The sequence below is a fragment of the Lepidochelys kempii genome, chromosome 2 (genome assembly GCF_965140265.1).
Source record: "Lepidochelys kempii isolate rLepKem1 chromosome 2, rLepKem1.hap2, whole genome shotgun sequence".
NCBI lineage: Eukaryota > Metazoa > Chordata > Testudines > Cheloniidae > Lepidochelys > Lepidochelys kempii.
In genome coordinates, this window is record NC_133257.1 from 53,228,997 (window position 1) to 53,301,085 (window position 72,089).

The 72,089-nt window shown below is 43.8% G+C and overlaps 1 protein-coding gene across 1 annotated transcript; it reads left to right on the forward strand.

Moving 5' to 3' along the window:
* The first annotated feature begins 41,536 nt into the window (after positions 1-41,536).
* HEY1 (hes related family bHLH transcription factor with YRPW motif 1) lies at positions 41,537-45,464 on the forward strand. Its single transcript, XM_073330754.1, has 5 exons — positions 41,537-41,905; positions 42,198-42,273; positions 42,379-42,462; positions 42,653-42,734; positions 43,622-45,464. The coding sequence occupies exons 1-5, from the start codon at positions 41,814-41,816 to the stop codon at positions 44,203-44,205; spliced, it is 918 nt and encodes a 305-aa protein (XP_073186855.1). The 5' UTR covers positions 41,537-41,813; the 3' UTR covers positions 44,206-45,464.
* The last annotated feature ends 26,625 nt before the right edge of the window (positions 45,465-72,089 follow it).

The following is a 72,089-nucleotide window of genomic DNA, read 5'->3' on the forward strand; positions in this document are numbered from 1 at the left end:
CTCATTTCTTAAAAATCAGAGGCTTGCCTGACCCTACTGACAGGTCTGAAGTCTGAACAATTTGTTCGCCAAGAGAGGCAGATTTGGCAGCACTCCTTGTAAACTGCAGCCGCAGGAGGCCCCAGTTTCAATTGAAATTGTTTCCTCTGGTTAGACTTTTTTTGGCGGGGTGCCCCCCGGGATGAGAATTTGCAGTGTTTGTTTTGGGGTGAGGCTGATGGATAGGAACAATGGAGTATGTGTGTGTCTGTGAGGGAGGGGGCACTGACACTGCCCACAGGGGACTCTGACAAGCTAACGCCAACAGTTTGCCGGGGCAATATCTTCATAAACCAAGGGCCTGTTTTATCAGAAAATAAAGGCCAGTAAAGTGGAAGCATGGTACACACACGTATCAACCTGGCAGCAAGCTTTTTTGCCTCAGTGGGCCAAAATTATCCCTCACAGAATTTCATGATGGATGAATTTAGCCCTGTAAATCACTCTTCAGCTTCCCGCCACAGCCCACCCAGTGTCTGTGAGGGTTGAGGAACTGACATAGTTTAATTAGGTGACGCCGTAGCTACTGAGCCATGGGGTGAAATAGAAGGGAACAAAAAACGGCTCTGATTTGTACCTCAAGTATGGGCTGGACTTACAATGATTCGTCATTTAGACCTTGTGTTGTACAAAGCTTCCTCTGCTTTTGCTGCCTATCTTATCACTTGTGACCATTGCCTGGGAAGGAATCTCTGTGGCAATTGATTTTCTTCCTGTGTTTGACTGTTTGTTTGTTTCCTTGCTAAGTGTACAGGCGATTCATCTTCCTCATAGAACAACAGAATAGGAACAGGGGCTCTTTAATTGTTGTGAATTTCTGTAAAGGGCAGGACAATGGGTATGGTATAAATCAAACCATAGGCTGATGACTTCAGGGGGCGTTTGGAGTCTGAAAATTAGGACATTCTGTCCTGACAGTTTTTATAATGTAGCTCTGCATTGCCAGCGTGTATATCCAAGGCACACTGAAAGGTGAATAGATGGGACAATATAAAATAAATGGAATTTAGTATAAAAATAAACAACACAGGATGACTGTATGGATGGTGTTGTTACTTTTCATATATAATTCAATGAAAACCCTCCAAGAAATCCGTGGGGCTTGCTGCAGAGTTAGGTCTGGCTTGCAATGGAGTGCACAAGGCTATAAGGATACCTAGTTTCCTTTGTAACCTGCTTTTCAATTCTCAGACGAAAGGGGCTATCCACATGTAAAGCACTGTATGTGTCCAAAGAGTTATCAGCCTTATCCAGTCACAAGAGCCAGCTACCACTTAGGTCTGTGCTGCAAACCCCACTAGAATAGTAAATTGCAAATCTGATAGCATCCAGATATCCAGTCAGAACAGGTATCCTTTGGGGAGTTCTCCATTTCTCCAGCCTCATTCTTAGTGATAAAAGAGTAAGAAAAAATGTGAGAAAGTCAGAAATACAGTAACAAGAGCTGAAGTAGATATCGGTGGGCCTTAAGGGCCTTTCCCACTTCTTGTACCCCACAGCATGGTGCACCTTAGGGAGATGGAAGAGGAAGTGATTTCAGTGTAAAGTTAGCAGAAAGACTGAAAAAAATCTCACATTGCTGCTGTTTTTCTTCACGTTTTAAGAATCCTCTAATCTACCCTGCACCCCCCTTATGACCACTCTAGAAGCAGCACTGGCATGGGTTTAGTGAACACATGCTCTATGTCCTAGCAAATAGGGTCCCTCAAGGGGGAATGTAGCAACAATACAGTGGCTTAAAGGATATCCCCACCCAAGGACATGAATTAATTCCAGTCTTTAAATGTGAAGGAAACAACTGAAAGTTTTGAATCTTAAGTAAAAGATTCTGAGACTGAGAAACTGTATGAATTAACTGTGAGCATCCTGAACAGATCAGTTTAAATGCTGGCACAATGCACATCCCCGAAAAGGGGCTACCCTCTGTATCCCTCAGGATATATTTTTTAAAAAAATCTTCACTGTTACTAACACCAATTCCGCTCCACTCGTATAGACTGGGTATTGGCTGCTGCTAGCATTTTTAAAACCATGTTGATTAGACCTGCTCCGAGCAACATGCATTCATTTGGGTGTTAAAAAATGCCAATGGCCAATATACGTTGGGACTCCCAACATTGCTAAGCACCGTGGAGCTGAAATGGTGTTTGCAGCGTGGGAAATTTTTGGAAGTTTTGCTAGCATAGACAGAGCCTACGTATGACCTTAAAAAACCTGATTTCTGACATGCAGAGGCTTTCTGTACACAGAGCCAACGTGTGAGGGATTCAAAATGACTTACTCCAACCCCCAATGACTCATAAGAAAATAAAGAATTTCTGGACATGGAAAAGCCATTTGTCCCATTGTTGTTTTACACTGAAAGCTCTTTAGGAAAGGGAAATTGTCTTCATCTCTTTCAATCTACGTCTCTATACAGCTGCCCATCGCCATGGTATCTGAGCACTTTCCATTAGAGGTAGACACAAAAGCATCTTTCTCTCTCTCTCTCTCTCTCTCTCTCTCTCTCTGTCATGCTGGCTGGAACAAGCTTAAAGCTATTGCTTGGGTTTCTATTTTGTTAGTGTGATTTAGACAGTTGTCTGTAAAACACCATGCATACTAAATGATACCAATAATAAAAGCAATAATAATATAGTCTGTTTCCTCCTTTGTCCCCATTTCTCTTTCTTTGAAAGGAAAAACAAATCTTGTTGTCTCTGAAACTTCTCTATACCTTACTGGTCTTAACTGGCAAATTACTCCATATGTTTACTTTTGTGTAGTTCACAAAACTCACAGGCTATCTGCAAGTTAGGGTGGTGAATTTTATCCCTCTGTAAGCTCTCTGGGGAGCCCAACACACCGCTTGATTACTCAGACTTAGTTGGGGTGGGGAATGACTGGAGGTGCATTTTAAACCTCCTATGAATCTATTTGAACAACTTTGTATTGTTGGTAGAAAATGTTCATTGCAGCCCCACATTCAATATTTACTTTTGCTCCTCCAATTAGGGGGGCTGGAATTAGGGGTCCTGAAGCACCCTCTGGCTTGAAGTGGGTTCCATCCTGTACAGGATTTACAGTTTTGTTCAATAGCTCTCAGCATCCCCACTATAAAAATTGTTCCAAAGCCACAGCCTCCAATTATCTTTTTAAATCATCTGCTGCTTATTTGTATAACTCTCCCCCTAGTCCTCCTTACCAGCTTATTGATATTTTAAATGCCTTCTGCTTATTGCTTATTCTGATCTTTTACTTCCTTACTTCACAACATTAACAGCTGTTGCCCTTGTCCCTGTTTCCACTTTACTGGAAGGAATTTCAATGCTCCTTTATTGTCTCTTACATGTTTCCTACAGTTGGACCATACATTTCTCTATACACTGTAGATTCCAATCAGAATTTGTCATAGTATCTCACAAATTCTTCAAAATCAACTTTTCTATGTATTAAAAAACAAACAAAAAAAAACTTCTTTGAGTATTTCAGCTCATGAATGTTTCTGTCCTAAGGATTCTGGGGCTCCAGATTCATTTACACTCCCCAAATTCCAACCTTATTTATCATAGTTGACTTCTTGGTTAAAATTAGGTCCAGAATAGTTTCTGACCATGTGGATTGTTTAATAAGCTTCCTGAGGTAGACTGGCATCTTGTAACCTGCCTTGAGTAAGGAGCAGCGCCCACAAGCAGTCCAGGGCCCAAATTTTTTTTACTCATTTGGTCCTTACTTCCCCCTTGATTCATGGGGGAAATAAATTGTGCCAGCCCTTTCATTCGTGCTGCTTACATTGCCCTCCATGCTGGCTCAGCTGTGTTGGGTGGCATGTTGTGGGGGACAGAACCAAAGCTACTCTTCCCCTCCCCCATGTGAGTAGCTTGTGACAGGGAATAAAGAGCGATCTGATGCCCCATAACCCCTCCTTCTCCACAAACACAGAGGCCAGCTCACAAATTAGACCCACAAAGAAGTCATCCTGCAATACCTCCATAAATGGGTTTTCCTCTTCGGTTTGTATGTGGTTATCTCTCACAGTACCAGAGCAACTAAATGTTTCTATAAATAAAACTTCAGCATTCTTACCATCCTGTTATGTGTAAAAACATCTCCAAATCTTCTTGGATATCCATATAACATTATCCAAGAACCAACCAGTTGCCTTTCTTGACTATAATGTTTTCCTAATCACTGGTCTGTGTTGGGTCAGCCAAAGTATTTGCTGTGTACTATTTCTCCCTATAAAGTCAATATCATCCCTAACAAAATCCTATTGCTCCTCTTCCTGCTTTTGCCTCTCTTATCAAAAGACTCTGGTTCCTGATATTTTAAGTTCTCTGATTATTTTCATGCTTTGTCCATTTATTTCCATAGTGTAGATGTTTTTAAAACGTATATGGTAATGCCAGTTCAACATTTATTTTGTGTATTCACTTAGCATTTCTAGAAAAGGATTTTGTCTGACTTAACTCTCAGTTGCTGTACGTTTCCATTCTCTTCCGTCTTTTATAAGTAATCTACAATGCTAGCCAGGTTCTTTTTCTATATTAGCAGTAGTATGTTCTCACTTTTACTTCAAAACAGTCCCAGGTGGAAACTATGTGGATGGGAAAGGGTCTCCCATCGACATAGCGTGGGATAAAGAGACCGCTTTAAGTCAATGTAAGCTACGTTGACTTAGGTTACAAAACTTAACTAACATAACTTAACTAGCATAACTTACATCGATTTAGAGCGCTATTGTAGACTAGACCTCAGTTTAGGACAGCAAGGGAAGACTACTGTATCCATTTGCAATAGCAGGGACCTATTACTTAAGAAGAATGTAGGTATCCAATTCTGAATTGCTACCCTTGCAAAAACTTCTGTGGGATCTTCGATGACCAGACGAGGTGGTTTTAGTGATTTTATGCATCAACCAAAAGACAACTGTGTGGTGACCCCTAGCACTGTACTTGGGTATCACTTCCTACAGCACCTATGTGCTCTGTGAAAATCCCACTCTACAATGTGAACTAGCTATCTTGGTTCAGAGAGCTGAAGAGATCACCTTTCACGGTGATGTGACTTGCAGGCCTTCTTTTTTCAATCAGCTTTGACCAGTTCTCACTTGGTTGTAGACTTATGCCTCTATATGAAAATCAACTAAAACAGCGGTTCTCAAACTGTGGGTCAGGACCCTAAAGTGGGTCACCCCCATTTTAATGGGGTTGCCAGGGACAGCGTTAGATTTGCTGGGGCTTAGGGCTGAAGCCAAAGCCTGAGCGCTGCTACCCTGGGCTGAAGCCAAAGTCCGAGGGCTTCAGTCCGGGCTGGTGGGGCTTGGGCTTCAGTTCTTCCCCTCTCTCCCCTCCAAGGTAATGTAGTAATTTTTGTTGTCAAAAAGGGGTTGCGGTACAATGAAGTTTGAGAACCGAGCTTAATATAACCTTTGATCTTAACTGACTTTACGGTTACCTTTGTGAGGTCTTTGAGTAGATGGGCTTCACCAGCTTCCATGGAAGTCAACATAAAAAAAATCTTACAGATTTTAATGGAAGTTGGATCAAACCCTACTTTTTTTTGTTTACAATAATCTTAAATGCCAACAGCTCATTTACTCTCACATAGTTGTTTCCCAATATAGTTTAAAAGTAATATTCTTTAGTGAATAGTATGGGCTAAATTCCTTCCTGAAGGCAAAAGAGTTACACCAGAATTTGGAGCTTTGGCTTCTACAGGAGCTCACATATCACAGAAGAGCCTGATGCTTTGGGCTGAATAATGCCATCCCAAACGGACATGGTGTGTTGCCAGAGGTCTCTTCAATTATTCTTTGAACTGTCTTTTCATCATCATCATCATCATCATCCCCTTCCTCCTCCTCTTCTCATTCCTGTGAGTCCAAAACCAACGAGTCATAACCTCTCAAACTCACTAATAATACAGAAAATAGTAATCTTTCTAATTCTACGCTCTGATTTCTTAGTTGCTGTCTACACCAGCCAAAGAAATAGTGTTAGTGCCTATCTAGAAAACTGTGGTTAAATGCTGTTCTTGTGCTCAAGATATTGGCATGGTTTCTCTGTACAATGTGCACAGTCGTAAGGCCACAACTATGCTCTTGTCTAAACTATAAAAAACAACTGGCCAGGGGACTAGATTATGGTTGTTTCCCTAAAGGCTGCAGCACTGTTCAGGGATATGATTAAGGTCCTAGCTACACTTCAGAGATGAAACTGTATTTTAACCTTATCAAGGGAAACCTTCTTCACCAACTTGATTGTTTTCAGTGTAGATGGGCCCTAATTCACAACACTCATACAAAGAAGGGTTCCTGACTTCCACATCACAGACTTGATACAGATATAAAGCTCTACCTCTCACCCATTGAAATCAGTGGCAGTCTTCCCATAGACTTCAATGGATGTTGGCTCCGACCCCTAATGCATTGCACTGGATTTTTCATACTAACCAAAGTGGGAGCTGAAGCCTGTTCTGACTTTATTTTAGAACTTTTATTTTTCTAAAATTAAATATATTTTTTTCAGTGACTAGGGAAAAATCTGGCCAAAAGTTGGCTTGGGGACCACCTTATGAGGACTGGGGGTGATAAGAGTGCTCGTTCTTGTTTTCTTCTTTTGCAAAGCCCTCTGGGTAATTGAAGAAATGGCTCTTTTTGGCTTTTGGTCAGCATCTCCTTTTTTGCTCCCATCTCTCAACGATGTTGGCAAAGGTTTGCAGTTCTGTTCAGTCATATTCTTCTTAAAGCGCCCTGGATAGCCAAATAAGGGCATGAGACTGCAGCCTTTACTCACGCGAGTAGTCCCTTTGAAGTGAATTCAAAGAGAATGGTCATGTAATGTCTGCAGATACGGCACAGTTAATCATGACCAATACCATTTCCATTGTTTAATGACTTCAACTTTATTTCTTATACCCAAATAGAAAGGTTTTTTTTTACATTGTTGACACTGATCCTCTAGCTTAGCAAAGGGCACTTGTGGAACATTTTCTGAACCAATTTAGCATCTGCCCAGGGCAGCCATTGCACGTTTCTCATTATTAGGGAAGAAATAAAAGCCATTCACTAATCCCCAAACCACTTTGTTCCCCTATGGTCTTCAAAGAGTAGGGCCCCTAAATGGTGATTAAAGGCTCTGGAGATGATTCTCAATGAATTTTCCCTTTTCTCCCAGTATCAGAGAGAGAGAGAGACTCAAATTATCAAGCTGGGTAATGGTTTTTTTGAATTAATGCCATGGGACTTTAAGAAAAATCAAAAAAGAAAATAAGGAAGATGATTATATTGGGCTTTTAACTGTTTTTTATAGGCCTCTCATGTTGCCTTTCAGTAAAAACAACTCTCTCTGCGTAGTCTGTGGATTGAAGACAGTAGTGGTGAGTCGGAGGCCAAGCAGTGGTTGTTGCAGTTACGAGTTTGTCTAAGTTGTGTTTAGCCCTGCGCTGATGTGCAAGGATGGAAGAGAGTGAAAGGAGCTTTCCTATACCTCTTGTGTCCTTATGCACTTGGCCCTAGTGTTTCTGGTGCACAAAGACCAGGGCTCTCCAACACGGACGGTGATACTAACCACTCCATAGGGACAGAAGGGCAGGGTAGTGAGGTCGAAGACTCACCGGCACAGCACCTCCTGCTGGTCATCTTGGGAATTAGCTCTTTTCCAGCCTCGGAGTGCTCTCTGCTGGCTGGTGGCTCGCCTGCCTCAGGCCCTGTGTCCCTCCTGGACCCTGGTGCCCCTTTACCTCGGGATTCTGCCCCAGCAGTACCCCCACACTCTGGGTCTCCCCTCCCAGGGGAACCCCCAACCCTCTAAGCCCACCTCGCCTCAGTGGCTACTGCCAGTTATCATCTAGCCACCGCTCACTGGGGCAGACTGCAGTCTGTCATGGCCACTCATCATTGGCAAGGGGTTAGGACCTGCTGCCTTTGCCTATTCCCAGGCTGTATCTCTGCAGTCCCCAGTACCTTTGTAGGCCTTCACCAAGGCCTGCAGCCTGGGCGTTTGCCAAGCTGGAGCTCCCCAGCTCCCTTTGTCCTTCCCTAACACTGCTCTACTTCAGGTATCTTCCTCCCAGGCAGCTAGCCCTTCCCACTCCAGGGCTAGAGTGAGACTCCTCTCAGCTCCTGGCTCACAGCCCCTTTATAGGGCCAGCTGTGGTCTGACTGGGCTGGCCACACCTGTGGTCAGCTACTTTTACTCTTTTTCCCAGCCGCAGCCCTCTCCAGGGCTGCTTTCGACCCCCGTTGTGCTGGACTGGGGCAGCCGCCCCACTACAGGCAGGACCAGGGCACTCTTCTCACTCCGCACTGACCAAGAGAGCTCCATCTGCAGGGAAGGTGCTCACACTGCACCCTGCCTTGAGAAGCTGCTGCCTGCACACTGATCCCCTCAGCGTCCACTCCCTTCATGTACTTCTGTGCAAAACAGGTGCAAGACCACTGCTGGGGCAGTCACTTTGCACAGGTGTAAATGACTACACAAAGTGCACGGCAGAAGAGATGCAACCCCCAAATATGGACTCCACGAGTGGGGAAATCCATCTCCTTTTATTTCATGTTCTGCCATTTCCTTTATGCCATGTCCGTTTCATCTCCTTCCTCTCCACTTCGTCTTGCTAATAACCCAAACTCTATTAATACTTAGCTGAAGCCTGCGGAAGTAGGTAATTTTTTCTCCTCATAGGTTGGCTTGTTATCATTTCTTGTCCTCATCTGAGTAAGAAGAGATTTTTTTATCCAGAACTCTACTGCTAGAGTAGCCTGTAGAACAGGTGTGCATGTGGGTGTTGTGTGCACATCACCAGAGGATGCTGAACAATATTTTGTTTCAGGGTTGGAGAACTTTCTTCTCTTACCTCTAACCCCCACTGCCCACAGCCAGAAAAGCAGAGGGATTCAGCACTAGTCCAGCATGACAACAAAAAAAATATAGAAATGAAATTTCTCCTCTAACTGCTGACTTGAATGGATCAATGCACCAGAAAACCACTATGTCCAGACTCAGTCAGACATGTGAGGGAAAAGTAATTGACATTATTCTCTTTGTGATAATGCATCTCCAGCTCTGTTTTTCAAACTGATTTTGTTTTGGCCCTCATTTTAGGAGAATATTATGAAAAGCAAATTTTCAGTTGTCTTTAAAATGACACCTGTTGTTGCAGGTGATTTTCTGACCTCAGAAGAAGTCTAGTGACTTCATAGGTGTAATATATTTCAGATATAATGGGCCTGATTCTCCACTGCTTTGCACTTTGTGCACTCATTTATACCTGTACCATGTGGATGTAAACAGGATCTAGCAAAATACTTGGTGCAATTTGATTGGCGCTGCTGGCTGCATGTTGGATGAGTTGCACTAGCAACCTCATCAACCCAGACTGCTTTATGCGAATGTACAGACGGAAACATTACTTGCCCTGATATTACATCACTCTATCGATGATTACAGCTGTTTTAATGTGGGTCCTGCCAAAACTTCCATAGAGAAGATTGGTTTGTACCTTGTAAAAAGCACTGGCAGACCAACTAGCTTAAAGTTTCCCTTGAAATAATTTGTGCTGGTGTAAATCTGGAGTAACTCCATTGAACTTGATGGAGTTACACCAGAGTAACTAAGAGCAGAATGTGGTTCCATATCTTTTTCTCTTTCCTGTAGTATTCATCTCACAGGGCAGGAGTAAAAACTGCCATATAATTTGCAGAGAAGCAGGAAGTGAAAAGCAGAGTTCAAAGCTTATTCTGCCAAAAGAAAATTATTCTAACCTAGGCTCCTATGATTGGGTCTCATATGACACTTGCATCAAGAAATTCCAAGGACTGTTCGCTGTTGGGCAGTACTCACTAGCCTCGGGTGCTGCTATTGTAATACTGATTTGCCATACTTGTTCGACTTATAGTTGCTGACCCAAATTTAGGACTTTTAAAAGGCTAAAGGTCAACTGGCAGCTTTGGGATATTTCAGAGGATGCGAGTTATTATGAGCTCATTGTAAACACCAGGCAGTGGCCGAATGGATGAGTTTAATTATAAGAAACAGCATAAAATTCAGGAGCTGATTCATTCTTCTTGGTGAAGTGACAGGTGCCAGTCTTATTTTGTCCATATAAAATAAGCCCAGTTAAATCTATTTAAAAGGAGGCTAGAAGGAGTCATAAATCTTTATAGGAGTTGAAGATCCACAGAAAACTAGGCCTGATCTCTTTTACATCTGTTTCAGGTTCTCAGCCTTATCTGGTTCAGCTGCCTTCACTCTTTGTGGTTGCACACAAATACCATTAAACAAAAGTCCTTTTGCAGTTGCTGAGTGGCAGGTATAGGGTAACTGTGCTATGAGTGCTGAGGACACAGAAGGCGGGAGGGCTGGGGGCGGGAGGTGGGGGAAGAGGCACTGCCGGAGTTATTGCTGCAGACAGCCCCCAAAGCCTGGCTGATTGACATTGTAAATCTATACAGAGGGGTTGTTTGAGGGGAGCCTGTCAGACTGACAGTGTAAATGTGTAACACACACAGCCTGTGAGAGAGGAGTCTGCCGGCGGGTGGGAGAGCGCTGGCTGAGTGTTGGTCACACGGAGATTGAATTACAGCTGAATTAGATCAGAGCTGTGGGAAACAGCACCTCCTAAACACACACACAGTCTCATAGGGAGCTGTTGAGGAGGAGGGGGAGATGGAGGCGGGCAGCTGCGGTGAAGTACTAAGGGCAGCTAACAGAAGCTAGCAGCTAACTTAATTACTGGAGATCTCTCCGCAACAGGCTTGCCAGCCTTTGGAGACTCCAGTGTTGGAGACTGAAAGGCTCCATGGTGCCAGCCCAAAGATGGGGCAGTTGGCATTTAATCCCCACCCTTGTTTGGAAGGAGAGCGATTGTGTATTTTAACAGAAGAGAAAAACCGTGATCACGGGCAGGCTGGGGAAGGCCTGGGTGCTGGAGCTGCTAGGTCTGCAGCTGGAGGGTCAGACTCCAAAGGGGATTTGGGTGGCTTTAACTGATACCTTTTAAGATTTGAGGATTTATAGAGTTCCACTAACACTGCAGCAAAGAATCAGCCTCCTTGCATACGACTCGCCCTCCTAATCCTTTTGATTTTTCCATGTGCCCTGCTGGCATTTCGCAACTGTGCAGTATTAATGTCTTTGGGTTGCAGGCAGGGGTGAGCTGCGGGGGGAGGGGGGAGACTTTAAAACAGAAACATTTTTTAAGTTCTGTCTGAAAGGGCAAAAAGTCAGGTGGCTTCAGCGTGCACTCGCTCAGCGGGGATGATGGAGGCATTTCCAGGAGCCAGTGGAAAAGCATTTGTTTTCTTGGCTGGCACTGAAATGCCTGGTTGCAATGCAGCAGACAAAGCCGGGCATTCTCTTGGGCAATCACACCTCGGCGCCTTAAAATGATCCCTTCTCTCCCTTTGTCAGTCAGCTGGAGAAAAAAATCACTGGGGTGGCTTACACTGAGCTGGGGAGGAAACAATGTCCTTTCTGCTCATTCTCCCTCCCCTTAATCTCCTGTGTTTGCAGATGTCTTTGTGGGCCAGTTGAGCAGGGATGGGAAACTGACCCATAAAGAGTTGTACGTGGAATATCAGATTTTTATTATGCAAGCCACTTTAAGTACAATTCTCCTTTATTTGACCTTCCAGTATCTGTCACCTTGCATAATCGCTCTCTGCCTAATGCTAGCCACAACTATTGGCCGGTTGGTCTTTAATACTCTCCACCTTCACGCTAATTCTCATCAGTAAAATGCAAGCTAGCCAGAAAATCAGAGTGTCTCACTATAGACAGGGCTCCATGTGTGGTACCCACTGTGCAGTTTACCCCGGCTACAAAGTCAGGGGGCTCTGCCTGGGCTGCCCCATGATCCTGCCCTGGCAGAGCAGATTGCAGGGCATGTCGGAGCAAGGTTATTTGCTGCCCTTTGTAGTAAAAGGCAAGGGTTGCCAGAGCCTCCAATGTTTGTTACAAAGCTGATCTGTGTCCGTAACACGCCATCCCGCCCTGCCGTAAAAATGTAGTGACCAGCAGCGGGGTGGCTAGAAGGAACTACTGAAGAGGCCAAAAAATGGTGGCTACTGAACTACAGAAGGTGCACTACTGAGTATATGGCAGAATGTGTGCAAGTGGCCATGCCATACGGAGATCAGAACCAATTTTCTGCAAGTGCTCTGCAGGCTGAACTGGATCCTTCACACCCCCATCATTTTCAGGGTGACCCCTGTAGACTCAGACCCCCAACAAAATATTTACATGTTGCTGCCCTGAGGTTTTTGCCAATAGCCAGCCAATGGTGCTCAGAGCAATATCAATTTAGTATCTTTTTTCCACATAACCCTTTGCTTGTAAAGCCAGCCACCCTTAGTATCATGAGGTCTAGACATTTTTCCAGGTTAGTGTATGTAAGCCCAGAGCTAAAAGGCTTAGGGAGGAACTCTCTGCCTCCCCCTATAGGAGAAAAGAAAAAGTCTATCTGCTAGCAGGCTTCATTTACATAAAGTGTAATTTTGCTAACCTATAATTCCTTATAGTGTTGCATTATATGAAGTTTATGTTCAGATTTTATGGATGATAATAGTTTAACTATTTACAAAACTATCTTTACAAAAGGGCATGTGAATTGTGTGAGCTGTACGCTAGAGAAAATGATCCACCCTGAGCTGAAAAGTAGGGGACTTGGGCTAGGAGCCCAAAATTCACATGCCCTTTTACAAATGCAGTTAAACTATTGTCATTCATAAAATAAGAACATAAACTCCAATTAAGGGGAGGCAAAGCAACCCAACCTAAGTATTCTAGCTTTGGGGCTTACATATAGAGCATACTTTAGCTTTGCCCTGATTTCTCCCACATTTCACCAGATCACTCCCTTTTTTGTACTTTTGCAGTGGTCTAATCCTGTCTTGGGAGACCCATCCCAAACTCTCAGTGAAGCCAATGGAATTCTTGGATGTGTATGCCATGACAAAAATCAGGTCATGTAGCTCTGTAGCATGGGATGCTTTCTATATAAGCCTGTACAGTAACATAAGAATAAGAAGTTAGAGAATTATAATTTGGAATCTGCTTCTTTTTAATTGTTGTTTTGTTTTAAAAAAATGGAGTTCTGAGGTGAGAAGTAAATTGGCATTTTTCAGCAGATTTGCTCCAGTAGACTGAATGCTAAAATGTGTTTATGGGTAGGACCAAGGAAGTTCTAAATGCCAGCTGGCAAGGGGATGCAGAGGGTTATGGGTACCTCATGATTCTGGTTGCACATTCTGGTTCACCAAAGAATGTCATGTGAGGTTTCAGATGGAAGCCAGTGTTACACTGGGGATCAATATCATTGTGAAATGTAGGTTAAGATACTATGCAAGGAGGTATGTATCTGTACCAGAGAAATATGTTCTTAAGCATGTAAGTTAAAAGCAGGTCACCAAAAGGTGAGATGCCTTAGACCAGTTCCTCTAGACAGGAGGTAAAAAACATGTATCTCTCTTTTGGGATGTAAATTGCGCTTGAAAGCTAACATAGTGGATGCCTGTTTACATGGGAGGTCGAATGCTAATTAAGAGATGTGATGTCAACAGGAAAGGAGCACACAGGAAAAAGCAAACCACCGAGGACGGGAGGAGGTCCTGTCTGTGAGTAAAGACAATGAACTTGCAGGGTATTTCTAGAAGGCAAAGAAGACATCCTAGTGTGCTGCACCTAGGAAGTAAGTGGACATCATGTTTGCATTCATGAAAGCAAGGTCTCAGCCTGCCGTGGTTGAAAATGATGCAGAGAACTTTGGGTGAGATAAACTTCTTTAGACATAATGTTAACTGGTTAGTTGAGTTTAGACTCTAGAAAGTGTATTATCATTTTATATTATATGTAACAATTTGTTTCCAGAATTCAAATGTGCTATGACTTGAATCTTGAAGCAGTGATAATAAATTTATTCTTGTTTTCACTATCAGTATATCTAAGTGCTGTGATGTTAAGCAAAGTGCTGGTCCTGAGTTGAAACTTACAAGCTAGTATGTACTATTCCTTTGAGAATAGCAGGCCTGGTAATTCTGTGAGTGTCCAGGGGATAAGGAGTTAGACACTACAGGGAATGCTCCGAGGACTCAGGGGTTTGGTATGTGCCTATTGCTACCTACTCAGAGAAAGTGAGGCCTATGGAGGCCTGGAAGATAGTGTTTGTGTTTCGAGAGGCTGGTGAATTCAAGAAGCTGATTTACAGTAGGCATAAACTAGGCTGTCTCACGTGTAAGGGCAGACAGTGGTGACATACCTCACAATGCTGGGGTACCCTGGGGGAGCCTCACAACAATGACATTTCATTTCTGGATAATGACAGACCTGATATTTCATGTTATTCCTGGCCTCAGTTCAGCAAAATACTTAAGCATGTGCTTAACTTTAAGTCCCCTTTATTTCAATGGGAGTTATGTACATGCTTCATTGCTTTGCTGAATCAGCGCCTAGGCCCTGGGTGCTCCCGTCTCTATGAGAGAAAGAAAGAAAGAAAGAAAGAAAGAAAGAGAAAGGAATTGTCCTCTTTTCTTTTCAACCTCCATGCCCTTAGAGTGGGGGGAAAAGAGAGAAGGAGAGCAGTGCTTTACCCAGATTCCTGTTTTTTGTCATGATTCACTTGCAGAATTACTCCCTGTGGCCTCTTATACTAGTCTCAATCAAAAGTAACCCCTCTAACGTGACTGGGGTCACACCAGTGTAAAACTGGGGTAAATCAGATCAGAAACAGGCCCTGTTGTTTTTTTAAAAAAGAAAAGATAGTTCGTGACATCCCTGCCCCACCACCCAAAAGAGAGAAAACAGATTTCTGCAGCATCAATGGCAGAATCTGATAAACAGAAAACTTTTCAGTGGCAGAATCTGATAAACAGAAAACTTTAAGTCTACTCCTTTATTTTATGATGCTGGAGAAATCTGAGGATCTTATTGCAGAATTCAGGTCCAGTGGGCCATAGAATATCTAAGTCCGCTGAAGTTGTGATGATGGGCACAAGGGACTTGGAAGAGAAAACTGATCAGCACTGATTAGTTTTAGGTGATATACAAGATATTCTTCTTCACTACAGGCAACTAAAGGATGAGGTAGGACCTTTAATCTATAGATACATTTATGTATGTTAAATATCATTCTTGTTGTGACTTTTGGAAGGAAGGACATTTGGCTTCTGGTTAAGCACTGGACTTGAACTCCACTTTGGATTCTATTCCCAGCTCTCCTGCAGATGTCCTGGATGACTTTGGGCAAATCACTCAATCTTGAGGTGTTTCAATTCCCCATTTTAAAAAGGGATGGTTCTTTCCCACTTTGCTGGGGCTCAGTGAGCATAAATTCATGAATGTCTGCAAGGCGCTCCAATATCACAGTTGCGTGGGACACACACACGTTTCTCTCTCTCTCTCACACACACACACGCACACACACAGCTTCCAGCTTTCTTTTGCACATTTCTGCCTTTCAGCCCAGTTGGGACCATGCTGGCCCCCCAAAAATTCAAGAGGAGTTTTGTCATAGAAGTCAGGAGGAGCAGGTTTGGGCCAAAAATGTATGACATATGTTAAGATCAAGTCTTAGATTTTAAGGTCAGAGAGGACCATTATGATCATCCAGTCTGACCGCCTGCCTATAAAACAGGCCATAGAATTTCACCTAGTGATCCTTGCATCAAGCCCGTAACTGCTGGTTGAGCTACAGAACATCTTTTTTTAGAAAGGCATCCAATCTGGATTTAAATGTCGGAGAAATTCACCTGGCCAGCTTACTCAATTTATTGTAATGATTTATTATTTGGACTGCAGTAGTGTCCAGTGACCGAAGTCAGGTTTTGGGTTCCTTTGTGCTCAGTACATAGCAAACGTGGTCCATGACCTAAAAAGCTTACAGTGTAATTCTAAACCGGATGCACCAAGTGTGTGTAACAAACAATAGAAGAGTGTTTTTCATCAGACAGCCAGGAGTCCTGTAATACAGCTTTATGGGATTCTAGTTGCCCTGATCAGGGGCAGGTACCTTTTTTTTTTTTCTGGGTGAGTAAAATATCACTTGTGTTTTCATCATCATCCTGCTTGTAGGGCACACAGTTAGATTTTGTGCTGAGGCTGTTTTCATTACAACTTGGCCAGGCTGCTGTGATATATGTGCGGGTTCAGCTAGTCAGAGACTGAGCCCTTTAAAAATCACCCTCTCACACGATCACCCTCCCCTTTCCCATTTGCAAGAAAACCCTTGTGTGAACCACACTGATTCATTCACCCTTAGCATGACTTAACTTTTTTGTCTGAATTCTTGCAGGCCTTCAATGCAAATTGCTCATGTCACAGTTCACAGCTGAAGGGGAGCGGCTTCCACTGAAAAGTACTCTATTTAAATCCTGCTAGAGTGCTCAAGAAACACACAGCTCATAGCCAAACAGGACGAAATAGCACTTACAGGAAAGTATGACTAACCTAATTTCCACATTTACTTAGCAAACAGAACACTCCAGTACATATAAGCACTTCAGAGGTCATAGGGATGGGATAGCAGGGGGAGGGTTCAGTTAATTTATGGCTGAGTGGTGCAAATCAGACATGGAATTCAGCTCTTTGATGTGAGCAATGTTATTAGCACTGATTCTGTGTGTGTGTGAGAGAGAGAGAGAGAGAGAGATTAGCTGCCATGTATTATAATGTTGCAAAGTAAATCGCTTGTTTCCTTCGCAAGCAGAATAAGATACTCCTGAAATGGAGCTGTGTGTTTTGAGTTTAGTCAGTACGGCATGCAGGAGCTTGTGTGCTCTGTCCATCAGAGCTGGCAGGCTGATGACATCAGGAAGCTATGAGTGTCCCGCAGCTGCTTTGGTCTGCTCCAGATCATGTATCTGCTTTAGAAAACCCAGCCTGGGGGTAGGGATTTGAGGGGGAGGGGGTTACACATGAAGTGACTTATCGAAATGGTGATCGTCTACAAATACAAGCTGCATTAAACTGCTTGGCCTGTCTTGGTCTCACAAGTCCTTCTATAAGCAGAAAGCTGCAAGTGTTGGGCGGCTTTTTGGGCAGCTAAATATACTCTTGTCTGCGTTCTGCACTACTAGCCACCGGTTCACTCCGCTGGAGCGCTGTCCCTTGCTTCATGAGGCCAAACAACACGAAGAGATGCCACGCGTGTTTGCCGTCTCTCTCGTCACAAACGTGTGTCAGCTGAACAAGAAAGCAGCAATAGGCTGTCCTGTTACTAACTGTGGATACAGATTGCAGCTGAGGCAGTGATAGCCGGGTGATAAATTCAATTTATCAGACACCTTTGACTGCCACACCTGCATGCTGCTCACTAATCCAGCTCTGCTGGGACTGTTTCTGACATTCCAAACCTCTGACCGACTTCAAACAGCTGTTGCCTCTTTTTTTAAAAAACAACCTGAGAGAGAAACGTTTAATTCTTTCCCCCCAAAGGCAAAGTTTTCCCTCTGAAATGACATAGACCTGAGGCACAGGATATGCAATATTCCTTCCTGCACTAGTGACAACTTAAATGCTCAGTATCTTGTGACACAAAGAGGGGCTTTATCACACTGGAAACTTGAGATTTCTCCTTTCCATTGGGACTTTCAGCATTTATTTCTACACTTTGGAAGGATCTGAGCCAGTGGACCTTAAAATTGTTACATTACTATGTACAGAAAACCTGCTTTAGATCGCTTGGAGCAGTTTCTAAAATGTTTCAGAGTGGTAGCTGTGTTAGTCTGAATCAGCAAAAAACAACCAGGAGTCCTTGTGGCACCTTCAAGACTAACAAATTTATTTGGGCGTAAGCTTTCGTGGGCTAGAACCCACTTCATCAGATGCATGGAGTGGAAAATACAGGAGCAGATATAAATACATGAAAAGATGTGAATTGCCTTACCAAGTGTGAAGTTAGTCTAACGAGACAATTCAATTGGTAAGGCAATTCACATCTTTTCATGTATTTATACCTGTTCCTGTATTTTCCACTCCATGCATCTGATGAAGTGGGTTCTAGCCCACGAAAGCTTACGCCCAAATAAATTTGTTAGTCTTGAAGGTGCCACAAGGACTCCTGGTTGTTTTTTCTAAAATGTATTAGTTATAACTTTTCTCTCCCTCTGTGAGACCTATATAGCAGGATTATAGCTGTAAGGTCTATGGATCTGATCAGTCAACAGGAGTCTTTCTTCAATGGGCTTGGATCAGGGCTTGGATCAGGGCTTGATCCTGCAAATTCTTATTCACAAGTATAGTTCAGCCTCAAGTAAGCAGTCCCACTGAAATCAATGGGACTACCTGTAAGAATGAAGTTTAACAGGAATAGGTGCTAGAGGATGGTTGTATAGGTGGATGGACATGGAAAATGTGAACAAATAAAATGCCCAAATATCTCCAAAGTAGTTTTCTGTAAAATATATGGTATAGACATTATATATGATGGCATTGGGTGGTATCTTTTTTTTTGATTACCCTAATTTGTTTTGCCTGCAAAGTTCATTAGAGGCTTCCCCATTCGTGAGTAATGCTGCTTCCTCTACCTCATATCGAGTGCATCAAGTGCATATGTAATCTCTCTCTCTAATATATATTATATAGGTATTGTGTAATGTCTGTGCTCATGTATAATGTTTCTTGAAAACTTGCTTCTATAGTTTTAAAAACTCTTTAAAAACGTGATTTACAGGGAAAAACTTTAGAAATTTTGAAATTTGCAGCAAGGAAACCTGATGAGAAAACGAAAATAAATGGAATTTTTTCCAACTTCCATAAAGGCAGAGAGTCAGGCAGGCTCTTTTTAATCTGAATGTCTTCATGGACACCTAAAAGAAACAGGGGCAACCTTGTTAATTAGAACATTGAAACGAAATAAAATGGGAGAATGGTCCATTTCATACGCAGCTATGACATGGAATTTTGTCTAGTGGTTGAAGCATAGGAAGTATGGCTGAGTGGTGAAGATATAGGACTGGCAGGAGCTTTTTGGGAAGGAGTTTTATTCCTGGCGCTACGTCAGACTTCCTGTGTGACTGTGGGCAAGCTACTAAAGGCCTAGCAGTACAAATACTTGTTAGTGAATATAATGAGCAATACTGCGGTTAGCCCCAGTAATGTTTGCCGGATCAGGCCCTTAATCTCTCAGCATTTAATCAGAGCCTTCTATATCCAAGCTGGGGAGTAAGGCGGCATAAGGCTACCCCCATCACAGCGTGTGGGCGAGACAATGGGAGAGCAGCCATGACAGATCCAGTACTCCCTGTCCTGCTGGGCTAGACAGAGAGTGAGCAGAGCATTGGCTTTTCCCTCCCTCCCCCAAGACATGCTGGCTAGTGGAGCTCAGCTGGCATGAAGAGGGATGTAAATGGAGTCAAGTAAAGGGCAGGTACAGCTTAATTCTCCCTGAACAAGGGGTAAGCAGGGACCAAAGTGTGACTTCCCTACCCAAAATCCAGTCCCTAGTCTGCTCCTGCTGGCAGTGCAACAGCATGCTGCTTCTTACTCCGAGCTCATGGTAACGCCACGTTCGTTAGTTTTTCCATCTGTACAATGGAGAGAATACCTGCCACAGAGGTGTCATGAGGCTGACTTTGTTGGAGTTTGTAAAGCTCTTGTGCTCCTCAGATGGACGGGAGCTATAGAAACGCAACATATCATTATTTAATCAAAGGGGCTTCGCTTTTCCGCTCTCACCAGTTATAATGACTCTGTTCATTGTTTCTGTTTGACTGACATGATAATCAAGGAGGGCCTGGGAGAGAGGGATGGGTTTTAGCTACTGTATTAAAAACACTGGCCCCACTATTTATACTCTCAGCACTTTAAAGGTGACCTCACTGGTCCCTCCCCCCAGTTCAGAAGGCTTCCATAACAAACAAAGCTCTGACTGCAGAGCAGATCTGCAGTGTGGATTATCTGCTTGTTTGAAGTGAAATTTAGCTGGTCTTAATCAGAAGGCTAACCGCATCAGGTTCACATTAGCCTGTACAGAGGTAGTAGTTTCACACAATGACATGGTAGCAATTAAGCCAGTTGCTACTGGTTCTTACCCTAGGGTACTACTTTGTTTTGTTCCTTATAGATTAGTAGAACTGTCCTAGTTTCCACATAGTTTTCCTTCCTGTAGACCCTGGTTATTTCATGATGAACCCTCGGGGACCACTTATTAGACCACACAAATTGTAATTATTTCCCAAACAGGCAGGACAAGTTCTGAATCTGCAGCATTGTCAGAAAGAAGAAGATTAAGAATCTGAAATAGGGAAGGGATTTCACTAAAACCAAAAGAGGCTAAAAACTCCACAACCACAGGGAATAAAATAATTTCAAACATCCGGAATATGAGACAAGAGTTCATTCCAAGAAACAGTATCATTTTTTATTTGGGGTTGGGTGAAAGGAGGTTCCTTTAGGGTCTCCCTTCATGTCTTCCTTTACATTCCCCAGCAACTGCAAAATCACAGATCCCTCCTATACGCCAGCTGCGAGGGGACCCAATTATATCATAGTTGTCACTTGACGCAGTTCTGTTTTGCAGTGTGGACAGGGCCTACGCACTGTAGGCAGGACTTTAAGACTTGTGATAAAGCCATGGCATGTGGGAAAGGATTGGATCTACCCTACTTGAGAAAATAATACCAAATTGTATAAAATGAAGAAGTTAAAAAAGGTTATATAAAGTACAGCTGATCATGGGTAACATCAATTAAGGTTGGTGGCACTACAAAAGCAAACTTTATTTATAGGAGAAACTACTTTTGATTGAGTTTTCTGTACATGACATTTTTCCAGCTTCAGGCACAGCTGTCTTTGTGTGCCAACTATCTTTTCTTAAACCTATGTATTCTCGACACAGTAATGAAAAGGCTGCTGTCCATTACTTTCTAGAGTTCCCTCCTACAATATTCTGAGGCAGTCATGCAGGAGGGGATCTTATTCCAAACCCATTAAGTTTCTTTCGGTATTTGCATGAGCAGTAGTAAATTATTTTAATGGGAGTTGACTGACTTTGAAAATGGAAGGGGGACAGGTCATTCTAGCAAAGTTCCATAGCAAAACTTTCCACCAAGTTAAACCCCATAATGCAGAAAACTGTGACTCTCAAGAATAAAATAAAAGTTTGCTCTTTGGATCAAAGACCTTGTGTGGCAGTATGATGACATCTTGATGTTACCTTCTCACATCATGACAACTCCACATGTCACTCTGCAGACATCACCATGGTGGGATATAATATTGTTATGTCATGACAGAGCTTCAGAACGTGGTGCCATTGCATTGGTCCCCAAAACATTTTGAGTCACTTTCATGGCAAGGGACAAAAGCCCAGATCACCAAAGGTATTTAGGTGCCTGCCTCTCATTGATTTCATTGGGAATTAGGCACCTAAATACCTTTGAGGATCTGGGCCAAAGCATCAAGCTCAGGACTTTCCCTTGATACTCTGGACTGATGGCAACCTTAGCTCAGACCTCAAATTCTTTGAAAGCCATGCCAAGGACCTTTACTAACTATAGGCTAAATGATTCCAGCTAATGGTTCTGGACCTAAAAACCACATCTGCTCAATGTGCAGAGAGCTGTGGAAAAGTTGAAAGAGTGGAAGGGGGTGGAAAGGACTCTATTATCCTTCCCTGCTCTGGGTGCCTAAATTCAGGATGGGAAGAACCACACATAATAATACATGACATGAAGACATCTACATTTCCAGTAAGGACAAGTTGACTAGTTCAGAGAAATTGCCACCACCATCTGCAGAGCACATAGTGCTTTTTCAAAGGCCAACAATATAAGGTGGAGAATGTGCTGAAAAATATAAAATGCCAGATGCTCAAGCCCAGTTAAGGTGCCTTTGTGCCACTCTGGTGGCACAAAGGGGCCATAATACAGATGCAAATTGCCAGCAGAGAATTTCCCTGGTGTAGGGAACTCCCTGCTGATGCATCTGTGCCTCCATTGAGTCTAGCACCTCTGCTACTCATCCCCTCCCAGCGTAGAGGGCATGCTGGGAACTGGGAGGAGGGTGGAACTCCATTCAGCAATGCAAATCCTTCACTGGGATAGGGTCCATTAAGGACTCTACATCAATAGCATATCCTGCAGCTGCCTCACAGCAGATGTAAGCTGTGGCAGGGCCAAGGCTGGCCTTCAAACCTGATTGCCCCTCCCCACCTCCTATGTAGAGTTGCCAATTATGGTTGGACATATTCCTGGAGGTTTCATCACATGACATAATCTTTAATTAAAGATTAATGTTTAATTCCTGGAGACTCCAGGACAATTCTGGCTGGTTGGCACCCCTACCCTATGGAGAGCAGAGCTCTGGCACAGGCGAGAATATGCTCTACTAGCCCCAGTGAAGTGGAACACTTCCTTTCCCTTTTGCCCTCTGCAGGATCCTGCAGGCTACACGTCTGTTTCTTTTTGTAATTAACAGGGTTGGTTATTGTATGGTGGTTTTCATAATTATAGCAGCCTGATTATGAAAGTATTGTGTATTGCCCCAAAGAGGAGTGAGTGTGTGTGTGTGTTGGGTTTTTTTTTATAAATAACATTGTGATTATGATTTTAATGCCCTCTTCCAGAGGTCCCCAACTAGGGTGAACAGATGTCCCAATTTTACAGGAAAAGTCCCAATATGCAGGGCTTTTTCTTATATAGGCACCTATTACACCCCACCCCGTCCTGATTTTTCACACTAGCTATCTGGTCACCCTATCCCCAACAGAATGAAAAACAAGTAAATATATAGCAGTTTATAACTGTGCCTACTCCAGTTAGCTCCTTGAAATACACGTAGACAACTCTCTTTCCTCCTGGGTCAAATTCTGACACTGGATTTTTTTTGCAGAGAAACAAATGACAAAAAAAGGAATCAATCAAATAGAATTTAAACAACTCTCTAAATTCCATAACAAAGGCAGAACAATGTGTTTTGCAGAATTTACTCAAGTATTAAGACAATATCCTCTAACCTGCTGACAATTAAAAGGAAGGAGGCACTGTAATGGTTAGGAACAGGAATTTTTGTTACATGCATTAAAAACCATTCCTGATGGCTGATATACACAGGTTTCTGCTATTTGCCTTCCCAAAGGTCAATGACTGAAGTCTGCAAAGGTAGTTAACCTGAGGACAGGCTGCTGCAATATGCCAACTGTATTGTTCCTTTTAGAGGTTTCGGTCTCCTGACTGGTCCAGAGTGCTACCGTCTTCTATACTTAAGGGTTTTTTTTAAAGGTCCTCAGAAATACTCTATTTTAAAATATATACATGTATATATTTCCCTTTAGTAAAATACTTTCTTTATAAAAGGTAATAACGATGAAGATATCAAATTCTGGTTTTGGTGGGCCACGAGAATAATATTCCTCCAAGGGAAACATTGACGTTGGCTTTGCTGGAGTCAATATTTGCCTCTTGGGTAAATAAATCTTGCTGTCAACCAAACCCCCAACCTAATATCTGCTTACTGTAGTACAGAAGGTACAAAATATTGAGCAAGCACCAGACTTCACTTGCTAATACATGAACCTTTCACGCAAAACAGTTTCAAATTAAAGATATGATTTTCATCCCTATATTTGAAAATGACAAATCAAAAACCCTAACAATTTCTACAAAGCTTACACTTAAAACACCAGAAACCCAACAAGTTTTGCTTCCTATAGTGTAAAAGTTCCCTTACTCTCAGAAACAATCTGCACATCTAGGATTACCTCACTAATCTGTTTGTGATGGGTTCCCCCCCGGGTGGCAGGCTATAGATAGACCGCTCCTGGTCCTACACTCCCACCAGCATTTGCACAGGCAGAGACACACCCAGCTGCAGTTACATGCAGGGTGACCAGCCACAGCATGAACCAACAATAGAGAGGCTACAGCTAAGATATCACCAGATATCAGTCTAGGACCCCAGAGCTGTACTGCCTTGCCTTGACCGAAACCCTGACCAGTATGAATTTATTACCGAGTTCATCCCTCCCTCAATGTGGAGAGGAATATGCAACAAGCCTGTGTTAAACCAGGCTGCGATTTTTCCCCAGACACTTCACTTAAAGGTGCACTGTTTTAGATTAAAATAATTTTATTAACTACAACAAGATAGATTGTAAGTGATTATAAGTGATAGCAAACAGATCAAAGCAGATTACTTAGTAAATAAACAAAACCACAGACTAAGCCTAAGATACTAGAAAGGTTGGATATGAATTAGCAGTTTCTCACCCTGACTAATGATACAAGCAAGCTTGAAGATTCTCAAGGCACAAGGTGCACTTGCTTTGCAGCTTGGGCTCCCCACCCCCGTTCCAAGTCCTTTTCTTTTGGAGCTTCTCTCAGGTGTTGAGTTGTGGGGAAGTGAAGAACCAGAGATGAGGTCACTCCCTGCCTTATGTAGCTTTTCCATATGGTGGGAACCCTTTGTTTCAAACTTGGTTCCCAGACCAGTTTGTGGAAAAATACAGATGCCCAAATTGGAGATCAGAGTCATGTGATCTGGTCACATGCCCTTGCAGAGTCATAGCAGCTGTTACTTACAGGCTGTCTGGAGCATTCTCAGGAAGGCTCAGAAAGTGTGGAGAAGAGTCTCCTAAGGCCTACTGTTTCCCCTGATGGTCCATTACCTTGAATAGGCCCTTCCCAACCAGCTGTCTAGACTGGAAGCATTTTGCCTAGTGGGTGTTACCTAGATATAACCACATTTGAAATACAGATACATAGTCAATATTCATAACTTCAGATCCAAAAGGGATACATGCATACAAATAGGATAGTCATATTCAGCAAATCATAACTTTACCAATGACACCTTATATGACTCACCTTGTACAAAATGCATCATAATTATGCCATAATCATATCATAATAATATTACTATGATGAATATGGAGTGCAGTGTCTCACAGTGTACATACTTAGACCTAGTCTATATTACAGGATTAGGTTGATGCAAGCTGCCTGGCATCTATCTAGCTGTTGAAGTGTCTTCACTTGAGTTTGGCTCCTGCTGATGTATGTGCGTCTGTATGCTGATTTAGTAACACCCCCTCCACAAGCGGTGTAGAATCCCGGTCACCGTAATTAGGTCAACGCAGCGTTGGTGTAGACACTGCGTTGCTTAAGTTGACTGTTGCTGACTTTCAGGCGTCATCCCACAATACAATCGATAACAAGTGCTCTTGGTGCACTGCCAACACAAAGAGCCAAGTGTGCACACACACACAATTGATTTAATAACTGCAGTGACTGTATGCTGACTTAAGTTCGGTTGACATAATTTTGTAGTTTAGACATGGCCTTAGGGGCTCATCACTGTAGTGTCTGAGGGCCTTCCAAGACTTTAAGAGTAGAAATAATAACAATCTCTCTCTCTCTCTCCATTGTCCTTCTAAGTCTATGGGGGAAATAGCTCAATTTGTTTATGGGGAATTTTTGTTTATGGACATTTGTGTGTGAGTGGATGTACTGCATTATGTATACGTGAATAAAGAACTTATTGAGGGAAAGGCAAAATGAATAAATTAGCTTTGCATTTAATTCTCAGATTGGTTGGGTCTGTTGTTATTCTGATGTGCTGTGGGAATCAAAGTAATCGTCGCAGTCTAGGTCCAGCTCCTGCGAAAGTACAGTCTCCTGCACTCATCAGCCTCCCCCTGTTGGTTGACAGTTGCATTGTTCTAGTACAGAGGTGGGCAAACTACGGCCCACGGGCCACATCCGGCCCGTGGGACCCTCCTCCCCGGCCCCTGAGCTCCTGGCCTGGGAGGCTAGTCCCCAGCCCTCCCCTGCTGTTCCCCCTCCCACACAGCCTCAGTGCATGGCGCTGGGCGGCTGGGTAGAGCAGTTGCAGAGCCGCGGCCTGACCCAGTGCTCTGGGCAGTGCAGCTGTAGTGCCACGAGCCACCGGTGCTCCAGGTAGCACGGTAAGGGGGCAGGGGGAGCTGGATAGAGGGCAGGGGAGTTCAGGGTGGTGGTCGGGGGTGTGGATAGGGGTCGGGGCGGTCAGAGGGTGGGAAACGGGGGGTTGGATAGGGCAGGGATCCCATGGGGGCAGTCAGGAATGAGTGGGGGGGTGGATGGGGCGGCAGGGGGCAGTCAGGGGGGTGGTCAGGGAACAGAGAAGAGGGGGATTGCATGGAGCAGGAGTTCCGGGGGAGCTGTCAGCGGGCGAGAAGTGGGGGGGTCAGATAGGAGGCGGGGGCTAGGCCACGCCTGGCTGTTTGGGGAGACACAGCCTCCCCTAACCGGCCCTCCATACAATTTTGGAAACCCGATGTGGCCCTCAGGCCAAAAAGTTTGCCCACCCCTGTTCTAGTAGAACACAGTTGTGGGAAATCATAGTCATGGAGAGACTGGAGTTCTTTCGGGTAGCTCATGGAGGGCTTTGAAAGAGGCCGTGACCTGGACTCTGTATTCATTGAGGAACCAGTGCAAAGAGCAGAGTACCAAAGTGATGTGTTCACAGAGACTCACATTACTAAGCAGATGGCTTCAGCTTTTTGTCCAAGCTGGAGCTTTTTCAAGGCATGTGGCTTCATTCTGAGATATAAATAATGAGCTGCAATAATCAACAGCTATACATTCATACCGTTCGAGAAGGTCTTGATTAAACCTTGTGATTGTTATGGGCTTGGTAGCACGGTGAGTTGGTTTCCTAGATTTATTTTCCCCTTCTGATCTAGTTTACTTGTGCACATATGTTGGTGGTCTCAATAAGTCCTTAATGGACATTAGAATGCATCACAACCACTGTTCCCTCTGGTACAACCTTGCCTGATAAGCACTCTCTCTGAGTGGCCAATGGCTGGCCTAGTGGGGGGATCACAAATCATAACTGGTGTCACTGGAAAACCAGCCAGGCAAAATGTTACAGATTGTAGACTATTATTATTACCATTATTACAACATAACTTTTGTACGTGGCTTTTTTTTTTTTTTTTTTTTAGACAGAGAGAAAACAGGTTTTCATTTCAATAAAGTTTCTAGCCCTTTGCATTGAAGAGAAAAACCTTCCATTGAACTCTTGCCCTGTAAGGGGAGCTTTGTTGCAAACTACTCTGGGAGTATTTTACCAATCAAGGCTGCCAAAGAAACAAACACTTAGCTGAGTCAAGGATCATTTAACAGTATTATTGATGTTGAACCCTCCTGTGCCAATACCCTCTCTATTTTTTCAGCATGACTTCTCCTTTTGTCCACCTGTTCCCCAAGCAGGACTTTCTGCTGCATATCATAGGTTGGAAATAAAGTGACATTTTTCTTGCCCTGTCCCTTGTTGGTACTTTTCCACATTAGCAACGTGTCACCCTGCCTCTAAGCCAGAAGTTATCAAACTGTGGTCTGTGGACTGCTGGAGGTCTGCAGAGAGCTGGCTGGTCACATGGTGCTTGATGTTCTTCGTTTCTAGAACCTAATTCCATTAAAAGGTAGCTTAAATGCATATTTACCTAGTATTATGTTCCTGTGTATGCAATTGTCATTGCTACAGGAATGCAATGTGTTTTCAAATGGGAGGAGAGCTGGTCTGTGGGATCACACATGGGAAGGATATACGAAATAATATGAGTTTGAGAACCTCTCCTCTGAGGGTTTTAACAGTTCTTATGGCCAGAACTCTGGGCTTCTTGGCCAGACTACATCTCCTAGGATGCCATGTGATCCCCATGTGATCCCCTTTCTAACTGAGCTACATGGTGCATCAGGGGAGAGGTAGTCTGGCCAGCAAGCCTGCTCACAGGAAAGAACAGGGGCATGAAACAACCCAGTTATAACTTCCATGAGTTTATGCAATTCCCATGAGTCAATGTGGCACCGTAAGAGATGCAGTTTAATGTTGAATGGACTCAAAATGAAAAGTTTCACCATTTCCAAATTGAAATGTTTTGGAACTTTTGTTCCATGAAAATTTTCAATATTTCAACTTTTTGTCCCAATTCAGGACCAAAAAAAAAAAAAAAAAAAGTTGAAATATTGGAATTTCCCATGGGATGCAGATTCTGACTTTCACCTAGCTCTAATCCCTCAAATAATCGGAAAGATCCATGTTGTCAGGTTTCCACTGACTTTCAGTATGACTGATATGCATTAGCAGAGTTGCACAGGTAACCATATGCAGTGCCTACCTGCTCTGTGCCTGAATCTAACTGTTTTATGATTTCATGGGGTTTAAATGTTTAATGGGGGAGGAGGGGAACTGAAAAACTTGCTTCTCCAAATGAATTACCTGCTGCGAGTAGCGTGAACCCTTTGCCATGTTAAAAAGTTTACAGAACAGTTTTGGTGTAAATATATGAGATATTAATACTGAATCTAAATAACTCCGGGATTGCTACATCACCTGTGCAGTTACAAAACACTTCAGAACACTCATGGTTATGACAACATGCTGTGTAGTCTGTAGAACTGTTTATTGCTATGGAACCAAGGCTCCTATCAAATAAATTTCATTTTATCTTAACACTCAGGACACTGCCATCACTCGGGATGAATTCTTGCTTGACTTTGACCAAAAACATTCTACAATCTTTACTTCTCAGCCAAGGGCTCTCAATCTGTGGGTCACGAACAAGTGTCAGAGGGTCATGAGCACCCAGCCTTTCCCATATTGCTAAATGGGAAGGGGGTCCTGGCTATATGGAAAGGGACACAGGATGGAAAAGGTTAAAAACTAGTTCTATGCCATTTCAGAGCTGGTGAACTGCCCGTGAAATAATTGATGGAAACTACAAGCAAACTATGGACTATGTTCTTCCCTCTGTCTTTGCACCAAACTGCTATCAAGAGGTGTACTTGCTGAATGAAGGTAAAAGACGGTCCTACATCTTCTACCATATCTGAGTAGATAATCAATTTTCCCTATGATAGGCTTGGGGCCTGCCCAGCTCAGAAAATGCCTCTCTCCCCATCTGATTCCGACAAAGCTGTGATCAGAAGAGGCACTCAAGCTGTATTGCCCTTAGTTTAAGTGAGAGGGAATCTCTGATAAGTTGGTCTCCAGAGGAGGTCATTAATGCTGGAATTCACTTCCCTCTTGTTTTGCCAGAACCCAGACCTTTAACTTTCAGAGCACACTGCAAAGCCCATCTTTTTTCCTGGACAGTGGAAGTAGGATTGCCACCCGTCTGGGTTTTACCAGTTGAAAAGAGGACCTGGTAACTCTAAATGGCACCCCAACCAAAAGTCTGGTTACCGCGGTGTGTGGGGAAGCTCCAGGTCATTAACCTGCTCCACTGGGGCTACCTCCTACCTCCAGGCAGGCTCCTTGAGACAATCCAGTGAGTGACAGGGGAGGGGGCAGAGGGGTTTTCAACGGGCGTGGAGCCTTGAGGGAAGAGGGAGAACAGGGGCAGGGTCTGGGGAGGGAGAGGCAGAGAAGAGGGTGTGGACTAGGGAAAGAGATGGAGCAGGGGCAGGGCCTTGGGAGGAAGAGGCTGAGCAAGGGTGGTGCCTTGGGGGTCCAGTCACCAACAATTAGAAAGGTGGCAATCCTCGTTGGAAATGAGATGATAAAAGCGGTCATTATAGACCTATTCCTTTGGGCACAGACTATTACATGCTGCATGGGCAGAGCCTCGGGTGCTACAAACTGGCATAGCGCTATTGAGGGCATTGGAGCTACATTAGTTGTGAAAAATGTAGAGTCGGGTCCGCAGCTGGTGTCAGTCAGGGAATCAATTCCCTGTCATGGCAGGGACCTCAGGCACTGGTGGCACCTTAGTCTCTTGTTCTCTGCTTCTGGCACACAACAGCTTGATCTCCTGAGGACTAAAATGCTGCAGTTTCACCGAAATAATTGGGCTCAGCTTAAGGGTGTTTGGTGAAATGTAATGGCAGGAAGTCAGATGATACGATCTGTTGGTCCCTTCAGGCCTTCATCTGTATGAAACTATTAAATCTGTGGAGCTGTTCTGAGATCAGTGGAGCTATGTCAGTTTACATGAGCTGAGACTCTGGCCCCATGTTTTGGGCCGCCCGTGATATAGCATCTAATGACTACGGTTTGACTCCATGCATTTGAAGAAGTGGGGTTTTTTACCCACAAAAGCGTATGCCCGAATATATCTGTTCGTCTTTAAGGTGCCACTGGGCTCCTCGTTGTTTCTGTGGCTACAGACTAACATGGCTACCCCTCTGATCTGTGATTTGTTGATTGTCCAATCAGTGTATATTTTAAATTTCCAAAAGCGCCTACTTGTATGGATGGGGGCTTCAATTCGAAATCCAAGAAAATAAATAAATAATAAACTTCTATTAAAACCATACGCCTAAATACAACCAGGCCATGGGAGCAGGACTGGCTGTCCAACCCGAAGAGGACTAAGAGACTGCCCTGACTCGCCTAATTTCCTTCCCTCTTTTCTGATTGCATGCTGTGGCATGAGCTTGCTTTCTCCCAGCTAAGAAAACAGAGTTATTTTCCTATGAACAGACTAAAAAAACCCACGCCCTTTTCAAATAGTCCTTTTCACCTATTTGGTCCACCGAAAGAGAATATTTTGAAAATGCACTTTGCTAAAATAAGCCCAGAGGGTTTTTGAGTATGTTGTTTTGTTTTATCTGGCAATAAAGTCTATGCTGCTTCTGGGCACTCGTGTGCGCTTGACAATCAACGCTTCTTCTCTCTGTCCTGGGAGGGCAAAGGCAGGAGGGGGAGAAGGGAAGGGCCGAAAGTACAGCCGAGAATTGTTCAGATTGCCTAGATCTCTCCAGGAAGTGATCTTTCTGCTTTTACTCCAGACACACGCCTCCCAGCTAGCCGGCAGCTCTAACTAATTAGCACACGTGATGGGAATAGGAAACAAAGCCCCAACAATAGTAGCGTGGGAACGCAGAGTAAACTGCAATTACATCGCCCCCACCCCTCCAAAAAGAAAAAAAAAATTAAATAACTAAATAAAAGCCGGCGACAATAAAACCAACAGCATGGGAAGCGACACAAACCGCGCTGGGCAGGGGTGAAGATCAGTGCTTGCTGGCCGAGGAACAGCCGCTGTTATTTCCATTCCATACTTCAAGTACATTGAGGCTGCTTCTTTCCCCTTTGTTCAGGGTTGGGGCACAACAGAAAAATGTGTTTGGGGAATTTCAGCACTTGCCAGGTCATGGGGGAGGTCAGGCCACTTTTGTTGGGAGAGAGGCGGAAGAAGAAAGAGGGCAATCAAATATCCTCCTGGAGACAGCTTACAAGCACATGTCCCATGCTGTCAGGATGATAAGCTCCAGTGTGACACTTGCAGCTTGTTGTCTTGGTGCCAAGCTGAATACATTTGGTATATGTTAAATATGTGAGAAGTGGCCACCACTTCCCCAGCGGATCACAGCTTTTAGACCTATTATAAGGGAGCTATTGTGTGGGATTAAACACATTTGCTGTGGTTAAGCACTCCTAGTTTGTGCCTTTTCCCCACTTCCTTTACAGCAATATTATTAATCATGACTATCTAGGTATTTATGCAGAGCCCATCACCGTGGCATCTGAGCACTCAGAATGTAATAGATCAATAGGCACATAATAATGACACTTTGGTTTTGTAACAAGTAAACACACAGGGACTGAGTCTTGTTTTAGCTATACCACTGTAAATCAGGAGTAAGGCCTTGTCTCCATGGAGGAAACTGAGGGGCATAGCCAGTCCAAAATAAACTCCTGCATATGGACACTCTTTTAGAATACAAGGAATTTTATTCCAGAATAATTACTAGCTCACGAAAGCTTATGCTCAAATAAATTTGTTAGTCTCTAAGGTGCCACAAGTCCTCCCTTTCTTTTTGTGGCTACAGACTAACATGGGTGCTACTCTGAAACCCTATTATTCTGGAATGAATTCACTTTTATTTCAGACCACAGTGTCCACATGAGGAGTTATTCCGGAATAACGATGCTGGTCGATTTCCTCATATAGACAAGCCCTAACTTCACTGAAGTCAAAGTTACACCGGTTTAAAAATGGTATAAGAAAGGTTGGGATCAGTCCTTTTGACTGGCCACATGCTTTAATTCTCAACATACATAATTTTCAGTGTGCTGACTTCATTTTTGTGGTACCTTTAAAATAAAACTGCTTTTACACCCATAAATTTGGACAAAAGAATTTTGTGCTGACAATCTCAACACAGCTGTTTCTATATCCTTAGATTAGATTAGTCTAACAAAAAGTTCCTTAAACATACAGCAGTCAGCAGGGATGAAGTTCTGGCCCAGTTTTGGCAAAATCTGGCTGACATTTTGATTGCATTGTTTGTGTTTATTGTAGTGTTGTCCCATCTTAAAGATATAAGGGAAGGGCAAGAGATATTTGTTGGTCATAGGATCTGATTTTTGATGTTCTCTCTGCAGAAGATGGCTTAGTGGTCTAGGTCCTGACTTTCAAATGTTCAGACTCTGTGGAATCATTCATTCAAAGAGTCAAACCCAGCCGTTTATTTTTCAAAAGTAGACAGAGTTACTTTGCCAGTTCTCTAAGATAAAATCTTAACCAAGGTCCTGGCTGCTGTGTAAATTCCCCTGGCAAGCGAAGGGATTAGCTCTGGTTTCATGGGCTGAAATTTCCCTCAGTACCCCATGTGCAGTGTGCTGTACAGTGGTGGTTTTTCTGGCTACTGCCATCCATCTCAGACGTGGCTGTACTTCAGTGGGACTGAATGTATGTAGTTAATTAAGTGTTTAAAGTTCTTTCAGCATGAAAGATGATGCTACATAAATGTGAGTTATCTTAAGGATAAACCTAAATACAAGTTACCCCACATGTGCATGCATCTTACACCTGATCTGCAAAATAGTTCTTCCTGTACAGGGCCTCTCTGTGCAACAGTGATCAGAGATTAGTATCTTCAAAACGGTAATAAAATATTACTATGATTTGCTTTGTCCCAAACTTTGTTTTCCAACAGCTAGAGTGTATGCTCAAGTTTCACTTTTATTCTTACCAAATGAATTTTTGTTGTAGGGAAGTTGCTCATAAACCCACATATACTATTTCTGTTTATACGTTTGAACAGAGATTGCCAAAAAGGCAGGTTTTCCCTATTAAATATCAGAAATTTAAACAGTGGTTTGAATTAATGGCAGTAGGTGTGGGAGCTGCTTTCCATCCTAACCACTTAGTCAGAAATGACTAATACTTATTTTTGTCAACGCTGCATCTTAATAGCAAAGAAAACTCAAAAAAGATTTTACACTGTAAACTCTTTGGAGCAGGCTGTCGTCTTACATGCCTGTACACCACCTAACAAATTTTGGACACTACTGTGTTACAAGTAATCATGCGGAAGAGCATCGTGAAGAAGATTAGATAGACCTTTCCTTGGTGAAGGAATCTTAGGGGCCCTAGCTTGAGGTCACAAGAACAAGGAAGTTCCTGGTGAATAGTTCTGCTCTGTTCCACTGTGTCAAAGTATTGCAAGAGTCTGAAAAAGATGTTTCATCTAATAGACTTTTCAGGAAACGGACATCAAAGAAAAACTGCAAAAATCTGGGCGAAATTATATATAGAACACAGATAGACTGCATCATGTTACATAGCAATCTGCACAATCAGCCTTGGACAATAATGCCAAATGAACAAAGGGATTAAAAAAAAATCTCTGAACATGGTGAAGCTGTATCCTGGGCAGATTGTACACATACCTCAGGGCATTGTCTCCTTATATAGTTTGGCAACACTTCATGGAGATGTCTTGCCAATAAAGTATTATTGAACTGAAATCATTATGTGATCTTGTAATATCAAGGTATATTTACATACAAATAAATGATTAAAAAGTGTGTTGGAGTTGCAGCTCAAACACTGAAAAGTTAGGACATTCCAGAATTAAGGTTGCTTATGCAACCTTAGTTCAGATCCCTTGTGCATATATTTGCATTATGATACAATTGTGAGTCACACGATCACATAGTGTTTTTCCACAAAACCTCCACCTCATTCAGTGTGGATGATTGTCCGGGGATGAATCAGGACTGTGTAATAAAAGAGGCTGTTGTCTGTAGGCCCCCTGCCTCATTAGTGGCAGAAGTGGGAATTTGTATGGTGGATATGGCAGGGAATTGCAGGAAGTCATAGAGCTTAGAATGTCATAGAATATTAGGGTTGGAAGGGACCTCAGAAGATCATCTATGAAAGGATGGTCTGGTGGGTGAAGGTGCGAGTATGTGTAATTATGTAGCACAAACACCATGCTTTACTGTGCAGGTGCTGTAATAGTTTAGGACAGAGTTTTTATGAAAGCAGTTATTGTACATCTGTACCAGGTTGCATCTCTTCCTCCCATTTAAAAATAGCCATATAAACAAAGCTATTTCTTATTGTGATGTGTTCACATTCACAGTAAGTATATCTCTGAAAACTTATGTAACATGTTGAAATTAAAGTTAAAAAAAATGCAGAAAAATCTCAGTCATGTCTTCCCTTTAAAAACAGTTGAGACATTCATGGCTAATCTGTAAACCCCTTCATTAATCACACTGGTGAACAATTACACAAGTATTGAAATGAAATGGGACAATCTATTTGAGTAAGAATCTCATCTGTTTTAAGAACGTACAGATCTCATTCCCACTGTATCTGAAAACCTTAAATCTTTAACATATTTATCCTCAACACCCCCAGGAAGGAGCAAAGTAGTCATCCTAGTTTTACAGATGCATTGCACTGATACAGTCCTGTTTGAAACAGGATTATGTTAACAGGCACTAGGCACTTTTAGTTCTTACCAGCAGGCTCTACCCAGGGAGGTTAGAGAGCTACACAAATCACAGCCCTGTAGGCTGGACTCTGTAGTGCCATGTAGATAAGCCCTACATGAAGTTTGTCACAGAGCAGGGAATTTCACCTTGGTCTTCCAGCTTTAAGGCTCCTGGCCTAAATCACAGAATCAGCTTTCCTCTGCAGCCTAGTTGCTCACCAATATGACTTCACAGTCTAGCCCAGATATGTTTTTGCAAATGAGTTGAAGCATAGTATAGGACAAATCCAAAGACTATATACATTTTTTGAAATCCTCTAGGAAAAAAATAGTCTGGACTGCTGACTTAAGATGCCGATAACACTGTTCTTACTTAACCGTGTTAAACCACCTTACCAAAATAAGATTTAAAATCCATTTAGTAGCAAAGGCTTTATTTCACAGGATTTGTGCTTACAATGAGGACTTTAATGTGAAAGTTTATCCCAATCCTTGGCCAATTTGGAGATAATGTTGAATTTAAAAACATCTTGATGAATCGGACATTACTAATTGCATTTTAATTTAGCACTTATACCTTACTGTAGTATCAATTGTTCCAACCAATACATGGAGAAGGTACATGACAGAACTTGGGGTCCATCAAAATTAGCATATCCAAATTGAAATGCTAGATCCAAACTCTTGAACTTGGGGGAAGTGTTGGGCACTGCTCAAGCTCATCTCTGTTAAAAATGACAAATTCACAGCCCTGCTTAAAGTGCATGCTAAATTCTGCCAACCCCTTTTTGAATGCTTCTATTGATTTTCAACCAGTTACCTTGATCCCAGGAAAGCATTTTTAAATAGCGAGACTTGTACTGAAAACGAACATATTCAAGAATGAAATACGTAAAGAAAAATGCAAGATTCAGAGCAGTAAACTCTGGAAACGCTGGCGCTGTGGTTCAGTAAGTTCTTGGTGGGAGGGATAAGGTTTTCAACTCGCTCCAGCATGAGTGCCAGAGCTACTAGTTGAATTGGGAAAAGTAACCATAGTAACAGTGAATTTCCGGGACTCAGTATGACAGGTTGACGGGGATTACTCTTCAAAGCAGTTGCTCCCTTGGGAGAGAAGACTTAAAGGGAGGGGTTTGGAGTTAATTTAGTACACACTAGAACAAGGGTCAGCCGTGGCAGGTCTCTGCTGAAGGGAAACCTACAGCAGCAATAAACAACTCCCTTTCAGTGTTATTTTGACTAGTATCAAAATAGCCTAAGGAAGCATAAAACAGAGAAGAATGGTGGAAAAGTACCCAAAAAAAATCACACAGACTCACTCAGAATGATAATTATGAGGAAGAATTCTTAGACATGTCAGGCCAGATCCTTGGGCTTGCCATGGCAGCTTTGCGACCGCTCCTGTTTTACTGCCTCTAGTGTAATGGGTGATCCAGGGAGAAAGGGGGTGTGGCTGGACCCCCTCTGTGCTCCAGTAGTCCCTGGCTCTTGGAACTGCCCCTTGGGGACAAGGGCAAATATTAGACCAAACCTGAGAACCAGTCTGATGGCAACATCAGAGGGGCATAAAAGTGATTTTTGAAAGTTATTTCGCTCCTTGATTCTCCTGATCCTGCGCTCAGCTGCAGTGGATGATCCTTCTAGACCAACACATCTTTTAACATTTCTTATCTTACGATAGCAGCTGATAGTCACCTGCAATTACTCACACACAGGCCTACCTACGCACTGACGGTCTACTTCTGTACATCATTTTTGGGAAATCAGTAACTGGGAAAATTCTGAAGTCTCTCTGGAAGTTGTCTGGCTTCCTTAGTCAATGAGAGGAAGTAGGCATGAAGAGTAAGACTGTATGTTGAAAATCCTTCTGGAAATCTCTGCAAGTAAAATAGATTACTTAACATGAATTTATTTCTAACACTCCTTTAAAAAGTGCAAAGGAGATGTCTTTGTTATGAAATAATCACCTGCAAATCAGTCTGAAACTCCTCATTCCCTAGCACAAGTCAGATGTGTAACCCGGAGCCAAAACAGAGTATATTTATATGTGCCTTATATTGCATTTGCATTTTTAAAGCTTAAATGGCCAAACACATTTCTATCTTTGTTTAAAGCCCAATCTGCTTCTAAGCTCGTAAAAGCAAAATGCACGGACAGAGAATGTTTATGATTTATAAATGCTTGAAAAATTGATTTAATGGAAAAGCTGACCCAAACTTAACTTTAGCATCACAAAAGAGGCGGATTAATTAAAAAAACATTGCTTGGGAATAGATGCTTCCTATCTTATTCCAAAGGCTGGTTGCAGGCAACTGCAGGATCTTTCTATCTGCTAAACTGCAACTGTTGGCTGTACCATTACTGGCTTTTATCTCTTTGGCTCCAGTTCCTTTCACTCTGCCAGAAGCCCCTTCCAAAAACGTTATTGTTGCATTTAACAATAATATGGGCAACTCAATGAAATGTACATTGTGAAGTTGTGTGCATAGCTTAAGTTAAAACAAATGGGATGCTTAAAGGAAACAGGCTAGTGGATAGAGCAGAGGAGCAGCCTTGGGGAAAGCTAGGTTTCCTGGTGCTGCCTTACTGTGGGATGGTAGGCACCCCCCCTTAATTTTTTTTGTGACTAAGTTCCCCATCTGTGAACTCAAAACTATCCACCTAGTAAAGGACCCTTATTTGAAAGGCCTTGTGTAAATTAAGTATTTTTTGTATTACCGTAGCATTTAGGAGCCCCACTCATGGACCAAGATCCCATTGTGATTGGTCCATCAATAGTTATTAGCCAGGAGGAGTAGAGATGGTGTCCCTAGCCTCTGCTTGCCAGAAGCTGGGAATCCGCGACAGGGGATGGACCCCTTGATAATTACCTGTTCCATTCTTTCCCTCTGGGGCACGTGGCATTGGCCAGAGTCGGAAGACAGGATACTGGGTTAGATGGACCTTTGGTCTGACTCAGTATGGCTGTTCTTATGTGCTGTACAAACAGAACACAAAGTTGATCTCTGTCCCCAGGAGCTTACTGTCTAAGACAAGAGAGAAAAGATGGCTCCGGATGACAGGAGAACACAAGGAACCAGAGAGCCTCATAGGCTGTGGGCTTGGCACAACAGCAGCCAGTTGTCAAGGCTTTTGTTTGTAGAAATCAGGGCAAGGGCAGTTTTGAGGAGGAATTGGAGGGAGGCTAATGAGGTGCCTCTGCAGATTTTTGGCGTCAGGCGCCCAACCAGTGTTTTCCCCAGGAATTGATATGGGGGGTGTGTGTTCAAATTTCTGGGGGAGGGGGAGTTCAGGGCTGATGAGGGGCGAGACCGTGAGGGTGAAGGTGGGCTTTATGGCACCATGGTAAAAATTGAAAAATGTTTCATGACAATTTTATTAGATTTTAAAATCATCACATAAATTAAAGTTGGCTACTCAAGCCTTCTATGAAGCACTACATCTACAATCCTTCTTGGTTTCCTGTTATAATTTTGCACAACTCTATTAGTGAACTTCTTGAATGCAATGCATCCATCTGTGGTGGCTTCTCGTGTGTCCGGTACTTCCATTCCTTCAACTGATATGCTCATTAGTTCATTCACATGATCAGGCAGAAGGCAACTTCTTTCAAAACACAAAAGAAACATAGCATAAAGATCAAGTCGAGCCACTAGTGATGATAAAAAAAGAAGTTGAAGTCAAATCTTGATTCATTCGTCATATGATATTCCACTCTGTGTTCAAATTCTCTATTCTGCCCTGAGCACATGGCAGCCCCATTGCTGGTAGTGCCTCACTCCACCCAACTGTCAGTGTTTTATAAGACAGGGATCTGTAAAAGCTACGTAGAGGTTGAGTAGAATCTAGAAGTCGCTGTTGTAGATTTTTAAGAATCAAGTCTGTGTACTTTTTCAGTTGTCTTAAACACTTCTTGTCCTCTTCACTTAAGGATTCAATATAAATGCCTTAATTAGTCAACTTCTGGACTGAAGTCTTTGCTTCTTCCAGTACTTTTTCAATGGATAGCTCTCTGATGGATCCAAACGTAGCTTCTATTGCTGGACAAAGATCTACTACTGTTGTAGCAGATGCCTGGATGGCATTGTTTAATGATCCAAGTGGTTTCAACAGTAGACTTACAAGAGAAAGAATGGTTTTAGAGTAGCAGCCGTGTTAGTCTGTATTTGCAAAAAGAAAAGGAGTACTAGTGGCAATAGTCTTCTCTGAACGTAGTAGCAAAAGTAATCCACCAGCCTCACTACTTAGATCCATCCCATCTTGGCAGATACTTTCCAAAGCCAGTAAGAATGGCTAGAGTAATTTTATGACAACAGCCAAGGATCACTCATGAGAAAGCCAGAGGGTTTTCCCAGATTGGACTAATTTGAACTTCAGTCCTAGTGTATCTTCTATATTTTCCAAGATATTCAGTTTTTTTGGGATTCTTGCTGAAAAAAAGAATATAATGAAGACATTAAATTTATAGCTTTTTAAATGTCTTTTGAAGAGTCTGGAGCTCGTACTAGCGCTAGTTGTGTAGTAGATGGCCTCTGCAGTGTGTGTAGGAGAGATTAGGGTTACACTTTTCTCTGAGCAAAGCTTGTGCTCCACCATGTCTTCCAGAGAAGTCTGCAGCTCCATCAAATGCACAAGCAGCCATCTGTCTGGGGTCCAACTGACAAGCATTTAACTCTTCTAAGATGTGGGTTGTCACAGATGCAGCCAATCTGTCTTCTATAACTTGAACATCTAGAAATGCATGTACTGGCCTACCACTGACATCACGATAACGTGCACAAGGACTTAATGCTTGATGACCATTTGCACTGGTGCATTCATCAGCCATGTATGCAAATTTTTTGAATGTGGTGAGAGTTCTTCACTTTTCAACTGTTGAGTCTTTCACTGTTGCACCACATGCGTCTAGCCAGTCAGCTGAGTTTCTTGCAGAAAGATAGTGAGCATTTGCTGGTCTTGTTTGGAACTAGTGTTCAACTTCAGGATGAACAAGTGACAATGCACTTAACATTGGCCTCCAGTTTGTAGTGTGTGGTGTCTCTTGCTTAAACAGAAAGTATGATGCCACAGCCATGTTTGTTCACATGAACTGTGTTGTGTCTCCAGCATTCTTAACAGCCTCATTAACTCACTGGTTTTGTCCTTGGTCAGTGGAGACTCAGAGTTCAGAGGTGCTTTTACATGAGTACACCTCCCAGGTGTGGGGCAAGAAGGCACCTTGCTCGTTCCTCCAGCTGCTCACTGTTCGCTCTGGCCACTGTTGTTCATTGTGCCACCATTCACTCCATTGCTCTGTTGCCAATGGCACTGCACCATCACCTGCTGCTGCCACCTGCCACTAGGACCTTTGCGAGTCAGACTCTTGAGGTTCCACCCAGCTCTCAGTGATTTCAACTGAGCTCTCAGTGGGGGAACCTCACTGCTAGTGCAGACTGGGCCATCTCTTCCACAGAAACACTGTCCCACAGCAGGTCTAAGCACTTAGACCTGATTATCAGGGATTTCAGCTGTAGTGGTCACTTAACACAACAAAAGACTATCTATGGAGTCTAATCAGCTCCATCTTTAAACAGTGGAAAGGGGCAGGTCAAATCGTACTTGTGGCTCAGGCAGCCCATCAAGCAAAACACCTGCCCCCACCCTCTCTTGATGCCCTAAACCAACACAGGCTAAGTACAGTTCTACTGCCCTTTACTCGTACAATAAGAACAACACCCCCTCCCCCCACCAGTGATTTGTAACCCAACCCCAGCCAAAATCTATCACTTGGGCAACACAGCTCTGTTTGCTGGATACCTGGGTAGATTAGGTGTGAACGTAAACACAATCTGGTCCTGAAGCCTTTCCCACCAGCCCAAGCTTTGAGGGAGAGCTCATTTAGACTTTGTTTCCAAACCATAATTTGAAATTATTAGGTTGGCCAACATCACCGAAATGAATGCTCTGACATGGTCATAAAAAAACAACAGCTGTATAAGGAAGCTAGTGTATGTTCGTACTTTTCAAATCTGTTATACTTTTCCAGATACCCTGTATATGCTTTTAAAAAGTGTGTATTAACGTTTCAAGTTCAATTCAAATTTCCAAATAATCACTGAATTGGCAACACTGCATGTAACTAGTTCACAAACCTGGGGGTAGGGGGGTTAGGGAAATTCGCGGGGGCATGTAGGGAAACCCCTGCGCCCAGCAGGAGGGCCAGGGTGGGAAAGGCACGGAGGCGCTCGGTTGCCAGGGCGCCGCAGCCAGCAATGGAGGCTGGGCTGACGGCCGGGGCGACGGGTCACGGCAGTAGCGAGCCAGCGCCCCCCGCTGTGAAGGGCCCGGGACGCGAAGGGAGCCTTGGCCCACGGGATGACACGATCTCACGGAGCGGCTCCGCTCCCAGGGCTGGGCCCGGCCGGCCGGCCGCGGGGGCGGCCCAGAGCCCGGCCGGAGATAAGGGAACCGAGACGCCGGCGGGGGCTGGCAGGGCGGACCGGGCAGCCGGGCTCCCCGCGCGGAGGGCGGCCCAGCCCATAGCCCGAGCGCAGCCGCCGCAGGCCCTGTCTGCCCCCCGGCCGGGGGAGGCTCACACGCGGCGGCCGCCGCTGCCGCACGCACCGCCCAGCGCCGCAGCCGGCCGCGATTGGCCGCCAGCCGGGCACCGAGCAACTTTCCCACGGCCGCGAGGCCACGCGCGCGCGGCTCCGCCAGCGCCTGACTGGCCTCCGGCCCAGCCAATCGCGCACCGACGGGGGCGGGCTCCGAACGCGGCCATGTGTCGCTCCAAGCAGCTCCACCCCCAAGCTGCTCCGGAGCAAGGGAAGGGGGCGAGTCACTGACCAGCCTCCCCGCCAGCGGCTATTGGCTGCAACCGGCGGCGCGTCCGCCAATCAGGAGAGCGGGGCCAGCGAGTGGCTACAATGTGATGTCTGTGGCCGGCGGCGCCTGGCCTCCCCCCTCCCGCGGGTAAGAGGCGAGGCGTGGGAACGGGATGGGGGAGACGGAGCTGGCGGAGCCAGAGGTCGAGCGGCAGCGGGGCGCGCACTGAGCCAGCCAGCCCGCCAGCCAGCCAGCCCGGGCCCGATCCCTGCCTCCCTCCCGCCCGCCCGCCCCCCTGCAGCCTCCCCTGCCCGGCGGCGGCGGCAGCAGCAGCATGAAGCGGGCGCACCCCGAGTACAGCTCCTCTGACAGCGAGGAGCTGGACGAGCCCGTCGAGGTGGAGAAGGAGAGCGCGGACGAGAATGGGTGAGGAGGGGAGCGGGGGCGCTGTGCCCCCGGGGGCATGGGGTGCGTGGGCCGGGGGAGGCGCCCGTTCGCGGTGATCCTCGGGGGAGCGGCAGCCGGGGTGTGCTCTGTGCCCGCCGCGGGCAGGCAGGCTCCCTGCCCTGGCGGCTCGCACCTTTGCCTCCCGGAGTCCCCGCGCGGAGCCACCTCCGCCCACGCCTTGTTATTATGGGAGCGGCTGCGTTGATCCTTCCTTACAGCCCCGTTTCTCTCACTCCCGGCATCTGCGCTAACTGTTTGTGATTCATTTCAGAAACTTGAGTTCAGCTCCAGGTTCAATGTCTCCATCCACCACCTCCCAGATCCTGGCCAGGAAAAGGCGCAGAGGGGTGAGTCCCCGTTCACTAACTACTGATACCCTCCCAGGGTCAAGCTGCTTTGCCCCAGCGTGCCTTTTGCATTCAACGCTGAAAACTTGTCTGTTTTACTCATAGATCATCGAGAAACGTCGCCGGGATCGAATCAATAACAGCTTGTCGGAGCTGAGGAGACTGGTGCCAAGTGCTTTTGAAAAGCAGGTAATTCACAATGGGCTCTGACTATAATTAGTGCATAGGTGACTGGGTCACAAGGACTGCAGACTAGAAGTGGTGCTGCATCTTACCCTTTTATAGTTTATTTTGCACTATTTCTGCCAAATTCTTTTAGATCTTCTAAAAATTGACCTATTCTACCCCCTCTCCTCTCTTGCGCTCTCTCTTTTTCAAGGGATCAGCCAAACTGGAAAAAGCTGAAATTCTGCAGATGACTGTGGATCACCTGAAAATGTTGCATACAGCAGGAGGCAAAGGTAATCTTTTATCTGACAACAGATTCAATAGTTCTGAACAAACCGTGATTACAGCAACAAAGTTGAAGTCAGACCAAGCAGCACCCTGAGCCGTAACTGAATGTCCCACAAACTTGTCATCTGCATGCAGTGGGTGGAGAAATCAAATGGAAATATGTGTATACACAACTGGGAAATTCAGTATTTCCTCTTACATGGAACATTGTATAGTCTATTTACTGTTCTATGTTAAGTGCAGATTATGTTGTCGTAGACTATAGATAGACTCTGTTGAGAAAATGATTTGTTATCCAAGTTTCTGTAAGGTTATGGCAGCACTGTGAAGTGAAGTAACTTTCAGCCACTGAAGAGAAACACAAGCTTTTTCTCAACCCCCCCCAGCCTAAAACAAGTGGTCTATCTGGGATCTTTTTGGCTGTTTAATGTTTTAGGTTGAAATGGGTAGTGGAGGAGCTAACACAAATGCGAATGTATAAATTGATATTTGAGGACCGACAGCTAGTCTGTGAAAGTGGCCTGTGATAAGTTACATGTGTGTGACTAATGAATTTCACTGTTCAGTGGCTTTGTGTCCATTGATGTAGCTAGCATTGGAAAATACATCTCTCCTCTTTGTGCGTTCTTTGCTGGTAGTGTGAAGTTTCAGCTTATACGTGCCAGTCTGCGACTGGTCCTGGGACTCGCTGCATCACAACACAGATACTATAAAAGAAAAACTTGTTAGACCATAGAAGAGTTTTTGGAAGCCATTCTGTGGTTGGGGAAAACTGCAACTATATAACCGTCACACTCAAGTGAAATGTACTTGTAGGGAGTGTGGAGGATGCAGAGTAGTCAGTGACTACAAACGGTATTTTAAGACTCCACTCTTTGTTCCTTTTTCTTAGGCTATTTTGATGCCCACGCTCTTGCTATGGACTATCGGAGTTTAGGATTTCGAGAGTGCCTGGCTGAAGTAGTCCGGTACCTTAGTATTATTGAGGGTCTGGATACTTCTGATCCTCTTCGAGTTCGACTGGTGTCTCACCTCAATAATTATGCCTCTCAACGGGAAGCAGCAAGTAGTGCCCACACCGGCATTGGACATATTCCTTGGGGCAGTGCCTTTGGACATCATCCTCACATTTCTCACCCGTTGTTATTGCCTCAGAATGGGCACAGTAATTCCAGTACCACAACGTCTTCCACAGAACCACATCACCAGAGCAGAATTGCTGCTTCACATGCTGAAACTTCTTCACTGAGACTGCCCCCTAATGGCAGCATTGGACCAGTGCTTCCTGTGGTCACCTCTACTTCCAAACTATCTCCTCCTCTGCTGTCCTCCATGGCATCTTTGTCTGCGTTCCCCTTTTCATTTGGTTCGTTCCATTTGCTGTCACCTAATGTACTCAGTCCATCCACACCAGCACAGTCGGCAAACCTTGGCAAGCCCTACAGACCGTGGGGGACTGAGATTGGAGCCTTTTAAGAACTAATAGTTTTAGCGCAGGGTGAGGGAAGCCTAAAAACTCAGCTGAGCTGGTTTTATTGCCAACTTCAATTTTAAGTTCTTAAGTAACTGAGACAAAGGTACAGTTCAAGCTTAACAAAGTTTGTCTAAAAACTGAAGTGCTTGGGTTTTTTACATTTTTGTATTAGCAGATTTTAAAAAAAAATGAATTGCTGAAGTTTGTCCAAAAATAAAATCACACTAGTGGATGTTAACACTTGTGATAGGTTTATGCTGAGTGTTTAACTCCCTTTGTAAACAATTTGTCTCAAATGATTCCATTTTGCCTCAGAACATTGGACCCTTTTTTAACGTTTAGTGTATTTTTGTCTATTATTGTTAGTGACAGCTTATTTTTAGTTTTAATTTTTCAAAACCGCTATTCTCAGCATTAACATAAATTGTGTTTTTGTTAATATTTTGACATTAAGATGTTCTATAAGGAAATATTCTTTTGTAAACTGTATTCTGAGTTTTATATCTCTGAACAAAGCGTTGACAAATCAGATTGACCAGGCTTATCACAGAAAAGGAATTCTGTGTCCCAGAGGCTGGGTGGGTTTGGTGATCTTGTCCTAGTCCTAGTCTTATCCTAGTGGACATTTATCACAACTCAGAACCACTGCATTATTTCTTTTGGCATAAGGAGGGCCAGTTTTTTGCTCAAGAGTAAACTACTACTAGAATAGCAAAGGTGCTACCGATCAAGTGTGAATTGCATTGGTGTTGATTTAGGTGGGGTCATGGGGGAGAGAGACCAACACCTTACACCACTTTACTGGCCAGAGCCAATGCTAAACACCCTTTCAATTGTGTGGGGTCAGAACCTGATCTTGATTACAATGGAGTACCCTAAATTTCTACTTGGGTAACTGATTTCACCCTAGGAGCTTCAAATTTGCACCTAAAATAAATTGTGGCCGTATTTAAATAGCAAAAGGAATGGTACAGTGGAAACCCATTCCGGGCATAAGCTTGTTTTGTAACAAATGTATTCTCTTAACTGATCAGTTTTCTATTGTATTTTACTCTGAGATGCACCCAGAGGTGATTCCTCATATTTTACAAGGGCTCTGCTGCATTCTTGTATATATTCTGGTTGGGTTTCATGAGACTCTCATTTTGAACCGTTTTATTCTGTCAAGAGGTATTCTTTATTGGGCTCCACTGAATTGGGTTTGGTCGCTTTTGTATTTGTGGCTAAATAAAGGAGAAAGAACAAACTATTTTGAATGACATTTTTGTCTGATATGTCAGTGGGGAATCCTGTAGCCACGGGTACCATCTGAGAGGTGGCAGAATTACTACTTGTTCTTTCTGTGACATATACTTAACATCACTGTGCAACTATGTCTTAAATGGTACTGCATACTTTTCTACTACGGTTCAGGTCACAGAGTAGTGCTATGTCTCCGAATAAGGCCATGTTTCAGAATCAAGCTTAAAAAGTGAGTATTAAGATTACTTTTTTGCTTTTCACATGCTTGCCAGTCCAAGGAGGATAAGGTGAAAGACACCAACATCCGTGCTAGAGAGAAGGGTGAAGTTGCACTGCACATGCTGGTAAAGGCCATTTAAATTATTTAAGATTTTTTTTTTTTTAAGTTAGCATTGGGAACCTGTTGATGCTGCCTCACACATGAGTTTTGTTTTGCCCAAACATCTATGTGAGCTCATAAAATAGGTGAGTTCTGCAGATAAAATTCAAGTTCATTTTACATCCTATGTGGTTGTACAGCATTTAGCATGATGGAACTCTGACACTGATTGGTGCCTGTGTGTGTTACTACAATATTAATAATACTGTGCAGCTGGCTCACACATACTGAACTTAATAGTATGATGGCACGTGTGTAAAATACTTCCCTAAAGCAGTACGAACAGAGACATGACCTGGGGCGCCTGGTTTTCTGTAGCACTCTGGAAGTCTGCACCTGTAGAACTTAAGGATTTCTCCTCCAGGTACCTTAATTCTTCTCTGTGCATTTGATTTTATAGAGTAATTCTATCTTCAGATGGCTTATCTTTGTTCCAACTTAACTCTGCCAGAATAGAGCCAGAGTGCCTGGCCCCTTGGGAGCAGAGTATTTTGTTTTAAAAAGGACTCTCTGTCTAATATTGGAGTGGCATTAACTGGAGCCTGATGGATATCTTGGGTCCCTTAGTTGAAAGGAGCATTGCCCTGAGGTTGGGAATAGTTAATATGGGAGGGAAATCAGGTATATAACCTCATTCTGTTCTCCTAGGTTGGAGAAAATTGTTGCCAGTCATGAAGGTAGGAAAAGCAAAACTGAACATTAGTGCTAGAAGTATGTCAACGTGGGGGGAGGGATAGCTCAGCGGTTTGAGCATTGGCCTGCTAAACCCAGGGTTGTGAGCTCAATCCTTGAGGGGGCCATTTGGGGATCTGGGGCAAAAATTGGGGCTTGGTCCTGCTTTGAGCAGAGGGTTGGACTAGATGACCTCCTGAGGTCCCTTCCAACCCTGATATTCTATGATATCACAGTGAAGAAATTATAGAATATAGAGTGTCTATAAACATATTAAATAAAAGGCTATAAAAGTCAGATCCCAGTTTCTCTTTCAGATTTATATTGTCACTCATATAATTATGTTCCTGTTTGTTTGGTACTAAACTAACACATCTCTATCTAAGGGACAGCCAGAGTGCACACATCTGCTCTTTCGTAAAGTTTAAAGGCTTTCTAAACCACAAAGCTGCTAAGCCTCAGTGATTGTTTCCTTCACATCCAAATGTTTTTGCCCATCTTTAAATTGCTGGCTCTCCTGCGGGGGTGAGGGCTGCAGGGTTCAGGGTGTGGGAGGGGGCTCTGGACTGGGGCAGAGGGTTGGTGTGTGGGAGGGCGTCAGAGGTCTGGGCTGCGGGTGCAGGCTCTAGGGTGGGGCTGGGGATGAGGTGTTCAGGGTGCAAGAAGGGGCTTCATGTTGGGGGGGCTCAGAGCTGGGGTAGGGGATTGGCGTGTGGGGTTTGGGAGCGGGCTTACCTCAGGCGGCTCCCCGTCAGCAGCGAAGCAGGGGTGCTAAGGCAGGCTTCCTGTCTGTCCTGGCACTGCAGACTGCGCTGTGCCCCAGAAGCAGCCAGTGGCAGGTCTGGCTCCTAGGCAGAGGTGTGCAAGTGGCTCCGTGTGGCTCTCGCCCACAGGCACCGCCCCCTCCAGCTCCCATTGTTCAGGAACTGGCCAATGGGAGTGTGGATCCCGTGCTCGGGGTGGGGGCAGCACACGGAGCCCCATGGCCCCGCCGCCTAGGAGCCGGACCTGCTGCTGGCTGCTTCTGGGGCACAGCGCGGTGTCAGAACAGGTAGGGACTAGCCTGCCTTAGCTGGGCAGCACCACCAATGGAACTTTTAATGGCCTGCTTGGTGGTGATGACCAGAACCGTTGTGATCCTGTGCCTTACATTCCATGACCCGCTGTTTGAAAACCACTTGCCTAGTGGATGGGACACTATTCCATACATCAGAAGACCTGAGTTCAGTTCCTGACTTTGCCACTAACTTGCTGGGTAGTCTTGGGCAAGTTATTTAAACTTTGTGTCACAGTTACCTCAGATGTAAAATGCAGAGAACAGTGTTTGCCCCCCCCCAGTAAACATTTTTAAGACTTGCAGATGAAAATTGCTCATTATTTGTAAAATTATAGTACAGAGAGAGCAGTGATACTCAGACCTCAGTGGTTCAGGAGCCAAATTAGCAATCAACATTACCCAAAAGAGCCACAGTTGTGTGAATTCATTGTTTCATTTACTATTTGTATAATTTATATAATTCTCAGACCAAAATGACTGACTAAGTATTCTTATTTTATCAACTATGATTGGTTAATAGCATAGTAAAAGCAGCCTGATTGGTTAATAACTTAGATTGCAGCACATGATATTAAAACACTGTGTGATCTAATTATTAGCCATGGGAGACACATTTAAGAGCCACTTGCGGCTCATGATCCTCAGTCTGAGTATCACTGGTATAGAGGTAATTAGGAACATAGGACTGGAAGGGATCTCCTGGGTCATTGACTCCAGTTTCCTGCTATTGCAGGCAATCCCCTTGTAAAATCTCATACATAACCTAACTAGTTTTAAGATGGAGCATGATAAGTTTGTTTGCTCCCCCCCACTACCCCTATCAGAAGGTTGTTCCAGAATCTCAGTACTCTGGTGAATAGAAACTTTTTGACTTCCGGCCAAAATACATTCATGACCAGTTTATACCAATGTACCAGTTTTATAGTTCTATTTTTCCATTGCTGCTTGGTGGATACTCTAATACTAGTCTTACTACAAAAAGTAAGAAAAGGCAGAATAGGTTTTTACACTAAGCAAACCTTGAATTGCATCATACTGATAACCTGATGGCCAATCAAGAGTGTCACTAAATGAGCTTTGTTCATCCCTGATAGCTGGAAGATAATTATAGGGGCATGAGTTTAAATGGAAGGGGAAGAGAAGGGATATTTCTGTATGTCAAATCTGCATCCTGAACACAAGGCCCCAAATTATACCCTAAGTGCTACAACTTTAGCAACCCCCCCCCCTGCCCCAGTCTGCACATGTGTGTGTTATGAATCTAGAGCTTACGGGGGGATATAGGATGATGGAGAGACCTTGAACTATGGGAGAAGCCTGAAAGCAAAGATTTTTTTTTTTCCTTGGAGGAGGAGAAGAACAAATTGAAATGTAGAACACATCTAGAAAGTTTGATCAATACTACATAAAAATGGGTAATTCTAGAATTAGAATTCTGTGTCTGTGCTGGGGAATAGCTGATAGAAGTGACAGACTTAGCTTTCTGTGTGTGTGTGTGTGGGGGGGGAACCTGTTAGTTGAAGCCCAAGACAACTCTGGCAGCATAACTTGGTTTCTTAGGTTCAGGTGGAAAAAAATAAATCCTGGCTATGGCTCTCTTCACCTACAAAATGGCAAGCATGCTTAATGCTGACAGAAGACTTCTTAGAATATTGCATAGCAGTGCGAAGCCAGCCAGGTTTTCCCAAGAACCAGCCAAGTCAGTAAAGATAAGCTGAAATCCTTCTTCCTGTTATATATTGTGTGGCTAGCCACAGGAACCTCTTACCAGAAACTCCGAATTTGGTCTGCACCATGTTCTTTTCACAAGGCTGGAAGGCTGTAGTGAATAATGAGTAGTCATGGGCTTGGGGTGGGAAGGTAACAGAAACATTTTACAAAGCCTTTTTAAAGACCTTAAATGAAAGGACTTCAGGGGTGAATTATGCAGTTTTCCAGGTGACTCAGCGCACTGCTCCACTAATATAAGCATCTGATGTTTAAGCAGTAACCAGTCAACTTGAACTTCTAAGAGTATGGTGCACCTGGGTCTTGATTGGATGCTTCTCTCGGGGAGCTTCTAATTTTTATTTATAACTGGCTCTTTCTTTTGGAGCCAGGAGACGCAGGCACTGACATGCATTTAGAATAATAAAACATGAAACAGTGTTGAATGAGATTCAGAAAGGTGCGTGATGAGAGACAATGGGAATCATTTTCTAAGTTCTTCCTCTGGTTTTTATAGTTCCTCAGTGATAACTTGTTTTCTCCATTCTCCTTTTGATCCTTTTCAAAGTGCTAACCCTATAAGTCATTCTGTTAATTTTTCATACGCTGTTTATAAATGAGTAGCTGATGTGGTGCCAAATTATGGAGGAAATAAGTTGCCTTCCCTACCCATTTGCATGGCTTGCATAAGGACTGCCCAGAGCAGTGGTCCATATGCCTGGGAAGAGTTCAGGGGCTACTACGAAGTTGCTCCTTCCTGGAACAACCTGCTGCAAAGGAGGCAGAGAATAGGCAGAGCCATCTTTCTGCACCTCTTCTTTCCCACCCCAGTGCCAGTCAGCAGAGCCATACATTTTGCTCTTCCCTTCCTGACCACAGATGAGGAGCTCCAGGAAGCCTTGAGCCTCTCAGATCTAATGTTTAACATCTAAGGTTGTCTAATGCAGACAACAGTAGTGGGATAAACACCTTTCCTATGAGCATTTAAATCTCTGTATTGTGCTGCTGCTCTCACAGACAGAACCTACAGGAGAGGCAATGAAAAAAACAGAACAATGTTTTAATTGGAAAAGAATTCCAGAAAGAGCAAGAAGACTAAAACACAGGGCCCTCGGGAAGTTGAAGTAAGGGAACAAATGAAAAATGAATTAATAGTTGCATTGGCTGTAGTAAAGACACTTAAAAATTGTCAACAGGCAATAAGACATGGAGGCGTTTACGATATGTGAAGGATCCAAACGGAGGGAGAAAGGCAATAGTTCTCAATCTGAGCTTTGCTCAGTAAGCCAGAGTCAGGTGAGCCACAGGCTAAGATCCAACTATATAATTAAAGCAACAGAAAGGAGCTGGAATGGATTTCTGTGAATACGTTTTCACTTGATTTGATGGGCTGTCTGGCTGACGAACGACAGAGAAATGATGAGGTTCATATTTGCTGAATATGGCTGAAAAATACATGACAGCATGACTTATTGATCATATTTCCTGTCAAATAATTGCAAGGGGTTTACAAAATCTAACTGGTAGGAGCATGAGAAGATGCTTGTAGACTAATATACTTGGGAATTTCATATGGCATAAAAGCTGGTATGCTCAGAATGCTCTACCACAGTTCCACTGAACAACCAGCATTCTTCAACAGTTGCCCCCTCCCCAAGGTATGGGGTTACTAAAGTATTTCCCTGAATGTTGGTGCGGTGCTATTGTGCAAAAATCTATTTAAGTGCCTTCTGCTGTACTTTCCCTGTTTCTACCCCATCAGAAATTGACTCTGTATTCCCAGGTTTGGCTAGGACCAAACTTTTACAGCCAGTTCATGCCTATTTTAATACATGATGGGAAGAACTCATGCCTGTGCGGAGATCTAGCATGTGGCCTAAGCAACATTTACACCCTGGCTTGTTCTCAAAATGTGTCTTTCTGATTTTGTTGAATGTTAGGCCCACTTAGGAGCTAAGTCCAGTCAATGAAGACATTCAGGTTAGGTGCTTTTCAGTCATGACAGTGATCAGTTGATAGCAGAGAACTGATCTACTCTTCGTTAAGGTAGTAGGGTATTGAGGAAACTGATTGTTTGTGGGATTAAATTTCAATATTTGAAGATAAAGTAAAAGTAGGTGTGACTTATTGTTAGGAAATGGTTGTGTATAAGCACTTGGCCTTGGAGAGTACACGATGTGACTCTCTGTATAATATAAACAAAGAATGAGGGGAATCCTAAATGTAGTAAGAACTGTTCTGTAGCATGTTAAACAGTGAGCAGAGCTATTTTTTACTTTGTAAGGAAAACATCAATTAGATTGAACAATGTTTGCTATATAATGTAGATGCCTAGTTGTCTGTAGATCGCCCCTTTGAATTTTCTTTGGGATTCATTGCGCCTTGGGTTAGTAGGAAACTATCAACAACAAGAGGAAATCCTGTACTAGTTCTGAATAGTCCTTATTCTAAAGGTACTTCCCTTCTTGTGGGAATTGTATATAATCAGATCAACACTCCATAAAACAGATGAATTATTTTAGAAGGGAGACGGCCAGCTTTTTATTTTAAAAAAGAGTCTGATGTTATTGTACATAAGAAATAGTCAATTGTTAGGCTGGATGACATTCTTCCATAAGCTGCCTGTTCTATACAAAGGTGGGGCAAAGTTTAAGGCATTGGTTACAGGAAGTTTTTTCTCCCTTAGAGACTTTCATGTTTTCTAGAGCACACAATGACAACTCAATGCTAAAATTACATTTTTTGGTAGTGCACCCTCTGGAATAAATGATTAAACTTTACCCAGCTACAATCCGGATTTTATGGGGACATGAATGGTACATGTAACTGAAACCCAACAACTAACATCTATGGAGGGTGGGTAACAAATCAGCCTGCTGCAGAGAACAGCCACAGCTACCATCTAGAACGTGCACACAAAGACTAGAACCCTTGGGCTCAAATCCTCAGTTTGTGTAAACTGTCATAGCTCAGTTGAAGTCCACGGCACTGTGACAATATATACCAGCTGAAGATCTGATCCTTGTTCTTCAGGTCCAGCTACACAGGGTTTTTGCCAGCAGCTAAACCCTAACTGGTTAAGCTAGTGCTAGTAGCAGGCCCATAGCCCCCTGTGCTCCAGCCACTAGAGGGAGCTACAATTTACTCCTACCCACAGAGCCAGAATACAGTGTTGTGAGATTCTAGAATGAAATAGCTATTAAAGGAAGCTCACTGTGAAATGAGGTTTCCTAGGTACCTTTAACAATCTTTTTCACTTTCATTTGTCAGATTTCTATCTTCCCATTTGGCAGTTGGCCAGGCTGCCTGCTTACTGGTGTTGCCCACAAAGTATAGCCTGGCTAGTATCTTGCACAATCCAGAAAGGGCCCCGTCTTTGTGATTCTGCCAGTTCCAAACCTGAGTCTCACTTATTCGCTATGCAGCAGTCAAATGACATGCTTGCTGCAGTGGTAGAGCTAGTGGGCAACCAGAAGGACCTAATACTAGGGAATTCCTAGACTGTGTTGGTCTTTACTCTGTCGCCAGAGATAAAGCTGGCATACTGAGATGGAGTGTTGGGCCAAATTTCCACTTCAAAAAGTAAAGAACAGGGATTTTTCTAATGTCTTTCTGTTGTGCCACTGACTCAGTCTCATTTCATGCATCCATCAAGCAATAAGTCGACTGTGATGAGACACTTATTTAGCCTTCACTGGTAAAACTTTTATTTTTAAGTTCATGTGCTATGTAAGGCAGTCGTTTTCTTTCAGTGCCCTGCACAACAGACATGCCCAGGCTGCACTGAATAGCTACGGAGAGATCCATGATTCAAACTTTGTTCGATGATTTCCTTTAATAGTGGAGTCACCAGGTGGTGAAGCTACTCTACTGCATTAGGTTAACTCTTCTTAGGGTGACCAGACAGCAAATGTGAAAAATCGGAATTGAGGTTGGGTTAATAGGAGACTATATAAGAAAAAGATCCAAAAATCAGGACTGTCCCTATAAAATTGGGACATCTGGTCACCCTAACTCTTATCTTCTAAAACTTCGGTCCATGGAGAGATTTTTATTTGATTGTATTTGACACACCCACATGAACAAAACATAGTTCCATGCACTTTAAAAGCTATATGCTTGACTGGAAAAGGCTAGTGAAGAGCTTGCCAGGGGCTAGTGTCACATACTGCCCCATAGATTTCAATTCTCCTCTTTGTTTCTCATTCTCCTGGCCTGCCCTAGAAGAGCTATAGAGAGAATGTGCTTGGTAGTGTACCTCTGGAGAGGGGGTGATAATAGTGGTAGATAACCTAATCACAAAAGTACATTCAGACAACATTAGGAAGGTTGCAAAGTCAAGCACTGAAAAGTTAGAAGATGCTGGAGTTGCAGGTACAATTTCAGTTTGGCCCCGCTGTGCATAAATACATTATGTGCACATTCAGTGCACAGGGTGGCCAGTGCTCTCAGAATGCGCAGTTATGCAATATTTGGTTTATCCTCATTGCTCCATGTGGGTCCCTGGGTGTTTTTTACTGCACGCTTTTTCAAATCCTATTCTGAATACAGAATTATTCATTGCCTCATGATCTTTCCTCTGGTGCTCCTCACGACAGTATCTGATGCTTCACACACATGAATTAATGTCTTCACGATAGTCCTGTGAGGTGTGGTGGTGGTACTTCCATTGTACCGATGGGGAACTGAGGCACAGATTAAGATCAAAAGTATCCACTAATTTTAGGTGCTCAATTTGAGACATCTAGGACCTGCTTTTTCAGAGTATTTCAGAGTACTTAGCCTTATACAACACTCATGTTCAAAGTTAGCTTTCATTGCACTCCTCTACAGTGGTGAGTGCTCAGCTCTTTTGCAAATCAGACACCGGGATCTCAGGTCAAACACACAGCTCCTTTACAGAGCAGGTAGTCTGGCCTGGAGCATGCTGGTGCATGCCTTCCTCTGCTGCTCCCAAGGGCTCTCATACGACCAGCAGCTCTTTTACCTCCACCCAAGAGGTCTCCAAGAGGGGAAGACAGATGTTGGGGAGGGAGTGCTCTTTGACTGTGGGGCCTACTTCTTATCCCTTGTGAAGTCATGCCCCCAAGCAAATGTCCTCTGAGCAGTGTCCACTGTCTGGCTCCTTAGATGCCTTTGAAGAGCAATGAGCACTGTCGGGGGTTCTCTGCTCAGTGGCCCCTTCTGATTCCCTGATTTTTGTCCTATGACCTTAACTCCGATCCCTATTTTTCATTTGTGAAAATGAAATCTCAGTATTCAGACGTGGCCTGGGTTCACTGACCCCGCCCTTCCCCTGGCTAAGGGGGCGGGCTTAGGCCTGCCGTGTTTCTGGAACGGCAATAGGTACACAACCCTGACTCATCCCTAGAGCAGGTCCATCATGTGCACTGAATAAGGCTTGGACCTTGTAGTTAAAAATTGTATTATCATCACAATGCAGATACACAGGAGGGGTGACTTAGGTTTGTACAGGCAACCTACATTTTGGCATTTCCTAACTTTTAAGCGCTTGATTTGGCAGCCTTAACATTCTTTTAACATTGTTTGTGTGGGTGTGTGTTAGATCCACCAAACTGACCTCTACCACTTGAGCTAACGGCGTAACTGATAGCAGTAATGGTTGTCATCCTCTATGTGTATCAGCACTAGAGGGGGATGAGAGATACACTGTGCCAGTGGTTTCACAGATACTTGTAGCAGAGCAATGGGGAGACTCAGGAATCTTGGGTTCCATTCCAGGCTCTGGAGAGGAGTGTTCTCTAATGGGCACAGATTCTTCTGCCTGGTTCTCTTCCTCTGTCCCCCACAGTTTGACCCCTTCTGCCCATCCCTTCCACTTGTCACTGTCTCTTCCCTACTCCTGTCTCCTTCTCCTAGTCCTATCCTCTCTTTCTAGCTCCAGCCTCCACTCGTCAGGCTTCTCATCCCAATCTCTTTTCTAGCAAGTCCTAGTTCCATCCTCTGCTGCTACTCCTTGTCCCCACGATTGTTGCCCAGCCAGTTCCAGTTTCCTACTCCCAACCCCTTGCTTGATCTCTGTCTCTCCTCCCTACGCTCACTGACTCCCAGTTCTAGTCTCCAACTCAGGGTCTTCATCCCATCTCAGTGTCTCCTGTTTTCCCTGCCCCCCGATCTGGCTCCCAGTCCCAGCCTCCTTTCCCAATCAGTTCCAGACTTTCTTCCCCCACCATTCTCAGTTTCTAGTCCCAGCTTCTCTCACCAGCCTCCTTTCCAGGTCTACTCCTTTCCCTTCCTGTGATCCAGGTTTTGTTCCCTCTGCATTTGTATTGTATGGCTTCCTTGCCCACACTATCTGGCTGCCAGCAGCAGCGTGTGCCAGTGAGAGCATAGGAGAGACAGGCTCTCATTCTTCATTCTGATGCCTGGCCCCAGCCCAAGCTTGAATGTATATTACAGGGCAATTCCAGCTTTGCCCCTGTCGCTGTGGGCTGGAACATGCTCAGTCCCATTGCATGTTGGAACTGTGAGGGGATGGAGCATGCTCACTGAGCATGGAATTATTGGAGATTTTAGTTGCTAAAGCAGAGGTAGGCAAACTGCGGCCCGCAGGCCACATCTGGCCCATCAGACCATTTAATTTGGCCCTCAGCTCCAGCCAGGGAGTGGGTCGGGGGCTTACATAGCTCTGCGCGGCTCCCAGGAAGCAGCTGGCATGACCCTCCTCCAGCTTCTACGTAGTACACGGAGGTGTGGCCAGGCAGCTCTGCATGATGCCCCATCTATAGGCACTGCCCCTGGAGCTCCCATTGACCACAGTTCCCAGCCAATGGGAGCTGCAGGGGTGGCACCTGTGGATGGGGCAGCTTGCAGAGCTGCCTGGCCATGCCTCGGAGCTGGAGGGTGGACATGCAGCTGCTTCTGGGAGCTGCTTGCGGTAAGCACCGTGCAGAGCCTGCACCCCTGAGCCTCCCCTGTGCCCCAACCCCCTGCCACAGCCCTGATCCTCCTCCTGCCCTTTGCACCCCTCAATCTCAGCCCAGAGCCCCCTCTTGTACCCAAGCCCCTCATCCCCACCCCCACCCCAAGCCCACCTGCCCCCAGCCAGAGCCCTCACTCGCCCCATTCCCCAACATCCTGCCCCATCCCTGATCCTTCTCTTGCCCTCTGAATCCATTGGTCCGAGCCTGGAGCACCCTCCTGCACCCCAAACCCCTCATCCCCGGCCCCACCCCAGAGCCCGCACCCACAGCCGGAGCCCTCACACCCCTCCCCCGTACCCCAACCCCCTGCCCCAGCCTTGATTCCCCCTCCCACTCTCCAAACCCCTCAGTCCCAGCCTGGGGCTCCCTCCTGCACCCCAAACCTCCCAGCACCACCCCAGAGCCCTCACCCCCCCCGCACCCCAACCCGGAACCCCCTCCTGCACCCTGAACTCCTCAATTCTGGCCCCACCCCAGAGCCCACACCCCCAGCCAGAGCCCTCACCCCCTCCTGCACCCCTACTCCCAACTTTGTGAGCATTCATGGCCCGCCATACAATTACCATACCCGGATGCGGCCCCCAGGCCAAAAAGTTTGTCCACCCCTGTGCTAAAATCTAAGAAGTTGCTACTGAGCATGTGTGAACTGCAATTTTTCAAAGACTTGTAACTTGGCCACATTTGGGAGGATTTTCATGGGAATAGCAAAAAGCACTTCCCTGACACAAAGGCCACCGTCTTGGTAAATTTCCAGTCCCTGCTCCAAAGCACAGAGGGTGCTAGAGCTGTTCAAAGAATAGGTCCCCAGAATTGTAACATGGTTTTTTCCTCTATCTTTAGGCTCAGAGTCTTATGAACCATTTTGGCTAAAATTTTCCAAGGAGAGTCAGTCTGAGGCAGACCCTGGCTTGGAAAATTTCAGCCCAAATGGTTAAAGTTTGGCAAAGATATACGCAACTGGAAATGTGGTCTTGTAATAGGCAGTAGTCACCCAACACTTCCCATAAGACAGAAAGGGAAAGAAGCTTCAGTTATTTAAAAAAGCCACTCTGGCTACTACCGCAAACTGTCAATCATCACATACATTTGGCATAAAATATGAGGGAAAAATTGGGCTGAGCTGTAGTTTTCTTATTGCATGATCTTTTTTTGTAAAACAAAACAACGCTCGCGATTAGTCACCACAGCTACCAATTGTGGGCAGTATTTCATAGGGGCTTTAAAAAAGTATTGCTTCCTGTCATTGAAAGGTTGGTAAATCATAGTGGATGGAAGATTTTTTTTTTTTCATTCTTTTGTAGAGTGTTGCTAAAATACCTTATGTGTTAAGGTGAGATAGTCTTACTAAATTGTAACAGTTTATTTGTACTGGAGTCAAACTTCATAGTATACACCATCAGACCATGCTTTGCCTTTACCACAAAGTATAAATTTCCCCCTTCTGGGCAGGGAGCAATGACAACAGAGCCTGATGTTTGACACTTACTTCATTCTAACATGAAAACTATTTCCGTTCAGAGACTTGGAAGGCCCTGACTTGAAGTCTCTTGCTTTAGCACTACTGCTCTAGCCTCCTCCTAAGTGACAAAACAGCTATTTCAAAAGGCCTGGAAGAGATGCTGAGCTGCTATAATGTGAGCCCACTTGGTGTTTAGCTGACAGAACAGTGCCACTCAGAGAAGCCTCAGCTCCCCCTGTCATTCTCTTTAAAAATTCCTGAATTTGAATGGATTCTAATAAACAAATATTAGTTTGACCCTCCCAGCCCCTTATTTGATCAAATTCCTGATACAGCAGCTTCTACTTATTTCTGTTTGTGGTACTTATTTGGCTCCCATTACCATAATATCTGAATGTTTCACAATTTAAGAAAGATGTATTTGTCATCACAACACCCCTGTGAGGTAGGGAAGAGCTATTATCCCCATTTTACAGACCGAGAAATATGGCATAAGAGAGAGGGCATAATTTGCCCAGGAAACACTATAGTAGAGAAGGGAACCTAACACAGGGGCTCCTGATTCCTAGCCTAGTACCTCAGCCACTAGAGTATCCTTTCAGGCTAGGCTCAGTCTCTTAACTCCGTAGCTAATCATTTGATCAAAGGGTCTCAGTAACTGACCATGAGGAGCATATCAAAGTATTTAAAAAACATATCAGTATATTAAACTGTTAAACATAGATTATTTTTAAAACTCATTCACCAATCCCTCCAAAATGGGTGCTAATGGGAGCTGTGCAAAACATGTAGGTTTCACTCTACAGGGGTATATATGAGTATTTTCTTTGGTTTCTGTCCACATAAGTTCCAACACACACACCCTGTCTGCTTGAGTTGTGGTTTAAATTTTGGGTTCAGACACATCAAACATTACAGGGTAATTCAATGAAAATCAGAAAAGGGACCATGCTGCAATATTTTGATCTGCATTTCAAACAACCCCAAATGACAGGATTTTTTTATTTTCCCAACATAGAGATAGAGGTGTGACATTCAGATTTGAATCCTACTTTCAAGGTTCTTTGGATGTAGAGTTCTGGTTTGATCCCATCTATATGTGTAAACATTGCTGAAGGAGAACAAAGTCAAAGAAATACGTTTTATATGTAGTTCTTAAAGGGGTGAAGGCTATGGTTGTTCTTATCTCTGGTGGGTTCCATAGTCTGGATCCAGTCCCTGTGAAAGTTCTATCTCCCATATTCAGTGACTTCTCCCTTTTACATTGTTCCACTGGAATATAGTTGTGGGAAGTCATGGCCCAGGAGGGAGTGGAGCTCTTTCAGGTAGCTAGAGCGAGTTCCTTGAAGGCCTTTGAATAACAGGATGAAGAGTTTGAACTGGACTCCGTATTCAGTGAGGAGCCAGTGCACAGAGTGGTGTTCTGGGTTGTTCATGGTGACCTGTGTTGCTGTGTCTGCATTTTGTAGCATCTGAAGATTTTTCAGGGCATGTCTCTTCATTCCTAGATTTAATGAGCTTCAGTTATGAAGCCTAGTGGTCATGAATACATGGAGCAGCGTGGCTAGATTAGTGTGTGGCACAATTTTCTGACCAGTTACAGATGGAAGAGGGTTTGTATTGCTGCCATGGTTGTCCAGTAACATGAGGAGACCAGTAGGATACCAAGGCTGTGGACCAATTCAACCACTTCAGGCAGATGGCCTTGTGCTTGGAGGTTATTACAGAGGAAGTAAGTTCTTCAGTGCATTTTCTCTTCCTACAAGCATCACCTCAGTCCAACCTGGTTCAGCTTCAGCCAGGTGCTGATTTTGCCAAACATTGAGAAAGTTGGTAGATGGCACCACTTATGGGAGACACAAAAAAACTGGAATAGCTTGGTGATGTCTGTGTATTTACTGCTGGGCAGGGTGGACTGATTTACATCAAAGTGATTTAAATAACTTATTTGCATAATGATTTAAGTCAGCAAGCAGGAATCCTTGATTTAAATAATCGATTTTAATCTTGTTTTGCATATATACTTTTTATTATCCTAAAGAAAGGTTGTTTCTCATTGGATGGTAACCATTAAAACATGTTGATTTATAACCTTCGCACTAAATTTGGTGCTTCTTTTGCTATCCAGGAGGACACACTAAATACATACACATTCATTTAAGTAATTATGTAACATATATATATATATATATATATATATATATATATATAGTGACGGGGCAAGGCCAGATGGCTATAGAAAAGTAGTGGGAGATAGATATATTAGCTCCAGGCTAAACAAAATCCCTGGTACCAGGTTAAGTGAAATGGAAGCTGCTCCAGGTCAATTAAGACACCTGGGGCCAATTAAGAACTTTCCAGAAGGCAGGGAGAAGGCTAGGTTGATTGGGACACCTGAACCCAATCAGGGGCTGGCTGAAACTAGTTAAAAGCCTCCCAGCCAGTCAGGTGGGGGTGCATGTCAGGAGCTGTGGAAGGAAGTTGCGCTGTTGGAGAGGCTGAGTAGTACACACCATATCAGGCATAAGGAAGGAGGCCCTAAGGTAAGGGTGAAGTGGAGCTTGAGGAAGTGAGGGCTGCTGTGGGGGAAGTAGCCCAGGGAATTGTACATATCATGGTTCTAAAAGGTCAGCTACCATAGCTGACACTATTCGGGTCCCTGGGCTGGAGCCCGGAGTAGAGGGTGGGCCTGGGCTCCCCCCCCACCTTTGCCCCCTGATTAATCACTGAGGCTGGGAGACAACAGAGACTGTGCAAGGAAGGATAGCATCTCCTCACCTCCCTTGCTGGCTTATGATGAAAATGGCTCAGTAGACTATGACCCTTGTCTCTAGAGAAAGAAGGGTTATGTGGAGGGTCACAGTGAGCCTCTGAGGCTAGCGAAATCCGCCAGGAAATGTGGGACCCACGGAGGCAAGGACAGAGCTTTGTCACTATATATATATATATATATATATATATATATATATATTCAGATTCTTAATTTTTACATTTTTTTGCTGTTAGAAAATGGGGACTGATAACATTTGTATTTACTAGATGATGATCAATTTTTTACTTTTGATTTGTGCCAAGCTCTATTTGAATAAATTAAAATTCAATTAAAAATAAGCCCAAAACTTGCATTTTAATTTTCTTTTAAATTTAGTTAAATAACTACCTTAAATGTGCTGGATACATAAGAAAAACAGTTTATAAAACATGTGTTGCATTTAAAACTAAACAAATTATTAAATAAAGGAAGTATTCTCTGTAATTAGTGGATGAAGCTGATTGCTTCTGATCACTGTCCTTCAAGATTTTAGAACTAGTAGATCTCATCCTCTCACATCAAGTTTTTATTCATAGATTGGAAGAGGAAAACAAGCTTTCCTGCCTTTTCAGCTCTCAATTGGTTTTTCACCTTTGAAAGAACAGTCATTGAATTGAACTGGCTGAATAAACTGAAATGAAGAAAATATTCTTGTTATACTTGCAAAAGATGCTACTGCTGTCAAAAGCTGGTTTAGCACTTCAACAAACCCTGCTTCCAGGTGCTTAGCGAGTGACTTCCACCAGTTCAGTGCTTTTGACTTTCTTTAAAGTTTGGCAGCACACATGTACTGCTTAATATTATTTAAAATTAATATACATGATTTTAGTATTACAAATTTAGGCTTTAACATAGTTAAAAAAACAAACCAATTTAAAATTGAATTTGAAATTATTACAAAGCCTGTATTTAATTTTAATAAAAAAAAATCCAGTTTAAATATCAACAAAATCAGGGTTTTTTTGTTTTTTTAAAAAAATTGATTTTCATCCACTCTGCTGCTGGAACTTTAGCCCATATTGTTTCACTACATTAGCTCTCCCAATGGCTTTCTATAAATCATTAACAACTTTCAGGAGAATAGTGAGCTTTTTCTGCAGATGAGGGCTTTGGAGGTGGAGGAACAAGTGTCGCTAATAGTTCTCTTTGTCCGGCCTGAGTGGAAGGGCTTCAGTCATTTTTTCAGAGTATTTTTGTCAACAATGTATCATTGTAGAGGTGATACAAGAGTATTTGTTGATTGTATCAGGTACAAGATGTTTCCTCCTAAAGCTGATTCTGACTGTTGGAGAATGTTGTTTGCTGTACCTTTTCCATTAGCCGTGTTTAAGAAAGGAGGTTAGACACTAGAGAGAACATGGTGCATTATGGGAGAAGTAGTCTGACTGGGTAACGTAACCTATAGTGGACAATGAGATTATGAGGTATCTGAACTACAACTCCCTTGAGGCACCATGGCAGCATTTCTAAATAAAAATATTTTCTTTTTCAGCCAATATATTTTGGTTTGTGATTCCTTCCCCCACCCTGCAAGTACATTTTTTTTCAAGATACCCCCCTTTCCATTTTCCAACTACCTCTCATCTGAGTGCTTACTCTTGAATAATCATGTGTCTGAGTGTCTAGCATGATGGTAGCAGTGTGGGCTCTGACCCTCCATAGCACGTTGCCAGCTAGCTCTTATTAAAAGAGCTTCCATGGCTTTTTTCTTCCTTAATACTGCCTATGCAAACTTTTGGCTCCTCTCGTACAGGCAGCCCTTTGCTTCCCTTCTCTGGCATGATTGTTTCCTTGCTTGAATGTGCAAGTGGAGACAAGAAACAGGGCTATTGTTATAATGCACGTGATCAATCGTTAATTCTCTGTGAATGGTTGTAATAATTCCCGAATGTCTGATTGGCAGCAAAATACTTTTCATTATTGGGGAGATTGTGAAGTGGGCTACACCATTTTAAGGGAACATTCAGATAAAAAAATAGATTTGAAGGACCCTAACTCCCTTTCTAGTGCCCCCACCTATGCACATTCTTTTAGTATTAGCAGTGACCAAAATACTTCCATTTGACTGGAACCAACTATCCATCTCCTTAAGTACAAGAAATTGAACAATCACATAGGGCTTGGTCCAGAACATGATAAAGTCAATGGACAAACTCAATGAATGCTGCAGCAGGAGCCAAACCTGTGCATGAAATTATCATAGCCCGGTGCACTGGCCATTGATTTTTTATGTTGCCATATTTTGCTTGAAGGATATAGTTAGTTTTCAGTTATGTTTTTTAAAAAAACACAATCAAGACACTGTCTAAGGTTTAAATAGTAAGTGAAAGCATTGTATCTGTTGGCCTGTGTTTATCTCTTGATTCCTATGCCATGGTAATTGTATGCCTTTACAATATTCTAAATCACTGTAATATTTCAAAATTGAAAATAATCAGATTTCCTTGGGGAGGGGGAAGGGTGAATGATCAAAACAAAAGTGCTAAGACAGTATAAATCACCCCCTTTCAACGACTGCCGAAAACCAGTCAGAAAATGCCATTTGTGTGCAGAATGCCCGGGCCATTTCATAGTGATCCCTCTACCACTTTAATGACCCATTACATGATCTGAGCTGGAAAACCAGGTGCTATGTAATTAAGACTTGTGCAGCTCTAGATGAAACTGTGCCCCCCCCCCCATCCTCAAATCCTAAGTAATTCTACAGCTCTTCATCTGGTCTGTGTGTATTGCAGTTTATTTTTCAAAAAGTGGCACATAAAACACTTAAATCAATTTAACAACAAGAACTGGCTTCTGTACAATTTCTTGTGTGTGACTTAAACAAGTTTTCACAGGGTAAGTACAGTGCTGTTCCAAGGGGTATCACATGAAATAATGCCATCCAAATACTTAAAATGAAGTGTTACCTTGTTATTTATGTTGCTTTATCCCCTAGTGGAATTCCCAAAGGAAGAACTGCTTCTGTCATGAACTAGTCCTACCAGTGCTCTAAAGCATTACCATATTGCCTGACTCTACAGACAAAATACAGGGGTAAAAATACACGCTCTGGAAACTGCCAACCTTTTCCTTTCTTTATTATCTCTGTGTTTTGGCCCCTAAGACCCGCTCCTCCCAGGTGATCTTAACTGGTTTGTTATAAAGGAAATCCTTTCGAAAGGCTGATCAGCAACACTTCAAGACTATGTAAATTAATACACTTTATTGCTGCCCTACAAAATAAGGGGCCCGTGCCACCAGCACACACAGAGGTAGTCTTTCTTACTCCTGTGAGAGCCAGGGGTCTGCAGAATGGGTCTCACAGTCTAAAAGATGGTGCTCTGTTCAATCGTAACTACGGCAATGGGGTATGTTCTGAACGGGTGGCCCAGTGTTTCAGTCTGCAATACTGTGAAAGGCCCCCAGCCAGGAAGGATAGTCTTGTGGGTGAAGCACGGCAGGGAGGTCAGGAGGGCTGCATCCTACTCAGAGCTCTGCCACAGGCTTCCTGTGTGATTTTGGTCATGTCACTTAACCTCTCTGGGCCTCAGGGTTCCTCATTTGTAACATGAGACTATTAACCCTTGCCTCACAGATAGGCTGAGAAATGAACTTGATTCATGTTTGTAAAGTGCACTGAGAGCCTTGGGTAGGAGGTGTTATAAAAGTGAAACGTGTAAGTTGCTGGAGGCCTAGGTTTGATTTCGGTCTTTCTCTCTGACCAGGATATTCACTCTGTGAACAGGCATGGTGTCATAAATATAAAGGGAAGGGTAAACCCCTTTGAAATCCCTCCTGGCCAGGGGAAAGCTCCTCTCACCTGTAAAGGGTTAAGAAGCTAAAGGTAACCTCGCTGGCACCTGACCAAAATGACCAATGAGGAGACAAGATACTTTCAAAAGCTGGGAGGAGGGAGAGAAACAAAGGGTCTGTGTCTGTCTGTAGTCGTCTTGGCCAGGGACAGAACAGGAATGGAGTCTTAGAACTTTTAGTAAGTAATCTAGCTAGGTATGTGTTAGATTATGATTTCTTTAAATGGCTGAGAAAAGAATTGTGCTGAATAGAATAACTATTTCTGTCTGTGTATCTTTTTTGTAACTTAAGGTTTTGCCTAGAGGGGTTCTCTATGTTTTTGAATCTAATTACCCTGTAAGATATCTACCATCCTGATTTTACAGGGGGGATTTCTTTATTTCTATTTACTTCTATTTTTTATTAAAAGTCTTCTTGTAAAACACTGAATGCTTTTTCATTGTTCTCAGATCCAAGGGTTTGGGTCTGTGGTCACCTATGCAAATTGGTGAGGCTTTTTATCCAACATTTCCCAGGAAAGGGGGGGTGCAAGTGTTGGGAGGATTGTTCATTGTTCTTAAGATCCAAGGGTCTGGGTCTGTAGTCACCTAGGCAAATTGGTGAGGCTTTTTACAAAACCTTGTCCAGGAAGTGGGGTGCAAGGTTTTGGGAAGTATTTTGGGGGGAAGGACGCGTCCAAACAGCTCTTCCCCAGTAACCAGTATTAGTTTGGTGGTGGTAGCGGCCAGTCCAAGGTGTAATATTTTGTACCTTGGGGAAGTTTTGACCTAAGCTGGTAAAGATAAGCTTAGGAGGTTTTTCATGCAGGTCCCCACATCTGTACCCTAGAGTTCAGAGTGGGGGAGGAACCGTGACACATGGGCATAAACAACTAAAGTTTGGAGAGGGTTGTAGCTTCTCCCCAAAATTTTAGGGATAGCATGAGTGTAGGAAACACTGAGTTTGAAACAGTTTATCCCACTTTATTAAAAGTGGACAAATTTAGTCATGAAACAAAACTGCACAAGACAGCATTACTTTTTAAAACACGAGTAAAAAGAACAGTTTTCAAATCTGTAAGACTTCCAAACAGTGATCTTCACCCTGGGTTTCTTGAATTCTTCAGCAACATCTGCAAGCTGTAAGTCATCAGTTTGGTCCTTGTGAACATGTAAAATCAAACAACAGTTGAGTCGTGATTGTCTTGTTGTGGATCAAAGCCATGTTTGAATCTGATGTAGAACACTGAAACTACGCTCACAGCAGTGGTTACCACCACAATCAATTTTATCAGCTTCACTACTTTGGAAAACAGCTGACGTGAGCTTTGGGTGAGTGAAGTAAGATCTTTCTATAAGCTGGCAGTTGGCTTGCAAGGGATGAAGCTGAGAAATCAGTCGATCATGGTTTAAATTGGAGCCATACACTTGAAGCATGTCTTGAACTTGTGTTTCTGTTACATTTGGAGTTATGAGAGTTTCAAGCTTTTGAATAATTTTGTAGCCTGCCTGTTCCAATCTTAAACGAGTACTGGACACTAAAATCAAATATTTAAAAGTAGATACACTTATAAAATTCCTTTGCTGAATTTGGCTAGCTGAGTTCACCTATTCGTATTTGCATTTTCTTGACAACTTTCCTCTTTCTTGGACGCTTATTCATTCTGTTTCCGTTCAACTTTCCTGATGCATTTTCTCCCAGACTAGGTTTTAACTTTCATCTGATCGGATGGACTGAAATGAATTAGGACTGAAATGAATTAGGTATCATTTTCATAAGAGAGTGGCCTTCTATTGCTGAAATGTCTGACCATTACAGAGTTTTGGACAGATTGTCTAGGATTGTTTAGGACTTTTCCGACTAAATTCAATCCCAAAGAGGAAATTAAACATTTCCATTTGAGCTGCTATGCCGCCAATTGGAGCTCTCATTTCAGGATCTTTCTTTACATTCTTTGCAAGTTGCACACAGTGCAAAGTAGTTCTCAGAAATTGAAGCCAATGCTTTTTCACAGAAAGTCCATCTTACTGGACACAGACAGGATGTCTGGTGAGGCACTTAACCGTTCATATTTAATGTCCTGAAATATAGCATCTCGTTTGGTGATGTTTTAAATTTTTTTGATTTTTGTAAACAGCTTCAAGAGTATCTCTTAGGATAGTATTATTTTTAATAGCGTCCTGGCATGTCCAATTCACAGCATGCTCATAACAATGAGTATACATAGCCCATGGTTCCTCCTGTTGCAGTTTTGTTTCTGCACTTGATACTAAGCCTGCCATAGTAGGGGCACCATCATAGCACTGTCCACAAGAGTTATTGATTCTCAGATTTTTTTATGTAGTAATATATCTTTAATTACTGATACGATTATCTCTGCTGATTGTATGGGGTCCATTGTACAATCAATGGACTCTCCAAAATCATTCATGTAATCACCCACAGATTGCAGGCGTAAAACCACTTGTTCTGTGTTGAAGTCTGTTTCATCTGCTTTCGTAGTATACCACTTTCCAGAACCTTTCTCAGAAATATCCCTCACAATTTTAAGAGCCATGATTTCTATTATTTCATTTTGAACAACTGGACTTGTGAATTTGTCTTGACTCTGTTTCAGCCACTTTGATCATATTCTTCCTACAAACAAAGCAACTGAATAAAGTTGCAGTCAACCTTTCCACTTTAAGGGCATATTTTCAGCTTGTTTAGTATAATGGCCTCACAGTGCAAATTCTTGTTGGGGAAGATAACATATATTACTTAGTATTTTCATTAGGATCTTCCTGTTTTCTTCTGAGAGTACTGAAAACTTAGCATGTTACCACCGTTCTTTGTGGTCTTTTGAAGAATATAAGTTGCTTTGTGGTGACATGAAGAAGCTTGGCGCCTCCTAAATTTGTCTCAAGCCTTTTTCCAATTAGAGAATCCAGACTGTGAAAGCTTCATCTATGTATTTAGTCAAAAGTAGAGTGTGCCAAAAGCTGTACAACAGTAGAAACGAGTACACCCTCACTAGCTTCAGAATAAGGAAACCAATGAAAGCCATCAAACCAGATAAGCAGAAATAACACCCTTATTTTCCAGAGTTATACACAAGGAAAGACTTAAGTCATAGTTGATGAGGTGTCTCAGAAATGCTACTGGTATCAGGCAACTGGCATTTGATTCCTGTTGCAGGCAATGGCGGAGACAACTCGGTACTGCAACCAGCAGTACTTGATCTGCTTGTTAGAGGAAGTGTAGCTTCCTCCTTTTTAAAAATCAGCCATATTTTAAGCCCTTTGAAAATATACCCCTTATGTTGGTACTTCTGTCAATCACTGCTCAGTAAGAGTGGTGTGGGATTGCAGGATTAAAAAGCACGCACAATACTCTCTGGCAAACTGAAACACTGAGGTGGCCTCTTGCTTTTATATAGTCACCATGTATGTTGGAGAACAGTAGAGAATGTGGCAGAATGAAGAAAGGGGACTGTCTACACCTGATTTGTTGATTACACTGGAAAACCATCTTTTTAATGTTATGCTTATCTAATTCACTGGGTTCCTCTCTCACCCAAAGTCTCTGACAAGAAAAAGATGGCAGCTAGAGACCCTTTGACAGCCAGGCATGATGGGACTGGAATCAGAGGCTGCAAACGGACAGCCAAAGAATCATAGAGCTCAAGGCCAGAAGGGACCACTAGATCAGTGGTTTTCAAATGTTTTTTCTGGCGACCCAGTTGAAGAAAATTATTGATGCCCACAACCCAACGGAGCTGGGGATGAGAGGTTTGGGGTGTGGGAGGGAGCTCTGGCTGGGGCAGAGGGTTGGGATGTGGGGGTGAGGGCTGCAGGGTGGGGCTGGGAATGAGGGGTTCAGGGTATGGGAGGGAGCTCTGGGCTGGGGCAGGGGGTTAAGGTGTGTGGGGGCGGTCATGGCTCTGGGCTGAGGGTGCAGGCTCTGAGGTGGGGCTGGGGATGAGGGGTTTGGGGCACAAGAGGGGGCTCTGGGTTTGGTGGGGGCTCAGGGCTGGGGCAGGGATTGGGGAATGGGCTTACCTTGGGGGGGCTCCCGGTCAGCGGTGCCCCAGGGGTGCAGAGGCAGGCTTCCTGCCTGTCCTGGCACTGCAGACAGCACTGCACCCTGGAAGCAGCCAGCAGCAGGTCTGGCTCCTAGGTGGAGGCACGTAAGCGGCTCCGTGCGGATCTCGCCCACAGGCACCGCCTCACAGCTCCCATTGGCCATGATCCGGCCAATGGGAGTGCGGAGCCAATGCTTGGGGTGGGGGCAGTGTGCAGAGCCCGGTGGCCCACCCCCGCCTAGGAGCCAGACCCTCTGCTGGCCACTTCCCAAGTACAGCATTCTGTCAGAACAGATAGGGACTAGCTTGCCTGAGCCGGGCAGCACTGCTGATGGGACTTTTAATAGCCTGGTTGGTGGTGCTGACCAGAGATGCCGCAACCCAGTGCCTTTCCTTTCAGTACTGGGTTGTGACCTGCAGTTTGAAAATCACTGCACTAGATCATCTGGTGTGACCTCTGATATATCACAGGCCACCAGCACCAACCAGCGCTCACACACTAAACCCAACAACTGAAAAGAGACTAAAGTATTACAGTCTGCAGGAGACTAGACTATTATGTGCCTCAGGCAGAGAAGAGGAGGGACTGAGGTGCACCAGTACTTGAGGCCCCTGCAATGGGAGGGAAATGATTAAATGAGATACTTTGCAGGATTATCTGGGTCTGACCTGCATCCACACGGTGCAGAGGAAGGGGAAATACCCCCAAGATGACTGCCAATCTGACCTAGAGAAAAATTCCTGTCAGACTCCACATATGGACATAAGTTAGCCCTTGAGCATATGAGTGAGAACAAGCTAGCTCAAGCATCCGAGAGAGACAATGCTCAGTGCCACTTCAGATTCCTGGCCCGCCTGTCCAGTGTCCCATCTCCAGCAGGGCTATCCCGGATGCTTCAGAGGAAGGAGATAAGAAACCCCTCCTAGAATACATTGGGGGGAAATCCCTTCCTGACCCCCTGCTGGTGGCTGACTGAAACCCTGAAGCATTAGCTTTAGGAACTTCCAGACTTCTGTCATAAGATAGGCCCTCCACTCCCCTGGTCAGCGTAGTAGCATTTCTCTACACCTGTTCCAGTTGGAATTCAGCTTTCTTGAGCAGGAGTGGCCAGAATTGTACATGGTATTCCAGATGAGGTCTTACTAGTGTATAGTAAAATGGCATTAATACTCCCCTATCTCTACTGAAAATGCCTTTCCTAATACATCCTAGGATCACATTTGTGTTTTTCACAGCTGCATCACATTGGTGGCTCATAGTCATCCTGTGATTGACTCATACACCCAGGGGTGTCTCCGCTTCTGTTACTGCCCAGCTGATAAGCCTTGAGCTTGTAGCAGAAATTCTTATTGTTAGACCCTAAATGCATGACCTTGCACTTTGTAATGTTGAATCTCATCCTACTTCTGTCACTCCAGTCTTCAAAGTCATCTAGATCTATCTCCCTGTATAATATTCCAGTCCTCCTCTGTACTGACAATATCTCCCAACTTTGTATCATCAGCAAATTTCATTAGCACATTCCTACTTTTTTGCCAAGTTCATTAGTGAAAAATATTGAATACAATTAGTCCCGTGGGCTCCTTGATGTCTGGCCTTCCATCATCCTTTGTCAAAAGAGCACATGGAACTTTGAAATTGTGAGGAGGAAGAAGGAGAAGGCAAGAGCCAATTAAGAGGTTCTGGGAGTCAGCCCCAGAGGAGTGGCAGCTGATGGGGGCCTATCCCAGGTCTCCCTAGAGAGAGGGGATCAGAATTCCTTGTGCACAGGGAGCGAGAAAGAGAACAGGTAGCCTTCCTGAGAGAAGGAGGGAAACAGTCTGGCTGTAGAAAGGGTGGGAGAAGCACAGACCAGTAAGCTTCATCCAGGCACATAGAATTTCCCTTCGCAAGAGGGGAAGACTCTGTTTACTGAGCTATTTTCCAGTCAAGGAAGAAAGGAGCCAGAGAGTCTTTGCTATAGGAGAGACTTTCAACCTGGCTTTGACTATCAAGGGGGAAAAGACAGGGACTTTACGAAGCCGAAGCCATCAGAGATCTATCCCCTTGCTGGGTTGAACAGAACAGATTGTGAGTTATCCAGGGTCCCTGCTTCAAATAATCATATAGTGTAAAAGTGATATTCAACAGCAAGCTCATTATTTTTTTAAACTCTAGTCCCCCTCCCCCAGATAGGGAGGGACTGAATACAAGTAATAACTGCAAACTAGCAATAGGGGTAGAATCTGTATAATTAGGAAATGGAATAGTGTTAGGCCATAGAGATGCTGAGGAGATAATGTCCAGTCTATTACTGCAGGGTTTCTTTCTTTCTTTCAACACTTCTGGAGAGGTCCTTTTAAAAACTGAGAGAAAATATCAATCTTTCTGAACTATCCTGTAGAATTTTATAGATAATTCTATCCATGCCATAGAATTTCTTTAGGATGGTTTAAAAAGTGAACAGCAGAAGATCTTTCTTATGTTCTGTAGGTTTTTAAAATAACTTATACAGAACCATATGAAATCTCCACTGGACTCCACTGGGTTCGTCCTCAGGTTGTGTAGGACTTTTCTATAAAGGAATCCAGCCAAAGCAGTGGGGTTTCCCCACTCAAAGGATAACACATTTTATGAGTCAAACTAAAATCCAGATCTCTGGACAAGTAACAGGATGTCATACTTCACAATACTCCATAGCAGGCAGGGGGGCTGGAACAATTTGTATAGTGGGGGTGCTGAGCGCCATTGAACCAAACTATAAACCCTGTATGTGAGGAAACCACTTCAAGCCGGGGGTCCACTAGCACCCCCAAGACCCGTAGTTCCAGCACCTATGTACCAGGGCCTTAGTGTAGTGCACAGAGTGCCACATTTGAGATGTAAAGTGATCTTAGTCACATGTTTAATAATAATAATGTATTGCCCCCTGCTGGTCATGCATGATTTTACCGTGTTTTTTAAAAGCTTGTGTGAAAGCAACTAGAACACATATATCAAATTTGTACAACCATCATGTTAAAAATGATTTTTTAAAAATAATTTAGGGGTTATATTCCTAAAGTAAATGTTAATATAATATGAATTCTGAATGCCTTTTTGAAATAGGCCTCCGTGTTTCCATAATACCATGAAGTAGGTTCCTGTCTGAAAAGCTGTGGCATGGCTCTTTCCTTAGTTAACAGACACCTCCCACTCTCTTGTTCTGTATCTTGGCTTTGAGGCTGCTTTCAGGTTGCCTTCTGTCTCCAGTGAACTATGTGTGCGCAAAGAACTATTGTCATGGACATAGAAACCAATTTTCGATTATTTTTCTTATTTTCAGTGCCATACAATGGTGAGGGGAGTTCTGATACTAGATGTAGTTTTTACCTTTACAGGTGCTGCGGGCTGGATTTTTATGTCTACTTGTAATGTGTTCTGGTTATCCCCCATTCTAAGCCTTCTGTGGCTACGCACCTTTGTAGAAGGATGAATTCAAAGCTAAACCGTCTCTTTCATCTGCTGCAATGCTAGGCCTATGTTTTAAGTGCAAGAGTTATTTCTTTGTTTGTCTAGCCCACATGATCTGTTACTGAGCATCCATGCTGGCGTAGCTCTCTGTTCCCTATCTTTCTGCAGTTGCTCCTATCTGTTCCTTGGTTTTTCTTCTGAGCTGCTTGCTGTGTATGATCACTTGCCTCCCAGGACTCTGACAATGCTAGGCTTGTCTAAAGTCACATTAGGCTAGTTGTTCTTTTAGTTAATGAGGATTCTGGGCAGCATAGCAAATAATTCTGCCCCCTTGCTGCTCTGTA

What these genes read in the sequence shown, in the direction of transcription:
- HEY1 (XM_073330754.1), top strand. Translation starts at nt 41,814, where the DNA reads ATGAAGCGGGCGCACCCCGAGTACAGCTCCTCTGACAGCGAGGAGCTG. An exon ending in CCAGGAAAAGGCGCAGAGGG is followed by an intron (nt 42,274 to 42,378) that starts GTGAGTCCCCGT and finishes TTTTACTCATAG; the next exon opens with ATCATCGAGAAACGTCGCCG. An exon ending in GCATACAGCAGGAGGCAAAG is followed by an intron (nt 42,735 to 43,621) that starts GTAATCTTTTAT and finishes CCTTTTTCTTAG; the next exon opens with GCTATTTTGATGCCCACGCT.